At 37.7% G+C, this 72,089-nt stretch overlaps 2 non-coding genes across 2 annotated transcripts; one reads left to right on the top strand and one right to left on the bottom strand.

Annotated features, from left to right (window-relative positions):
• Positions 1 to 34,731: 34,731 nt before the first annotated feature.
• LOC128282085 (small nucleolar RNA R71) lies at positions 34,732 to 34,839 on the top strand. The gene has a single exon (XR_008272365.1). It is a non-coding gene; the product is annotated as a small nucleolar RNA R71 (small nucleolar RNA).
• Positions 34,840 to 59,335: 24,496 nt separating this feature from the next.
• On the bottom strand, positions 59,336 to 59,442 carry LOC128282519 (small nucleolar RNA R71). Its single transcript, XR_008272815.1, has one exon. It is a non-coding gene; the product is annotated as a small nucleolar RNA R71 (small nucleolar RNA).
• Positions 59,443 to 72,089: the final 12,647 nt, after the last annotated feature.

The following is a 72,089-nucleotide window of genomic DNA, read 5'->3' as shown; positions in this document are numbered from 1 at the left end:
AATTCTTTCAACTCTAGAATTCTGACCAGAAGTTTTATATCTTCGTTCTACCCATCGATGAATCACTTACACATAATCTCTTCGGTAGAAAAATATTCCCTGGCATACTTACTCAACCGTATAAATTCACTTTCATACTCGGTTACAGTCATTTGGTCTTGTATTAATTCTAGAAACTCTTTGTGCTTTTCATCAAGAAATCTTTGACAGATGTATTTCTTTTAGAATTCGGATTGAAAGAACTCCCAGGTAACCCATTCTTTCAGAACCACAGATATCAACGTGTTCCACCATTGATACTCGGTGTCTTTCAGCAAAGATACAACACATTTAATACATTCATCAAGAGTACAAAACAATTCATTGAATACTCGAATCGTATTTTTGAGCCAGAACTCAGCTCTCTCAACATCATCATTAGCAGTTGCCTGGAACTCTTCAGCCTCATATTTACGAATCTTATCTACTGGTGGCTTGCTCAACCGTATCGGATCTATAACTTGAGGAACAATAGGTATTTGTTGAGGAATAGGTGGGGGTAGAGGTTGTTGCACAGCTAGATTCGTTCAAACGAACTCCGTGAACCACTCGTTCATCATTTCGAAAAAGGCTTGTTTAGCCTCTCCCTTGTGGCTACTCATTAAAGGCCTAGAATCAGATGGTGCTGCCCCTTGAATGGGAGGGGGCACATTACTCTCTACATCATCAGCTACAACTCGTTCGGGATCGATTACTATACAAAAACACAATTGAAGTTCGTCAGGAATCATCACACTATCGCAGAGTAAATTTAAGTTGTCAGGAATCATCACACTATCGCAGAGTATATATGGCATATATGGCTAGACTCTTACACGCTCTAACCCGTATCCATCGCCGGAGTAGGGGTACAAGGTATTACCGATCAATACACATCATTTAACATACATAACTCATACATTTATGCATTCATACTCAAATACCATTTAATCACAAACAAATTGTATCTTATAAGGGCCTACAAGGCCTTAAACTTCTTTAGAAGTGATTCGGGATTAAACTGATAACATATGAAAATTTTGGAAACTTAGAAAAATTTCAACCATACAGGGATCACACGCCCGTGTGAACAGGCCGTGTGCCTCACACGACTCCAGACACGCCCGTGTCTCAGGCCGTATAGAAACAAGGCACCCATGATGACTTGTCTCATACGATCGAGGAGATGCCCATGTGCCAGACCGTGTGAAAACTAGAGGGTATACTGACTTGGCCACACGACTGACCACATGCCCGTGTGTCTAGGCCGTGTAACTCACTAACTTGATTTTTAAGCATCATCAAGGGACACATGATCGTATACCATGATAGTGTGTCACACACGGCCTATAAACAAGCCCGTGTCTCTGATTGTGTGGCCAAAAATAGGTCATTTGCAAAGCCAATTTGCCACCCCAGCTTCAATGTACCTACACAAGGAAAAATGTACATATTCCATACTCAAAGGGTAGCCAAATCAATCCCAATTCATGCACAATTCATGCTATGCAAATACAACCATTTCACTTACTCAAATTTACACCAAAACAACATGATCTTTAACCTTAATTCATTTAACCATTTTAACTTCCATAATGTCTTGGTTACAACCATGCCAAAACAAACCATCTCACAAGGCATTATAAACATCTTACAAAAGTTATTAACAACTATTTCTAATAGCCAAACATATCAATATTAACATCATTTACAAGCCAAATCTCAAGGCTATAATCACAACCAAAATACCACATCTAGCCTATACATGCCATATACCATAAATGTATAATTCAAAAGTAACAACTTAGATGTTTGATAGTGTGATGATGTTCCTGACGACCCCCGATCTGAGCTAGTCTTAATTCACTATAAAACATAGAAAAATAACACGAAGTAAGCCTCATAGCTTAGTAAGCTCATATGTGAATAACTTAATTCATCGAATAAATGCAAATCAACCAATTACACATGACAAAACCATATACACATTAACTTCAAACCTTTTTCATGTCTCAAAACATGATCAAATACAAACTCATCAAACTTTCACTATTTAATACTCGAATAGGTTCTGCACATACTGTATCGCCTTGTACTAACCTCTTTCTCAACCACATCATTCGTTTACCCATTGAACCATTCGGAATAGAAATTGGATACTCAAGAGTCTCGTACCATAAGTACCTATACCATGGCCCGTAGCCAAATCAACGTAACTTATCTGAAGAGCTATTATTATGGCCTAAAGCCAAATCATCCGATATGTATGGCCCGAAGCCAAATCCATGAAATACGCACCCGAAGGGCTAATATCATGGCCCGAAGCCAACTCAACCTATCACTTATTGACATGTCAATAGTATCCAAAACTTTTCTTAAGGTTCAACTAGGCTTTCACACTTTTCGTTTCTATCATCGAATGCATTCGTAGAGTCGTTTTCACAATTCATACATTATCCATAATCCTGTTTTAACAATTTATGCAATATTAAAGAATTTTAACTTACATTTATAATGTGATCATCACATATGAACTTAGTTTATATTCAGAATTGACAGATCGGGTCAACTACTCGATAACCTTACTTTTCCCCCGTTCTAAATCTGAATTCTTTCTTTCTTGACTTATATGAATTCAAAATTAACTTATTTATTCATCTACTGATTCAATTAATGCAAAAATACAAATTTAGGTATTTTTATATAGTAGCCCCTAAACTTTTGCATTTAATCAATTTAGTCCTTATTTCACAAATACACAAAATTCACACAATTCAACAAAACCCATGCTTGGACGAATTATATATAGATCCCTAGTAGCCCAAAACTTTCATTTATTTCACATTTCAACCACACAATTTGCACATTTCACAATTTAATCCCTATATGCATTTTCATTAAAAACCACTTAACAAAACATGTAAAACTATTATCAAGCTTTCATATTTCAACATTAAACATCAAAGAACACATAGATTCAACAATGGCAATTTTTAAAATTTTTAACAGTGTCAAAATTAAAGGTATGGGCTAGCTAGATTGAGCTTTAATGGTTACAAAAACATAGAAATCATAAAAAAATCGAGTTAAAACTGTACCTTAATCAAGCTAGGAGTGTCCCGAACCTTAGAAAGCTTCAAACCCTTTCTTTCTTTTCTATTTTTGGTTGCTAAAAAGATGAATGAAAATGAATTTTGGCTTTGTTTTATTAAATTTTAACTTAATTACTAATTTACCATAATAACCTTTTTTATAAACATATAAAAACATATAATGGATGGCCATAATTGTCCACTTGCACTAATCATGGACTAATAACATTATAAGGACCTTTAATTTATTAAATCATAGCAATTAAATACCTTTAACAAGTAGAATGTAACTCTTGTATTTTTCGCGATTTAATCCTTTCTATCAAATTAACCAACCAATTGATAAAATTAGCTCACAAACTTTTCACACATATCAAATAACATGTTGTAAATACTGAAAATAAAATTAAAATAATTTTTTACATTGGATTTGTTGTTCCAAAACCATTATTCTGATTTGCTAAAATCGGGCTGGTACAACCTATGTCTATCAAAGTAGTATATGGAGCATCAAAAATAAAGAACGTACCCGTGATTATATCAGGGGTGTCTCTGTCCTCTCAACATCGAGCAGTAGAAACTAGTACAGGCTACCTCGCCTCAATTGGATTAGCACCTCTTCCCGGTGCTCTATGTCCCCGGCCCATACCATTACCACCCATAGCCAGTTCACGGCTCCTGGGTGGCTGCTGTACTATCCTCTGAGGCTGTTGTACTGAAGCTCGCCTACAGTAGGGGGACTCTAGTGATGCCCCTAAATAGCTCAGTTCCATTAGACCGAGTTCATTCAATTACTGACCCACGGCCCCTAGATCCAAAACAGGGTCTAGCGACCCTCTCAAAAACCCTCAACATAGCTTGGGAAAATGCGCCGTCCCCACCCGATCGGCTTTGAGACCCAGTCTTAGTAGTACGTGAAATTCGTGTCTCAATTGTGTCTAAATTTGTCATACTGCCCAGAGAGGAAGTTCGAGCTCGAGCCCCCTACGGCGACCGCATCGCCCACGAATGCCACAATCGCAAGTTCCACTAGCGCTCATCGTATTTTCAGTTTTATCTACATCATAAAATTTTATGCATCAATCCTAGTGTTAATTAGCAAATATTTTATGCTAGAGTTATCATAAGTTCAGTGGTATTTCAGAGGTTTTAGTCTCAAACTAACCCAGTATAGTTTTAGAAAGTATTAACTGCAGTGTTTTCAAAATTCAGAGATACTTACAGTACTCGGTGTAGGACATACTTCCTCAAAATGATTCAAATTATTTGAAAACCAGTTCTTTTTCAAAACACAATTTTGGAACCTAAAATTCACAGCTTGAGTTTCATAACCTGACTCTGATACCACTAAATGTAACACTCTTACCCGGCCTAGACATTATGGTCGAATCTGGGTATGTTACGAAGAAGGGTTTTAAATTATATCTTTTAAGTTAAAATGTATCGTTTTATTATTTTACCAATCGGAGTCTTAATATTCGGAAAAACTTGAGTTTATAATCTTACTTGAAACTATTTTAAGTTATCAAGAATTTGCAATGGAAGTTTCAACATGTTTTATTTGAAACCAAGCTCATGTTTCCAAAAACCATTTGTTAAAACCATTTGTTTGTATAAAGTGTTTTTGTCAATGTTGCGTAAAAGAAAGAAAAATAAAATCCAAATCCAAAAGTTAAAAACCATACAATCTAGAGAGTCCCAAAAATTACAAACTCTCAAGAAAAACCATATTTTAAAAATAAAATCGATGTTACTGAATAAAAATAGTTCTCTGTATAGTGGTCACCGTTGAGCTGGCATCGCACTGACCCACCTAAGTCTATGGATTACTTGAGCAGAACAGATGAACATATGTGAGTTTTCGTAAACTCAGTGTGTAACCCAACAGAAATAGTCATGCAACATGCACATAATTTCATATGCAATCAGATACAGATTCAGATCTAAGTCCATAACAGATACAAATAACAGAATCAGATAAACATAACAGATATACAAATCCTACCCCCATCCTCTACACACTATATCTTACCATCCCATCACACTATGTGGGGTTAAAAACACCCACCCATCCCAACACACTATATACTGTCGATACAACACATAACAGAATAATATGCAGCCAAGCTGCGAGAATATAGGCAACAGGTCGCTGTACAGATCACTTCCTCCACATATGCAAGTCCCACCCCAAACATACGAATATTCCTCAGATTTATATGAAGAGAACCGAGCTATCAATCCACTATTTTATTTTTCCCCCGATCTAATTCTGAACTTTTCTTTTCATGATCTGTATGTAATCAAATTTAACTTATTTAAAATAAATTCTATTCAATTCAGTCCAAAAATTCATATTATGGAAATTTTACACTTTTGCCCCTAAGTTTTGTATTCTTTACAATTTAGTCCCTAGCTCATAAAAATGCAAATTCATGCAATTAAGTCCACACCCATGTTAGCTGAATATCACCTATACTCATAGTAGCCCATATTTTTCATTATTTCACACATTTACCACACGATTTATCACATTTCTCAATTTAATCCCTAATTGACAATTTTATCAAAAATCACTTAACAAATGTTGTTTATCTAACAACAACCATTCATTTTATATCATCAAACATCAAGATACACACATATTTATCAATGATAAAACCCTAAACCTTTAACATTTTTGTAAATTAATCCTTGGGCTAGCTAGATTAAGCTACAACGACTCCAAAAACATAAAAATCATTAAAAACGGGACAAAAACCATATCCAAATGGAAAATGAAAGCTTGGACGAATGAATAACCCTAAGATGATGATAATTTTTTTATTCCTTTTGTTTTATTTAGTTTACCTTTAATTACTAATTTACTAATATAACATTTATAATCTTCAATAATTAACAAAATACCAAGCCATTATCATCCACTAACTCATTAACGCACTAATTAAAATATAAGGACCTCCATTTTAAAGTTTTATAGCTATTAGACACCTTTAGCTAATAGAACTCAAGTTTTACATGTTAGGCGATTTAGTCCTTTTTATCAAATTGAGCATTCAAACGATAAAATTTCTTAACGAAATTTTCATGCAATCATACTATCATGTTTTAGACCCCAAAATAATAATAAAATAAATATTTCAATATAAAATTTATGGTCCCAAAACCACTGCTCTGATTTGACTAAAAATGGGCTATTACAACTCTCCCCTTTAGGAATTTTCGTCCTTGAAAATCTTACCAGAAAATAGGTTAGGGTACTATTTTCTCATATCTTCCTCGGGTTCCCACGTAGCCTCTTCAACACTATGACGTTGCCATAAAATCTTCACCAAAGCTATGCTTATATTTCTTAATTCTTTAATCTCTCGGGCCAAAATTCTGATTAGTTCTTCATTATATGGCAGGTCAGGCTGAATTTCAACTTCTGTTGGAGAAATTACGTGTGACGGATCTAATCTATATCTGCGTAACATCGACACATGAAACACATCATGGATCTTTTCTAGTTCTGACTGTAAACCTAGCCGATAAGCTACTAGCCCTATTCTCAAGATAATTTCATATGGTTCGATAAATCACGGACTCAATTTTCCTTTGTGACCAAATCGAAGAATCTTCCTCCACGGCGATACTTTCAAAAATACTCTGTCGTTGATTTCAAATTCAATGTCTTTACATTTCAAATCCGCATAAAATTTCTGTCGGTCTAAACTGCTTTCAAACTATCGCGAATTGCTTTCACTTTTTCTTCGGTCATTCTAATCAAATCAACCCTGTGAATATTTTTCTCGCTAAGCTCGGTCCAATACAATGGAGTTTGGCATTTATGACCATACAGTGCTTCATACAGTTCCATCTTTATGATTGATTGAAAACTATTATTATACGCTAATTCAATCAATGATAAATATTTTTTCCAATTACCTTCAAACTTTAAAACACAGCAATGAAGCATATCTTTGAGAATCTGAATAACTATCTCGGACCGACCATCTGCTTGAGGATGAAATGCAGTACTAAAGTACAACCGACGTAAACCTTGGATCTGTATCCAAAATAATAGAAACTGGCACTCCATGTAATCTAACAATCCTAGAGACGTACAATTCAGCTAATTTATCAAGTGAAAAATCTGTACGTATCGGAAATAAATGTGTAGATTTCATCAACCGATCAACAGCAACCCAAATACCATCTTTCTTTTTCAGATATAAGGATAACCCCGATACGACATCCATTGTAACTCTATCCCATTTACACTCTGGTATCATCACTGGTCGTAACAATCCCAAAGGTACTTGATGTTCGACTTTAACTTGTTGACAAACAAGCATCTCGACACAAATTTTGAAATGTCTCGTTTCATGCTCGATCACCAATACAACTATTTCAAATCATTGTCCATTTTGGTACTCCTCGAATGAACAGATAAACAACCACTGTGTGCTACGTGTAGAATTTTCTGAATAAACTCGGCATTCTTCAGGTACATAAATTCTACCTCGAAATAGTAAACAATCATTGGATCCGATCTAATATTCTGAATTAGTAATCGACTCGCACTGTACACTTTTAGCTTGCAATTCCTTTTCACATTTCTGAGCTTCACAGATTTACTGAAGAAATAACAATTTAGCTTTTAACTCAGCTGAAATCCAACCATCATGTAACACCCCAAACCCGGCCTAGACGTTATGGCCGAGTCAGGCGATGTCACATAGGAGTGATTTTTGCAAAGTTTGATATTGAAAGAAAACCCTTTCTCCATATTTACCTTTGCTACGTATTCTTGACGATGTTTTTAAAACATGTCGTTCATAAAATGTTATTCATGTTAAAACGTCTTTAATTTTTTTAAAACACTGTCTCTTGCAGAAGCTCTTAAACAATTATGTATTCTTGGTGTTTTTGAAAAACATCAGTCTTTTGAAAAAACGCATCTTATCCTACTGCTAACAGTTACGAATAAAAATAATTAAAAGCCCAAATTAAAGATTAAAAATTTATAGAGGCCTTATTACATAAAAAGATACCTAATTTAAAATACTATAATTTAAAATTTAATAAGGAAGTCTATGCGGTTGTGTGGCCACCTTTGAGTCCCTCGCAGCACCGACAGGCCTAAGACTAGGGATTACCTGTGCATATAAACAGAAGGGTGAGTTTACGAAAACTCAGTGTGTAATCCCTTAAAACATACAGTCAATCATGCAGTAGGCAAATACAGTCTGGGCCTAAGCCCATATCAGTAATAGTTCAGTTTTCGTTAGGGACTTAGCCCATTACAGTATCAATATTAGTGTCAGTGTGGGCCTTAGCCCATTTTAGTAACAGTAAAAGTACAGATATGCAATCAGAAATCCTACCAAACCAGCCTCTACACTCTACTCTGTCCAGCCTTACAGTCCATGTGGGGATAAAATCAACCCACCCATCCCTACGCTCCAAAATAGCACTGGTTGTGGCACTAAACAATATTTGTAGCAGAGCTTCCAGTACAGTACACTTCCTGCAATCCTAATAAACCCATCCCCATGCAACATATCATAATATCATACATGTATGCAATATATAAAAAATGTCATGCTCAATCCGTCATACATCATATAAGGGCATAATAGTCATTTTACCTCATAGAGGTATAATAGTCATTAATCAATTTGGGGTCTAGGTATGCTTATCAACCCCATAGTAGGTCCACAGTCGTCTCGGACAACCCGTGTAACCTTAACAGCCAAACCGTGAAAATGGGCCCAAGGCCCATAATGCAGGCCTATGTGGGCCCACCTAACCCAGAAATGGCCTTGGTCGTGTGGATTACATAGCCTGGCTCAAAGTTCACCATACGTCAGTGTGGTTTACCTCTGTGGTGCCTACGTGCCCGTAGGGCCCACATGGCCCATTTCGGCCCACCATGCTCCAATTTGATCTCAGGCCATGAGATCACTCATGGCCGGCCTTAAAGATCTTACACCCACGCTTAGGCGTTCGGATTACCACACGAGCGAGCGTACGCTCATGTAGGTCAATAGTCACTTATTTCAGCTTTTGTCGATTTAAGATTATGGTAGGGTTGTTACACACCTGATTGCAATAGTGCACAACTGGCCAACGGGAACTCCAACCTATCACAAACAGATGTTTCAGTTAATTTCCTAACAATCGAGTTGCAGTGAACCCTTACCAAAACACCTATTCAAATGATTACCTAACCCTCGCCTTGATCAATCGATTGAGGCTTGCACAAGAGATTGGTTGCAACCCCTAAAAATTACCTGTATTCCAATAGAGACTTGTTATCGATTACCATATCGCGAATAGTTGAACCAAGTGTAAAACAACATACCGAAAGCAAAGAAATAAGAATGAGAGATAGAAGTATTCAGCTAACACCCAAAAGCACACCCTTAAATCGAGGTACAAGATGAAACAATCACACCCCTAACTGTAATCAGCAGAGAAAAGAAGTTGTTATATGAAGGATAATTATAACAGAGAGAGGGAGAAAAAGAAAAAGAACCATGCAGAATGACCAAAGAACACTTGCCTAATCGAAACAACAATAGAGAGACATGAAGAATTTAGCCAAAGTAACCAGATGAGAAGAGGGAAAATCTGTTAGCACAAAAGAATTGCAAGAGGGGAGAAGATTTACTTGGTCAAAAGGAAATAAATTGAGGAAGAAAGAAGGAAGAAAGAGTCGACCAAAACCCAAGGCTAAAAATCGAAAGAGTTTGAGAAAGAGAAAAGAATAGGTATTCGGCCAAAAAGAGAATTGATTGAGAGAGAAGAGAGGAGAAAAGGAAAAGATGACAGTTAAGGGACCTGAAGAAGAGTGAAACCTCGAAATCAGCCAAACAAAAAGCACTCAAAATTTTCCTAGCACTATTTAGCCTCTAGAGAACAAAAGAAAAGCACCAAAAAGTTTACAAAACCCGAAATAGAGCACTTAAACTCACCAAAACTGAAATTCCTGAGTGCCCACTGTTCAAAATTGGCACACTACTCCCTCTTACCACACTTCCCTTGATATTCTCCTAAAATCTATCCTCAAATCCCTCCACCAATCACTCCTCCCTCAACTACTCAATTTGAATTCCCCTCAACCACCTCAGCATCTCAGTCAACCTACAACACTCCTACGGCACAACAGCAAAATAGAACGCTCTACTGCCTTAACCAAGATTCGATCCTCAGATCCCAAGGAGCACTCCACAAGCCCCTATCCCTTGGACCAGCGGGCCTTTTCTGACATGTTTTACCCACATTTATTTAAGAAGCCTACTGACTAGAGACAGGGTTTAATCAAGAAAGGAACAAAATTTTGCATAGGCCAAGGCTTGAACCCAATACTTCTCAGACACTCCTAGAACACATAACCACTGAAGCAGATACACAATTGTGTCACAACCATACAAAAATAATTATTTAAAATTTGGGGCGTTACACATTATCAGACAAGGTTAACTGTGTGTTCATCACCCGCAAAGCAAATAAATATTTTCTACTCAGAGCATCCACGACTACATTCGCTTTCCCCGGATGATAATCAATCACTAACTCATAGTCTTTCAACAACTTGAACCATCTTCGTTGTCGCAAATTCAAATATTCTGAGACATTAGGTACTTCAAGATCTTGTGATCGGTAAAAATATGGCACTTCTCACCAAATAAATGATGTCACCAAATTTCAATTCGAACATTATAGCAACCAACTCTAAATCGTGCGTCAGATAATTATGTTCATGCTGTTTTAACTGTCTAAAAGCATAAGGTATGAATTTTGCTTCTTGCATCAAAACATCCCAAACCGTTCAATGACGCATCACTGAAAATCACAAACTCTTTACCCGACTCAGGCTGAATTAAAACTGGTGCTTCAGTTAGCAGTGCTTTCAACTGTTCAAAACTTTGTTGGCATTTCTCAGACCATTCAAACTTTACATCTTTGTGTAACAATCGAGTCATTGGTGTAGCAATCATCGAGAACTCTTTTACAAAATGCTCATAGTAGCCAGCTAATCCCAGAAAACTTTTGACTTCGAACACGTTTCTTGGTGGTTTCCAGTCAACAATTGCTGAAATCTTACTCGGATCAACTCGGATGCCTTTCGATAAAATAATATGTCCCAAAAATTCAACCTCTTGAAGTCAAAACTCGCATTTACTGAATTTAGCAAATAGTTGCTTATCTCTTAATGTTTATAATTGGAACGAAAAAAAATGTGCAAGTGTACACAATCGCAACAAGTAATAAAGTGACAAGTAAATGCCAAGTTATCGTACCTACAGGGATTGTGAAAAAAATTATTTATGAGTGCAATTTAAAACACTCTGGTGACGAAAAATATTTTGATTTGAAGAGGGGATAAAAAACTAAAATTTTGACAAAGTAAATAAAATAAAATAAAGTTCCAATGCATGATTCCAAAAGATGATTTTAATCAAGATGACATAATTGTCTTAGATTAATTACATTTCTTAACTTAGAATTATTAAAATCATGTTTATGTTGTTACGAATAAATTCACGGCAACTCAGTAATTTGCTAACTTATGAACATACTTACCTACCAAAATCAATTTTTCTCTTCACTATATCTCTATGTCAATTCAACCGATTAAACGGATTTTAATAAACAAATATGTTAATGCACATACAGACTTATGAAATTAAAATAATCTCTTTTACATATCTCTATGCCAATTCAAACAATTAATGCAATCTCATAAGCACATAAAAGAATACGTGAGGTAACAATGTATTTCTTCCTTGAAACAGTTTAATCATAATAATCTTGTAAGTTATGGAAGGCATATGTATCATTAGATACCGTTGCTAATTTAACATTCAGCTACCTTAGGTGATTAAACATGCACTGATTAAGTATCGTGTCAATTAATTACAATTTCAATCCATTTAAATAATTAATTCATTAATTACCTTACAATTGTAATGCAAGAATAACTTACTCATGATTTTACTTAATCAAACATCTTACCGAGGCCTATAACAACACAAACAAAATTTTAATAAATTAAGTAGACGAAATGCAATCAACCTAACACGAATTAAATCTAAGCCATATTAATTAAATTAAACATTAAAACATCATAAATATTCATATACATGTTCATCATAACAACAACAAAATTAAAAGGATAGGGAACAAGAATCAAATCCGGTGTTTCTCCGTGGCTTGACTGGTTTGCTCCACTCTTCTTTTTCTGTTTGGTCTTGTCGAACTGAGGCTACTATGAACACTTTAATGCTACTCCAAATAGTGGATGAATGACTCTTTTTCAAGAGGTGAAATTGGCAAGAGGATAAAGAAAAATGGATGGAAAATGAAGAGAGAAAATTGAGAGAGAAGAGAAGAGGTGAGAAAGTAGAGATGTGTTTGAAGCGAGCAGCCAATGGGGGGATTTCTAGGTTGAGAAGGCTGGTAAAAATAGCCAAAATCAGCAGCCAAAGACTCCCCCCATGGCCGGCCATACATGTGGCATTTTTGAAGATTTCAAACATGCTATTTTTAGGTAGGGGCAAATCTTGAAATGCATGAATAGTTGTGGGGTTTGAATGCAAATTGAAGGAGTCTTCAAGGGTCATTTTGCAAGCCAAATAATCAGCCAAACAAGCTGATTAGGTCAGTATGCGGGACAGTTTTGGGCTGCCCAGTACCAGGTTGGATCGGTTTTCTAGGTTCAGCTCCACTGGACCCCTTTTCATAATTAATTAACAATAATTTATTTATCCCAAATTAAATTGGATTAAAATTAAAATTAATTATAATATGAATTGATACACATAATTTGGACCGTCTTAGGCTGAAAAATTAATTATCCTTGATGCTTCAAAATTGCTTCTCGATTTTACACTTCTAGCAGTGTCTGCCGAGCCATTTTTCGCCCTTTGTGCGAATCTGTAAAAAATGATCAAAATTAATCACAATTTATTATAAAATTAAGTAAAATTCAACCTGTTAATAATTTAATTACAATTTAATTATTTTATAATAATTATGTATTTTTTGACAAGAATTTTACCGAAATTGCATGAATTTGAGTTAAAAAGGGCATAAAAAAGTGTGTATATTTTTGTGTTTCCACACCCCCAAACTTAATTCATTGCTCGTCCCGAGTAATGCTCAAATTGAAAAGAATTCTTTTGAAAACACCTTGAAAATTTCCTTCAAAACGACGTTCTTCATAAAATTATGAATTTGCTATACTTATGCTCAAGAGCAAGAATTTTGATATTTATGCTACTTAAGTATACAAATCATTCAAATTAATCTCAATTATTCTTATGATAGAAAAAATAGACTAAATGTTTCCTAATAAAGACATGTTAAATCCCTACAAATATGATTTTATTCCCTTATTCAAGATTAAGCTCCAATCATTAAGTTTAACTTATGCCTTCATATGTTGAACATAGCAATTTCTCTCCACTAATGTAGGTAGCATAGAAACTTGAAATAGGTCTTTAAAAAGGTTGTAACGTAGCTAGGCTAAGGGTAGGTAAAACATAGATAAATTTAGGTTAAAAACCCTATACTCAACTTCAATTGAACCTTCAAAATAATTACTTTCAATACACCAACTTAGTTTGTTTTCACATGCTCTTTAGTACATCTATTTTCTTTCAAGTACATATGCTGTAACACCCCTCACTCGTATTCAATGCCGGAATAGGGTTATGGAGCATTACCAGACTTATAGCCCAGAAAATCATACATTTCACATACATTTCTCAAATTCAGTAAATCATCATTCAAAATCTGTAACACCCCAAACCCGGCCCAGACGTTATGGCCGAATCTGACGTGCCACATTGGAGTTGAAAACCCACGTTCCGTTTTAGTGTTTTAAAACCATATATTTTGTTGATTTAACAAAGTGTATAGAAGCTGGGCACCAGGTAGGTATCCGAGACAGAGGAGGTGAGCCATAAGGCTGCTTAAGTACCAAGCTCTTTGATCGGATCCAATCCTAGGCATGCCCACAACCATAGCCACACTTTGTTATATCGAGTTTAAATTTGTTTAAGTGGACGTCTTTGGAAAAAATCGATTAATCGTGGTGTTGAGATATTTTGAAAACAAATATCGCTTTGAAAACACGTCCTAAGTCTAGCCCATTTGAACAATTATCAACCAGTTTTGAAGTTATTAAAAATAAAATAATCCCGAGAAGAAATAAAAGAAAAGTTAAAAATGGCCTTATTACAACCCAAAATAAATAATAATTAAAGAGAATTAAATGAAAACCAACGCTTATTTAAAGGTCCAAAGCGATCACCGTGGCCACACTCAATCCCTCCGCCCAAGTCCCCACATCAAGGCTCACCGCAAGGTTAAGGAAAGGGGTGAGTTTGGAAACTCAGTGTGCAACAAGCCCCTTCGAGCCCAAAACAATAGCGACTGTTGGGTCTAAGCCCAAACCCAATCTCAAAGTATGTACTGGGCCATAGCCCTTTTTCATATTTCATATTTCATAACACTGGGCCGAAGCCTTTTCATATTTCATATTACTGGGCTGAAGCCTTTATCAGAAACAGTATGGCCCATAGGCCCATTTCAATATCACATATAATGTCAATGAAAGAATGCAAGCCCATTTCAATATCACATGAAATACCAATGAATGTATGCAAACCTATTTGGGGAGGCTACTCAACCCACCATCCGCTACTCTCCACCGTACCAACCAGCACACCATGTGGGATTAACTCGACCCACCCGCCATAACTCTCCTTTGGCAAGATATTGCTTTATCATATAACTTGGAGGCCTTGCCTCTTTTAATAACTAGGGCAAAAACCCTTTAATAACTGGGGCGTATGCCCTTTTGATCACTAGGGCATAAGCCCTTTAATAACTGGGGCATAAGCCCTTTTGATAACTGGGGCATAAGCCCTTTAATAACTGGGGCATAAGCCCTTTTGCACTTCCTCCATCCATATAAAAACCCAACCCAATGCATTTATGAACATCTCATGTGCATATCATACATATCATGTGCATATCATACATGTCATGTACATATCATACATATCATGTTTATCAAAATCCCATGCATTAAGTTCATATATAAACCCTAGGGGTATAATGGTCATTTTACCTAGGGGCAAAATGGTCATTTTCATATTATAAGGGTAATATCGTAATTTTACCAAAAATTAGGGATTTTCCATGTTCATCATCGATTACTAACTATTCATTTGTGTAATCCGCGTTTCTAGCCCACTTTTAACTAAACCGAGTTATTGGGCCTAAAACCCTAATGGGCCCTACTTAGCCGATTTTGTCATCTAGGCCCATTTAGCCTATATCCATATGATGATAACAGTTTTAACATGCAATTTAACAGATTTCGTTTTCTACCAATTTTTCCCAAATGGGCGAAAGCCTATTGGCCCTATGACCCTCGAGGCCCAACTTCATCGTGAATGCCAAAAACACGCCGTTACCGTTTCCATTATTCCCAATCATCATCTCATCGATTCTAACTAACTAGTGAGCATTCGCTTGCTCACAAGTCCTCGAAATGCCAGAATTTCGGCATTTCGGCTTTTCGGCATTTATCGCTTCAAGCTATGAAAAGGGTTCGTTACACACCTGATTTGCGATATTCCTTGACGAGATCTCCTATGCGATTTCTCCTATAATCAACCACTTATAGATTAGACCATGTTAATATTAAACCAAATTGAAAACTACCTATTATCATCACTTACACATTCGGCCACCATCCACAATGGCCCTTGGGTTCATACCTTTGCCGAAGTTGATGACTAGATTTAGTCACTCCAATGATCCAAGCTTTTCACACACTCCTCGATCGGTAGCCTTTAATCCTCACTAGCACCAACAAACCAAATAACACCAAAAACCCTTTTAGCCTTAGTCGACGAGAGGGTTTTCACTTTTCTTAAACCACAAGATACAAATGGAAAGAAGGTTCGAATACTTACCAAGAGATCTACTCGTTGAAGACGTTCCAAATACCTTCCTACCCCATATCCGTTGTGAATCCAACTTAAACGTGCGTAGAAAATAGATCTAAATATTAATTCCCGAATCACTAAAATATGGATGTTTCAGATTTTAGTATAATGAAAAAGAGAAAATAGAAAAATAGAAAAGAGGAGATGACAGTACAGATTCGGCTTTGAAGGAAATTAAAGAAGGAAGAGATGAGATAAAAGAAAAGAAAGAAAAGAAGAGTAAAAGAAGATAGGTTCGGTTATTATCAATGAAGGAAAGATGAACAAAAATGGAATAATTCATAAAAGCCAAAATTAAAAGAATAAAATACGGTACTTAATGCTTAATAAAAATTCCTTCTAATTTCAAATTCCTTGCTTTGCTCCATGAATTAGGCATTTGAAATTTATCCAACCTCCTAGACCTTATCCACCGTTTGACCGCTTCACTTCTTTGCTGGGAAGAGTTTCGGTCAAACTCGACTCTCCTCCACGTGAGCAGCAAAATTCAAGCCTTCCATGCGCGAGGTGAGGCTCGAACCCCAGACCTTCGTCGCCCTTGTGCCTTCGCCGTCTTTGCTGGCCTTTGCACCATGCTTCTCTCTTTACTTATATACGGTCACAATTAATTATAAACCTTACTGCTGAAGCTCCGATTACTTGCGAAACAAAAGGAAATTTTTGCTGCTGTATATCTCGAACTGCGACCTCTTAAACACACACATACATTGCTTGCCCTCTGCGCCACAGGCTCTCCTTGTGTCAAACTTCATTCGCAACTTCCTTTAAGGCCTATTCCAACCGCAACTTTGCATACTAAAAAAAAACCCAATTTATGCGCGTGCCTTGAACCGAGCACTTCCCACGGCCTCCTAGCGTGCTTAGCCACTAGGCCGATGCTTACCGACATGAATTACCCGAGCAGTTAATAAGGCCTACAGTGAGCAGCCTTGGTCTTTCTAAAATAAAACTCACATTTGCGCGCGAAGAATCGAACCCTGCTCACTTCCTCTTTGCTTAACACGCCTAACCACTAGGCGATTCCTCCTTATATCCAGTTTTAGCCCAACTTATTAATAAACCTTAATTCCCAGATCCCTAAAGGAGCAAAAATAATAATTTTGCTAAAGTCTTCAGTCCAAATTTTTCCCACACTTTAAATACATTGTAATTTATTTAAAACTAAAACAATAATAATAACCATAATAATGAAAATTTCAAATACGATAATATATATATATTTTCCTAATAATAATTATAATTTCCATAAATCAATAAAAATAGATACAGATAAAATTTTCTAATAATATGTTAATTTAAACACTAAATTAACAACAATAATTTTATAAATATATTTGTATCTAATAATTATAATGATAATAATTTTCATAAAAATTAAAATATTAGTAATAACATAAATATTTTATCAATATATATATTTTTAAACACTAGTAATATTTAAAACTTCTCAATATTCAGGTTTTCTTCTATCCGAATCCCAGACTCAAAGCCCAACTCTTCTAGGCCCAATTTTTGGGGCGTTACAAAATCATTCATATCGTCCCTAGTATGAGCCTACGAGGCCCAAAACATGTATTCGGGGTGGTTTGGGACTAAATCGAGAACTTAGGAAACTTTTGGAACACTTACAAATTTTTTTACAAAATACTGGGGATACACGCCTGTGTGGCCCGATCGTGCGTCTCACACAACTGAAGACACGCCCGTGTCACAGTCTGTACAGACATTCAAAATGGAAGCACATGGTCATGTCTGAGCCCATGCTCGACCCCATGTAACTCTCTGAATTGGGTCACACGGCCAACACACACACCAGTGTGGCTGGCCCGTATGCCTTAAAAATGGCCACACATGCCCGTCTGCCAAGCTATGTCAAACCTATAAGGTTTACTAACTTATGCCACACGGCCAAGACACACACCCGTGTGCTGGGCCGTGTAGACCATACTGACTTGATTTCAATTTCAACACCAGAGGATACAAGGCTGTGTAATTTGACTGTGTGTCAAACACGGCCGAGACACACGCCTGTGTCTCTGCCCGTATGGACAAAAATAGGCTATTTACCAAGCCATTTTGCTGCCCAATTTGCATATACCTGCATTAAACCAATGGCACAATTCATGGCATAAAAATAGGCATTCTATTAAGCTCATTCAAGCATATTTCATACCATTTCAACACCAACCATTTCAAAACGTATCAATACCACAATATGCTATTCCAATTTATATCAATTTTCACTATCTCAAATCATTAACATGGTCATTTTCCAAACATACATTTTTTACCTAACTTCACCAACATACCAAACTTAAAATTATACCATTTGATATTCACTATGCTATTTCTCAACAATCACCACAAAGTCATCCTCAAACACACATCATAAACGATATGCACAAATATATACATACACAATTAAACCAACCAAATTATGCCAACTCTCATGGCTATATACAAAACCAATCTTTAGACATTTATAAGCCAACTTAAATGGCTAAATTCACTATCAACACATATACTAAAATGACCATAATCTTATACATGCCATACACCTAAAATATTTAAGTTCAAAAGTACCAAAGTGATAGTTGGATAGTGTGATGAAGTCTTCGATGATTCTCGAATCTGAGCTAGCTTTGTTCTCACTATAAAACACGGGAAATAAACACAATAAGCTATAAAGCTTAGTAAGTTTGTATAGCATAAAAATCAATTTACCATATATGCACAACTTAAGCAAATAATGCATAGCATAACATAGTTCACATTTAATCATCAACTTACCATAGATTCATTCACAAAATATATAACATTCATAATTTCCTCATTTCAACACTTGAAAGGTTCATGTACATACCTGAACCACTTCGTATCAACTAATACTTATTCACATCTTTGACATACCTATTGAACCATTTGGAATACTATCGGATACTCGGGAATCTCACACCCTAAGTGCCACATACATAGTCGAAGCTATCTCAATCTCATATCACATATAATGCTCACACTAAAGCTATCAACGGGTCTGTTCACACAAGCTAGCGGTCATGACGAAGCTACACAGTACTAGTCACACAAGCTGATGAGAATCTACAACACATGCCGGATAACTTAGCCACCGGTAGGACGTACAAACCAACACCCAAATCACATAACCCCTAATGACATGTCATTTGTATCCTAATCTATTCATAAGGTTCAACCAAGATTTTCCCACTTGTCGAATCATCGTTGAACATATCTGCAGTGTCGTATACATAATTTATGTAATATCAAAATATTAAGACACAATTATAATAATGTTTAACACATACAAACTTATCTCAAATGCAAAAATGGCGAAATGAGTTGATTAATCCAAAACCTTGTTCTTTCCCCAATCTAAGCCCGTATTTCACTTTTCTTGATCTATATAATATCAAATTTAGCTTATTAATAATCTTTCCATTCAATTTAGCCCAAAATACACTTTAAAGCCACTTTACACTTTTACCCCTAATATTCCATATTTTTACAATTTAGTCCTTATTTCATCAAATCACAAATTCATGCAATTCAACCACAACCCATGCTAGCAAAATTTCAATTAGGTCCCTAGCAGTCCATATTTTTCATTTATTTCACAATTCAACCCCAACAATTACACATTTCACAATTAAATCCCTAATTGGACATTTTACCAAAAATCACTTAACAAATGTTGTTTATCTAACAACAAGCATGCATTTTCTATCATTAGACATTAAAACAAAAAAAAAGAAAAAATCATTTTGGTTATGTCTTTCGAAGAAGATGAACACAAAATACATATTTTGTTTTATTTAATTTACATTTTAATTACCAATTACCAAATTAACCTTAATAATAAACCATTAAAACTACATAATGCATGCCCATAAATGTCCACTCATATTAACAATAGTATATTTACCACATAAGGACATCCACTATTTAATTTCAGAGTCATTTAATATCTTTAGCTATTAGAACACAAGTTTGACACTTTATGCGATTTAGCCCTTTTTATCAAATTAAACACTCAAACGATAAAATTTCTTAAAGAATTTTTCACACAATCATTCTTTCATACTGTAAACATTAAAATAATAATAAAGTAATTATTTTGACTCTGGATTTGTGATCCCGAAACCACTGTTCTGATTTGACTAAAAACGAGATGTTACAACTCTCCCCCTTAGGGATTTTCGTCCCCGAAAATCTTACCAGAAAAGAGGTTAGGGTACTGTTTTCTCATAGCTTCCTCAGGTTCCTATGTGGTTTCTTCAACCCTATGACGTTGCCATAAAACTTTCACCAAATCTATGGGTTTATTTCTCAATTCTTTAACCTCTCGAGCTAAAATTATGATCGATTCTTCGTTATACATCATATTGGCTGAATTTCTATCCCAGACGGAGAAATGATATGCGACGGATTTGATCGATACCTTCATAACATTGATATATGAAACATGTTGTGAATCTTTTCTAATTCTGACAGTAATGCTAGCTGATATGTCGCTGGTCCTATTCTTTCGATAATCTCATACGACCTGATGAATTGCGGACTTAGTTTGCCTTTACGACCAAAACGAATGATTTTCTTCCATAGAGATAGTTTCAAAAATACTTTGTCACTAATCTAAAATTCAATGTCTTTACATTTCAAATCCGCATACAATTTTTGTATATTTGAAGCTGCTTTTAGACTATCGCGAATTACTTTCACTTTCTCTTTAGTCTCTCTCATCAAATCAACCTCTGAATCTTTTTCTCACTAAGCTTAGTCCAGTACGATGGAGTTCGACATTTACAACCATACAGAGCTTCATATAGTGCCATCTTTATACTCGATTGAAAATTGTTGTTATACGTAAATTCAACCAACGGCAAATATTCCTCCCAATTGCCTTCAAATTCTAAAACATAACAACGGAGCATATCTTCAAGAATCTGAATTACTCTTTCAAACTGACCATCGGTTTGCGGATAAAATGTGGTGCTAAAATTCAACAGCAGACCCAAAGGTTTTTGCAATTTCCTCCAAAATTGCAATGTAAACCTTGGATCTCTATCCGAATTAATAGAAACTGGTACCCCGTGCAAGCTAACGATCTCAAAAATATACAATTCAGCCAATTTATCAAGCGAATAGTCTACACATACCAGAATAAAATGTGCAAAATTTATTAGTCGATCAACGACAACCCAAATAGCATCTTTCTTTTTCAGATACAGGGGTAATCCCGATACGAAATCCATCGTAACTCTATCCCATTTCCACTCTGGTATCATGACAGGCTGCAGTAATCCCGAAGGCACTTGATCTTTAGCTTTAAATTGAAGACAAATCAAGCATCTCGATAGAAACTCTGAAATGTCTTGTTTTTTTCCCGACCACCAATAAATCGTTTCAAGTCATTGTATATTTTTTTACTCCCCGGATGAATGGATAAAGAACCACTATGTGATCCACGTAGAATTTTCTGAATAAGCTCAGAATTCTTTAGTACACAAATTCTACCTTAGAACATTAAGCAATCATCGAATCCGATCTGAAAGTCTGAATCACTAGTTGACTCACATTTGTACTCTTTTTGGCTTGCAATTCATTGTCACACTTTTGAGCTTCACAAATCTACTGAAGAAATACCGGTCTAACTTTTAATTCTGCTAGAATCAAACCATCATCAGACAAAGTTAACTGTGTACTCATCACTCGCAAGGTACATAATGATTTTCTACTCAAAACATCCGCGACTATATTTGCTTTCCCCGAGTGATAATCGATCACTAACTCATAGTCTTTCAAAAGCTCGAGCCATCCCCGTTATCGCAAGTTCAAATCTTTCTGAGTCATAATGTACTGCAATCTCTTGTGATTAGTAAAGATATGGCACTGTTCACAGTACAAATGATGTCACCAAGTTTTCAATGCGAAACAATAGTGGCCAATTCTAAATCATGTGTCGATAAATCTTTTTATGCGGTTTCAACTGTCTGGAGGGATAAGCTATCACTTTTCCCTTTTGCATCAAAACACAACCTAAACTGTTCAATCCTGCGTTGCTGAAAATCTCAAATTCTTTGCCCGACTTAGGTTGAACCAAAATTAGTGCCTCAATTAACAATGTTTCATTTGTTCAAAACTCTGCTAACATTTTTCAGACCACTCAAAACTCTGTTCAAAACTCTATTGAAACAGTTGCTTATCTTTCAAGGTTTGTAGCACAATCCTCAAATGCTCAGCATGCTCAGACTCATCTCGTGAATAGATCAGAATGTCATCGATAAGCACAATAACAAATCTTTCTTAATACGATCTAAAAATTCGATTCATCAAATCCATAACAACTATAGGAGAATTAGTCAATTCGAAAGGCATAACAAGAAATTCATAATGCCCGTACCTTGTTTTGGAAATAGCCTTCGGCACATCCGAATCTTTTACTTGCAACTGATAATAACCAGACTGCAGATCAATCTTTGAAAACACTATTGCTCCTTTCAATTGATTGAACAAATCATCAATTCACAGAAAAGGATACTTGTTCTTTATTGTAACTTTGTTGAGCTGACGATAATCAATACAAAGTCTCATTGATCCGTCTTTCTTCTTTACGAACAACACTGATGCACCCTATGGCGAAAAACTAAGTTGTGCAAAACCTCTATCTGTTAACTCTTGCAACTGAGCTTTCAACTCTTTCAATTCTATCAGAGCCATTTTGTACGGAGATATAGATATCGATAATGTTCCCGATATTAATTCAATAGCAAACTCGACCTCTCTGATCGGTGGTAACCTCGGTAATTCTTCTGGAAACACATCCAGATTTTCATAGACTATTGGTATAGATTCAAATTTTGATTTAGACACTTTTGCATCTAAAATATAAGCAAGATAAGCTTCACAACATTTTCTCACACATCTCTGAGCTGACATAGATTAAATCATTACAGGCAATTCACTGAACTTATCTGATTCAATTCGAATGATTTCACTGTTCTGGCATTTCAATTCAATATCCTTTCATCTACAATTCACAACAGCATCATGCAACGTCAACCAATCCATATCCAGAATTACATCAAACTCATCAAACGGTAAAAGCATCAGATTTTCTGGAAAACAGTAACCCCGGATCATCAAAGGATAGTTCTTGCAAACATTATCAACTAAAACATATTTGCCTAAGGGGTTCGATACTTTAACCACAAACTCGGTAGAATCAACAAGTAAACCCTTACTAGACACCAAATTCATACAAATATATGAATGAGTCGGTCCAGGATCAATCAATACAATTACATTAGTGTCATAGAGAGAACTATACTGGTAATAACAATAGGTGATGATGCATATTCGCGAGCGCGAATAGCGTAAGCTCTAGCAAGTTCTCTGGCCTTGGATCTCATAGCGGAGTCCTCTGTCATTCCTCTACTACTAGTCACATTCCTCGCATTTCTCGGTGGCCTCCCTCTAGTGGCAGGATTACTCGGTCTCGCAATCTGGAACTTATTTTTCTCAGCTAACTTAAGGCAACCTCTAATGAAATGATCTTGCGAGCCACATTTAAAATAGACATCGTTATTCATCCAGTACTCACCAAAATGTCGTCAACCACACTATTGACATTCAGGCTTATTGTTTCTCACGTTGCTAAACTCGATACAGATGTAGCTTGAGTTTTAGGACTTGAGTATTGCTTCCCACGATCTCTGTTTGGATACCCGATTGAAGCATTCAAACGAGTATACAAATCTTTTGATTTCTTTGACGAAGACTAATACAGTTTATTCATCGATCTTTTTCTCGAATCTCTAGCCTTGAAATCTGCCTTTCTCTTTTCTTTGCCAAGTTCTTTAGATTTATAGGCTCTGTCAACTAGTACCATGAATTCTTTCAATTCTAGAATCCCGACTAGAAATCTAATATCCTCGTTCAACCCATCCTTGAACCTTTTACACATAATGGCCTTAGTTGAAACACATTCCTGAGCATACTTACTGAGTCTAACAAACTCTCACTCGTATTCGGTCACAGGCATACGGCCCAGTTTCAGTTCAAGAAACTCTTTGCCCTTCTGATCAATAAACTGTTGACTGATGTATTTTTTCTTGAATTCAGCTTGAAATAATTCTCATGTAACCTTTTCTCTCGGTACCACAGACACCAAACTATTCCACTATTGATACGTAGTGTCCCTCAGAAGTGATACGACACATTTTAAACACTCTGCCATTGTGCAAGAAAGTTCATCAAATACTCTGATAGTGTTTTCAAGTCAAAACTTGGATCTCTTGGGATCATGGTCAACATTAGCTGTAAACTCTTCAACTCCGTGTTTTCGAATCTTATCAACTGGCAGCTTATTCAATCGTAAACACCTTACACCTTGGGGGGCTACAGAAAGCGGTTGGGGATTAGGTAGGTGTGGAGGTTGTTGAGTAGCCGGATTTGTTCGAACAAACTCTGTAAACCACTCATTAGTCAATTAGAAGAAGGCTTCTTTAGCCTCTCCTCCCTGGCTACCCAATAAGGGTCTCGACTCTGATTACAATAATCTGTGAATAGAGGTAGGCGTATTACTTTCAACATCATCAACTACACCTCGATTGAGATCCATTTACTATACGAAAACACGATTCAAACTGTCAAGAGATATCACACTATCACAGGTTATATATGGCATGTATAGCTAGACTCTCACACACACTATGTTAGTCCAAGAATCGACTAAACCATAGCTCTGATACCAATAAATATAACACCCCTCACCCGTATTCAACGCCGAAATAGGGTTATGGAGCATTACCAAACTTATAGCACAGAAAATCATACATTTCACATACATTTCTCAAATTCAATAAATCATCATTCAAAATCATTCCCACGTCCCTAACACGAGAATACAAGTCCCAAAACATATATTTGGGGTGGTTTGGGACTAAACTGATAACTTAGGATACTTTTGAAACACTTAGAAAATCTTTTTACAAAATACAAGGGACGCACGCCTGTATTGCCCGACTGTATGTCTCACACAGCTAAAGACACGCCTCTGTCACAGGCCCTGTGGACATTCGAAATGAAAGCACACGAAAATGTCCCAGGCCATGTCTGACCCCGTGTAAAATCTCTAACTTGGGTCACACGGCCAACACACATGCCCGTGTGCCCTAAAAATGGCCACACACGCCCGTGTGCCAAGCTGTGTCAGACCTATACGGTATACTAACTTATGCCACACGGCCAAGACACACGTCCGTATGTTGGGCAGTGTGGACCATACTGACTTGATTTCAATTTCAACATGAGGGGACACACGGCCATGCAATCTGACCGTGTGTCACACACGGCCGAGACACACGCCCGATTTTCCACCCAATTTGCATATACCTGCATTAAACCAAATGGCATAATTCATGGCATTAAAATAGGCATTCTATTAACCTCATTCAAGCATATTTCATACCATTTCAACACCAACCATTTCAAAACACATCAATACCATAATATGACATTCCAATTCATATCAATTTTCACTATCTAAAATCATCAACGTGGTCATTTTCCAAACATTCATTATTTACCTAACTTTACCAACATACCAAACTTAAAATTATATCATCTGATATTCACTATGCTATTTATCAACAATCATCACAAAGCCATCCTCAAACACACATCATAAACCATGCACATATATATACATACACAATTAAACCAACCAAATTAAACCAACCCTCATGGCTATATACAAAACCAATCTTTAGACATTTATAAGCCAACTTAAATGGTTAAATTCACTATCAACACATATACTAAAATGACCATAATCCTATACATGCCATATACCTAACATACTTAAGTTCAAAAGTACCAAAGTGATAATTGGATAGTGTGATGAAGTCTCTGACGATACCCGAATCTGAGCTAGCTTTGTTCTCACTATAAAACACGAAAAATAAACACAGTAAGCTATAAAGCTTAGTAAGTTCGTATAGCACAAAAACTAAATTACCATATATGCACAACTTAAGCAAATAATGCATAACATAACATAGTTAACATTAAATCATCAACTTACCACATTTTCTTTCACAACTTAAGCAAATAATGCATAACATAACATAGTTAACATTAAATCATCAACTTACCATATTTTCTTTCACAACTTAAGCAAATAATGCATAACATAACATAGTTAACATTAAATCATCAACTTACCACATTTTCTTTCACAAAATATATAACTTTCATAATTTCCTCATTTCAACACTTGAAAGGTTCATGTATATACATGTACTACTTCGTCTCAACTTATAATTATTCACATCTTTAACATACCCATTGAACCATTCGAAATACTATCGGATACTCAAGAATCTCATACCCTAAGTGCCACATACATAGCCAAAGCTATCTCAATCTCATATCACATATAATGCTCAAACTAGAGCTATCAACGGGTCTGCTCACACAAGCTGGTGGTCATGACAAAGCTACAGGGTAGGATGTACAGACTAGCACCCAAATCACATAACCCCTAATGACATGTCATTTGTATCCTAATCTATTCCCAAGGTTCAACCGGGACTTTCTCACTTGTTGACTCATTGTTGAACATGTTTGTAGTGTCATATATACAATTTACGCAATATCAAAACATTAAGACACAAGTATAATAATGTTTAACACATACGAATCTACCTCGAATGCAAAAACAAAGAAACAAGTCGATTAATCCAAAACCTTGTTCTTTCCCCGATCTAAGCCTGTATTTTGCTTTTCTTGATCTATATAATATCAAATTTAGCTAATTTAATAATATATCCATTCAATTTAGTCCAAAATACACTTTAAAGCCACTTTACACTTTTACCCCTAATATTTCACATTTTTACAATTTAGTCCTTATTTCATAAAATCACAAATTCATGGAATTCAACCACAACCTATGCTAGCTTAATTTTAATTAGGTCCCTAGCAATCTATATTTTTCATTTATTTCACAATTTAACCCCAAAAATTACTCATTTCATAGTTAAATCCCTAATTGGACATTTTACCCAAAATAACTTAACAAATGTTGTTTATCTAACAACAAGCATGCATTTTCTATCATTAGACATTAAAACACACCAAAATTTATTAATGGCAAAACCCTAAACCTTTAACAATTTTGGAAAATAGTCCCTAGGCTAGCTAGATAAATTTCAATGATCACAAAAACATAAAAATCATCAAAAACATATAAAAAAATACTTACCTAATTGATGAAGATAAGAATGTGAAACCCTAGCCCTCTTTTTTTCAAGAAAACCAGTTTGGTTAGGTATTTTGAAGAAGATGAACACAAAATACATATTTTGTTTTATTTAATTTACATTTAAATTACCAATTAGCAAATTAACCTTATTAATAAACCATTAAAACTACATAATGCATGTCAATAAATGTCCAATCATATTAATAATGGTATATTTACCACATAAGGACCTCCACTATATAATTTCATAGTCATTTAATTCCTTTAGCTATTAGAACACAAGTTTTACACTTTACGCGTTTAGTTCTTTTTATCAAATTACACACTCAAACGAAAAATTTTATGAACAAAATTTTCACACAATCATTATTTCATGCTGTAAACATTTAAATAATAATAAAATAATTATTTTGACTTCAAATTTCTGGTCCCGAAACCACTGTTCTGGTTTGAATAAAAACGGGCTATTACATATACTCTTTTTTTGTTCTTTTTCTTTTTTTTTTCACGAGCATTTTACTATATGTACTACAATTGTTTTTGAGCATTTGATACTTCTTTTCAACTCGCCCAAAATTATTTTTAAAGAAGTTCTGAATAGTACTGAGTCTAGTGTTTAGGACAATTTCAAGATAATTAAGAGAAAAGTGATGGCTAAATGTTGCAAGGGTTCAAAAAAAATTAGGCTATATTTTCTCAAAGTTGGGTTTCAAGGGATAATTTTTTTCAAGGTTAGCTTGAAAGGATCAAACGGTCCAAACAAAAGTTTCCTAAATCATTTTCAACATTCCATGCTTCTTAGGATTTCGCCCCAAGAAACTACTAAGTCAATTCTAGAGACTTAAACTTTCATGCATGCCTAACTTTCTAAAGGAACCAAAAATTTTATGGTATGATTTGCATGCTTTATTTGTACCACCCCAAACCCGGCCAAAACGTTATGGCAGAATCTAGCGATGTCACATAAAAGTGCTTTCGAACATTAAGTCGTTGTTAGGACATTTTTGTCATCTTATATTATCTCTAAATCAAGTATTTGTTTTCAAAACATTACCCATTTATTTACAAGTCGTTATAATTTACGGAAGCTTTTAAAAAGGATTTGCCTAGTGGTGAGTGTTTTGAAAAAAACATTTGTAACTTTTGAAAACCGATGTTTCCCTACCACTAGCGATTACAAATTTTAAGCAACGATAAACAAATATCAAATTAAAGTACAAATCCATAAAAGCCTTATTACAATAAAAATACCCCAAATAATAATAGTACTTATAATCAAAATCAAATATAAAAATATATGCGATTGAGTGGCCACCTTTGAGTCCCTTGCTGCTCCGATCCACCTATGTCTGAGGATTACCTGCACAGTGAAACAAAATGGGTGAGTTTACGAAAACTCAGTGTGTAGTCCCCATGCACAAAAACAGATAGCATACAGATAATCACAGTCTAGCATAAGCCCTTTTTCAGTAGCAGTGTCAGTCCAGTTTGGGTCACATATATGCAATCACAAGATTCCTACCCAACTAGCCTTACACACGATCTCCGTCCAACCCGACACTTTATTTGGGGGATATAATCAACCCACCCAACCCTACACTCCAAGTAATGTCGAATGCGACACTATATAGTAATATGCAATTGAGCTCCATTAGATCAGGCTCGAGGCCTGTTAGTGCACTTCCTCTGCATAATATAACCCCTAACCCAATGCAATGCAATATACAACATGTCATGCCAAATCATAGTATTATACATCCATTCAGTACAATTTTAGCAATATGCCTCATATACAGCCATACAGATGTTTATATCAAACAAGGGTATAACAGTCATTTCAATTAATCAGGGGTTTAAATACACTTACTGACCCAACAGTAGGTTCACAGTCATCTCGGGCGACCCGTGCAACCTTAGTAGTTTAACATGAAAATGGGCCCATAAGCCCATGTCATTTGCCTATGTGGGCCCACACGCCCGTGTGACCCACAAGGCCAAAAAATGGCCTTAGCCATGTGGATCACACAGCCTGGCACAATAATCCCACACGCTAGTGTGGTTTACCCGTGTGGGGCCCACACGCCTGTGGGGCCCACTTGGTCGAATTCGGCATGGCTCATGAATCACACATGGCCTGTTTCATCGATCGCCGCCGTGTTGAACACGGCCTACCACCTGAGCGATGCATGCGCTCGTGTGGCGTCGACGATTCACATTTTCGGCTTTTTGCCGATTTCAGTTTGAGAGGTTGTGTTTACACACACCTGAGTACGAAAAGCGCACACACCGTTCTTGAGCACTCAAAACCTATATTCAATCATAACACACAATTAATCATATAACAACTAGATTAAAATGACACCTCAACAAAATACTTGTCCAAAGATCGATTGTCACTTGCCTTGATTGAATGACTGAGGCTTTGCATACTTAAGCCGTTGTACAAGACTGATCATTAGCTCCTTGGTGATTACCTACATTCCAACCGAATCCTATTAACCATTACTCACACAAACAGTTTGAACCAAACAAATATCCAACTTACCAAAAGTGTATAACCGTGCAAAGAATATGGGTCAATTGAAGACCAAAACTAAAAAGGAACAAGACCAAGGTAACCCCAATCCGACAGAGAGCAAAACTTAAAGATCAGTAGCAGCAAAGAAAGAAAGAGATGCACAATAAGGGAAGCAGAAGAAGAAAAAGAATCGGTAAAAGAGGGGGAAAGAACGACTGTCGTGGGAACTGACAAGGTCGAATAGAACAAAAGATATAGCAACCACACAACTAGCAATATTTGACAGAGGGTTTCGGGATGAACAAAATACAACCGAAACACTAGTGGTGGAAAGCAGAAAGTCAGCAGAAAAGGGAAGTATTTGGGAAAGCAAATGGCAGCCAAGGAAGGAAGTTTCGAGAAACAAACCAATTTCGGTAGAGAGAACTAGAAGGGTGAAAATTGGCAGGAAAGCAATCAAGATGAAAAGCAATACAATGACCAAAACCGAAAGAATTTAGAGAGGGAGAGGAAGAGTGTTCGGCCAAAAAAAATAAGAAAGGGATGTTTGCTAGAGGAGTAAAAGAAAACGACGTCAGAATAGAAGAAAAAGAAAGACATTCGTATGCACCCTCAACATTAATCGCCTCCAAGAAGTGAAAACAATCGACAGAAACAGTAATGGGGAGAAAGTACCATCCAAAATTGAAAACTTGAGAAACAATAGTTCAAGTTCGACACCAACTCTCCCACTATCTTCAAACTCCCATATTTTCCTCCTCAAATCCCTCAAAACCGTCCGCTCCTCTCTCAACCACCTAATTCCAATTCCACCACAACTCTTCAGTAGTTTGGTTTGACTAAAACACCCACATGGCACTAGCAGCAAAATAAAACACTCCACTGCGCATCCCAAGACTCGAACTCAAGTCCCCCAGCACTTTGCCACCCTACTTAACCACCAGACCAGCATGCCTATTCTGTCATGTTATAACCATATTTATTTATAGACCTATTGACTAGAGACAGGGGTTTATTCATTTAAAACAAAACTTTTGCACAAGCCAAGGTTTGAACCCAAGACTTCTTAGACTCTTCCCAAGACACTTAACCACTGGAGCAGACATGCAATTGTGTAACACAACGCACGAAAATAAATATCAAAGATTTTCTTGGAGTGTTACATTATTAAGAGTACATTTATGTCATAATTCAGCTAACATAGCAATTATTGAAATAATATAATTTTATTCGTACTAAAGTTTAGCATACCTAACAAAATTTCAAATTTTTGAACAAAATATACCCTAATCATAATTAAAAGAAAATTTTATTCTGAGAGGAAATAATTTCAATTTTTCGGTCCCCTCTACTTAAAATGAACAATGTCCTTATTGTTAGAAGTGAATAGATACTATACACTAGGTAGGATTCTAGAAAAGAGGAAGTGAGACAATTTGACTGCTTAAGTACCAAGCTCTCTCTAGATTCAATCCTAAACATGTATATATCTATTGTCACACTTTGTACTTCACAACTTGTTCATTTTTGTTTATGATTTCCACCTCTTGTTTTATTATGTGAAAAATAAAAATCCTAATAAAACCTAATTCTAAAACATTAAATAACCTAGGAAAGAAAATGAAATAAATTAAAGATCCCTCCTTTTTATTTATTTGTAGATCCCTTAGAATCTAACTCATCTTTTTCCTTCCTCGACATTGGAGTCCATTGTTTGAGCATAAAGTCTAGAAATTCAGGCACAAAAATAATTGGTTATGAAATATATATTATAAATGTATATCTAATTGAGTCATCCTGTATTTTTGAGTAACTCCAGTAATCTTGTTGCTGCAACTACATGTCTTGCAGCATAGCCATTATACCAAACTATTCACTTCGTGTAATGGTGCTTGATAAAGGGACTCTCAATGTCAAATTTAGGAAATCTGTTAAGGGTGGTTTCAGTTTTGGGCAAGTGGGTAAGTAGTTGAGGGTAAGGTTTAGAGTTGAAGAGGGTGGCAATTTTAAGGATACTTTAGGTGCGGTAGTTGGTAACTTCGAATGAAGGTGTTTGGGGTGGTGATTCAGGGAGTTAAAGGCTGCAACATTAAAGGGTTAAGTGACATGCACTTTTGGGCTACTTGGGAGTGGTGGTGGAGCAAGGTAAGAGCTATAGGTTTGTGCGAAAAAGGGTTGAATATTTCCCTTCTTAGTAGTGTCTTAAGCCCAATGGCAGCTCTTTTTTGGATCCTAAGCTCTTGTACTGAAAATAAACTAAAAAAAAACTCAAAGAAATTAGTGCTTGGGTTAAAATTTGACCCTTTATTTAACAAAACAAATACTTAAATTCTTTGGGCTACTTAGAAAAATATTTTTTTGAAAAATTACATTAAATTAAACTCTTAGGAAAGACTGGAGGGGTCACAGATGGTCCCGCTTAAGTCTCAATCTCCTAGATAGAGTTTTAATTAATGTAATGAACCAAACAAATTTTATCTAAGTCTACCATTCTATTCAAATGAAAAAAAATATAAATATAAAATAACGACAGAGAAAGTGAAGAGAACTCCCTCCATTTTATTCATGATCATCATTGACCATGGTGGTGTCAAATACCATTTGTTTTACCAACCATAACCATCTAGGAAGAAATCATATTTTTTCCCATCACATCTACCTAACATCTTATTAAGGAAAGAAAACTTGGAATGATCTTTCCTGGTAGCCTTGTTTAAGTGTTCCTATAATTCCTACAAATCATTCAATCCGTGACTCGAATATCTGCAATAATCCATCCGACACCCTTCTTGTTCTTTTCTAAAACAACAAATGACTCTTGTTCTTTATTCTTGGTGAACTCAACTGAAATCATGATAGGTAAAAACAGAGATAAACCTAAATAATCATATTTCAAATGAAGAGGCAAAGTTTTCAATTCCAATTCGACTGGCTCTTCAATGAACAGTTTTGGTTATGTGTACTCCCGAGATAATAAATCTAATGATTCCAGTGGAACTTCCTGATTGAATCCCCTCGTTTTAGCTCCTAACAAAGCCAAACATTCCTCGTCTTCATCATCACTTGGCAAATCCACTAGCAGAATACATTCTAGCAAATCATCTACAGAATTGAGCTCCTACTCTATAGGAGCCAGCGATTCCATATTGGAAATAGCAGAACAGTCTTCAACTATATCTGGGGATTTAGCAGTACCGAAGTCATTAAAAGTCACCTTGTCATCAAAAATTTCTTTAAACTGAGTATCTCGTTGCTGCTTCTGGAATTGTTGAGTATATGGCAATGGTGGAATCTTAACTTTAACTGGACAACTCCTCTGTGGATATTTTTCTTCATTTGACAAGGTTGTTAGATAATCAGAACTAACTGGTTTAGAGTTTACCTCATCAAGGATAACTGAACCTAAATTCTATGATATGAATTTCAACACTTAGTTGAACGTCCTCTTTGTCTTGAGCTACAACAGGCTCATCTTGAACCTCAACCACCTTGGGCTCTAATGTGTTTCCACTTGGCAAAGAGACTGCTTTGCAATGTTCTTTGCCCAATTTTTTTTGATTTTCTGTGTCGCTTGGCCAAATACCTTGGGGTTTATTTCGAAGTTCATTGGTTAGCTGACCCATTTAATTTTCCAGATTTCTTAAAGTGGTATCATTCTTCGATATGTATGCCTTCAGCAAATTCTCAAGATCACTTAAAGATTCAATTGGTGGGGGTTATTGCACTTGTTGAGAATATTCTGACGGATATTTTGGTTGAAATGGCATAACAGAGTCGCAATGATCCACCCATTGATTACTCCATGCAGAAATTGGATGATTCTGCCATGAAGAGTTGTAAAAATTTTATTGAGGACGATTCCAATTTTGATTTCCCATGTAACAATTTGACTCTTGATTCGATAGGCAATTTTCAAAGAAATGGCCATCTCCATAGTATTAGCAAGAAATATTCTTGAACTGGTTCAGCTATTGACATGACAGATTACCATTGAACCATTAACAATTATGTTCTTAAGCATAGAAGACATAGAGGATACATGGGCTTAGAGGTGATCATGGTAGGGCGGCTAGGGTTTGGGTAGGCCCAAATAAAATTTTAGGCTGTATACTAGGCAGGGCTGACTTCCTACCAAATATGGGCCTAAAATTTTTCCCAAGCCCGACCGAAATAAAATTACTAAGTTTGAGCCCGGCCAAACCCATATTAATTTTTTTCTTATTTCATTAAATAAAAAATTTAAAAATATAATAAATCAAATATATTTAAAACATAAAATAAATATTAAAACAAATAAAAATAATACTAAAACAATTTTTAAAACAATACACAAATTAACAATATAATAAAAATAGTTATATTAAAAATTTAAAATAATTAAAAATAAAATAAAATATATATTAATATATAATTGGTAGGGTAAAACATTAAAAACTCTTACGAGGCAGGCTGCTTTTTTAAGCAGGCCTCGTTTTTTGCCCAAGCCCATTTTTGGGCCTATATTTTACCCAAACCCTCCCATTTTTAGGCGGGCCTTGGTAGGGCAGGCCGCCAAACCATGATCAGCTCTACATGGGCTGCCAAAGAAGCAAGTGTGTCCGTTTCATGTACTCTTGCTGCTTGTCTTTTTGAGGCTGCTCAGTTTGTTGGCCACTAATTGTTATTGCTGGCAATTCTTTCAATAATCTCGTAAGCATCATTATAAGACTTAGAAAGAAGGGTTCCATTTTTCGAAACATCCACCATCATTCTAGTATTGATCTTAAGACCAATACAGAAAGTCTCTATTTGAACGCAACAAAGAATGTTGCGATAAGATCACTTTCATAATAACTCCTTGAACCACTCCCATGCCTCATATAAAGATTCTTCATCAAGTTGCTGAAATGAAGTGATTTCATTTCAGATATTGGTGATTACAGATGGAGGGAAATATATCATTAAGAAACATTCAACCAACTCTTTCCATGTAGTTATGGAACTAGATGGAAGGGAGTTCAACTACGCTCGTGCTCTATCTTGTAAGGAGTATGAAAATATTCTCAGTCTCAAGGCGTCCTCAGTCACCCCGACTAGTTTAAATGAGTCACTCACTTCCATGAATAGACGAAGATGAAGATGTGGATCTTCAGTAGGAATCCCACTAAATTGACCCATATTTTACAACATTTGGAACATGATTGGCTTCAACTCGAATTGTTGTGCCTCGATTTCGAGTCTTCTAATACTTGAATTGAGCTCAATGAATAGAGGAATGGCATAATGTTGAATGGCACAGTTTTTAAGATTGGCAACAATGATTGGATTGGGAGTATTATAAGCGAATGTTCCTCCTGGATTTTGGTTTGGATTTCCGAAATTCATATCTTCGGTCCTTCTTTGGTTCGCTTGTCTTCTCCTTTGTCAAAAAGTCCTTACAATTTCAAGGTTTACAGGAAGTAAGTCAGTAATTTGATCAATACTCATATACACCTAAAACAAACAAAAAAAATGGAATTAAAATTTAACAGAAAAAAAAAACCAAAATGCAAAATTAACAATTTCACAAATAATGTATTTTAAAACAGTCCCCGAGAACGGCGCCAAAAATTTGAAACGACGAAAATGTGCAAGTGTACAAAATTGCAACAAGTAATAAAGTGGCAAGTAAATGTCAAGTTATCGTACCCACAGGGACTGTGAAAAGAATTATTTATGAGTGCAATTTAAAACACTTTGGTGAAGAAAAATATTTTGATTTGAAGAGGTGATAAAAAACTAAAATTTTAACAAAGTAAATAAAATAAAATAAAGTTCCAATGCACGATTTCAAATGATGATTTTAATCAAGATGTCATAATTGTGTTAGATTAATTACATTTCTTAACTTAGAATTATTAAACTCATGTTTATGTTTTTACGAATAAATTCACGATAACTCGGTAATTTGCTAACTTATGAATATACTTACTTACCAAAATCCGTTTATCTCTTGACTATATCTATATGTCAACTAAACTGATTAAAAAGATTTTAATAAACAAATGTGTTAATGCACATACATACTTATGAAATTAAAATAATCTCTTGTACATATCTCTATGCCAATTCAAACAATTAATTCAATCTCATAAGCACATAAAAGATTACGTGAGGTAACAATATATAACTACCTTGAAACAATCTAATCACAATAATCTTGCAAGTTATGCGAGGAAAATGTATCGTTAGATACCGTTGCTAATTTAACCCTCTACTACCTTAGATGATTAAACATGCACTGATTAAGTATCGTGTCAATTAATTACAATTTCAATCCGTTTAAAAAATTAATTCATTAGTTACCTTACAATTGTAAGGCAAGAATAACTTAGTCATGATTTTACTTAATCAAACATCTTACAGAGGCCTATAACAACACAAACACAATTTTTGTAACACCCGCTTACCCGTACTCGAGACCGGGACCTGGTACAAGGCGTTACCAGACGTGTACTTGGACATTTTCAAAAAATACGGGTTAGAAAATTTCATTCCAATATAAAACCAATCGATGACATCTTAATGTACCTATTATGGGCCTACGAGGCCCTGAACATACTTTGAGTACGGTCCGAGACTAAACCAAGGACCTAAGAAAGTTCTTGAAAATTTTTCTAAGTTAAGCCTCACACGTCTGTGTGGAGGCAATGCACAAGCCCGTGAGCTTTGGGACATGCCCGTGTCCCCTACCTGTGTGGAATTAATTGATTTTATTTTCTATTTTGAAAGTATAGGGGTTTTCACACGGCCAAGCCCATGCCAGTGTCCCTGACCCGTGTCCTTCATACTGCCTAAACACGCCCGTGTGGTCACTCGTGTCCAAAAACTCAAGCATTTTGTTTCTGATGTCAGTAAGGGCACACGACCAAGACACACACCCGTATGCTAGGCCGTGCCCTGCACACGGTTGAGACACACTGCTGTGTCTCTGTCCATGTGTTTACTACCACGCATTTTGACTTAAAAATTTTAGGAGCAAGGGACACACGGATTACCACACGCTCATGGGGCAATCCGTGTGTCACACACGGCCTAGACACAAGCCCGTGTGTCTACCCGTGTGGACCTTGTTAGCCTATTTTCCAAGCCTTTGGTCACCCTCTAACATTCACTCTCACTTATAGACTCCAATGGTATTTAACATGGCCTAATTATACTCTTAAATGACCTTAATAAACCTCATTGTATGTAAACCTCATCTCATCGGTTTTACACATGCTAGGTTATTCCTTTTGTACTAAGGATTTCTATGCCTTATAACACTTTTAAGGTTGCCTCATTATTATAACTCATTGCCAGTTATGGTCTAGACATCCCATGTGATTTTGTCACATTACATGTGTAGAAATGTGATATATCATATTTCATCCTCACTAGCACAATTGAACACAAGCATGCATAAAATTTGTAGGTAATAACCTACATCAATATGAGCCAATTCCATGGCCACATACAAGTGAATATGTATACTTTTACTAGCCTTCGTATTGGATAATCAAATGATACATATAACAAAATGACAAAAGCCCCATACATGCCATTGAACAAAATAAGTGTATCTATATACCAAAGCTAGACAAGATGATAGTGTGTTGATTCTCCAACCGTCTCCCAATCTTCGCAAGTCCATGAGCTCTGTAAGACAGGGAAAAGAGAGGGTAAGCATTTATATGCTTAGTAAGCCCGAACAACTGCAAAGTAAACTTACCGATTAATTAGCATAGAACAATATTAGGCAATAAAACCAACAAGCATGGAATGGTTTCCCTATCATATACACTTAGTCAACAAGTTAGTCTCATAACAATGCACCATGTAAATTGTCTTAGATGAGCTCATCATCCAACAATTCCATTTTTACATCTCATGTTAATCCCGTTGAGTTTCTCAGAAATCTCGATGGATTTTCCATTTACTGTCAAGTCAGAAGAGCGATCGTCTCAAGTACGGACTCCCGCAAACCTCACATCTTATGGCGTGATTACCAGTCCAGGCTAAATCTCCCGCAATGTAAACTCATAGGGTGATATCGAGATTACCAGTCCAGGCTAAATCCCTTATAGCGACTAACACCCTTAATGAGCTCATATCTGAATTACCAGTCCAGGCTAAATTCAAACCCTAATCGGATTACCCGTCTGGGCTAAATCCACAGTGCACACATATTCTTCGGGAGGCTCGATCACTCAAGGAACAACCGTCTGGGCTAGATCCTTACTATATTTGAGATCAATAGATTACCGTCTGGGCTAAATCCTTTTCTGCAACACATGCAGGATCTCAAGTCATGTAAGCCATGGTTTATCCAATGAATCTCCCTTTTTGACCTCAACTGGGACATTTATTTTCATGTCATTATTATTAACACATTTCATGGATTTTCATGCCATCATTATAATCAGTTATCATGCATTCATAACACATGCAATTAAGCATAAGAGTTTACTTTAAGTTCTTCGAACTTACCTGGTACTCGTTTCAGTTTCTTGTTTCATTTACTCTGAAACCTTTCATTTTCCTCAATCGACCTATGAAATTTGTTCCTCGGGGTCTACAACAATCAAAATGAATCATTAATACCTCACATTCTTCTTTTCGAGTCTAAATTTTACCCTCAGACAAAATTGACCATTTTTCCCCTATCTTATGCATGAATTCTCTACATTATCCAAGCCTAGCCGAATGTTTTTCCCTCTTATGGCAACCCACATTTTCCATTATTTCACATTTCTACCACATATTTTACACCTTTTGCAAAAAGGTCCTTTTAGGGGTTTTTCATGAAAATCACCTAGAAAAATATGTTTAACACACATCCAACTTTCATATTCCTCTATAAAACATCAAAGCATAAACATGTCACACATGGTTCACTTTGCAAACGTGAACCCTAACTCAAAATATGGGTAGAAATGGATAGAGTAAGCTATTAGGATTTTAAAAATACGAATAATATTAAAAACGAGGCTTGAGAGCACTTACTATTAAGCTTGAAAATGTTGAAAACCCTAGCTATAGAGGGCTTGAGAAATTCAGCTAGATGAGGGAGAAGAATGGCTGAATTTTTCCTTCATTATCCCATTTTATTTCATTAATTAGCCAAATGACCAAAATGCCCTTGAGCCATTTCTTTCTAATTTTATCCATACATGTCCATTTTTGTCCAAAAACTTAGAAATTCAAAAAATTGCTCTTTAAAACCTTCTAATTAATAATCTAAATCAATTTTATACAAATTTCTTCTAGAGTCCAAGTTTTACAATTTATTCAATTTGGTCCTTAATTTCCAATTGGACACCTTACTCAGAGAATTTCTTCCTGAAACTTTAACACATGTACATTCTCATATTCTAGACCTTATAATAATCATAAATAAAACATTTCAAAGTCAGATTTGTGGTCCCAAAACCACTATTCCGACTAGGCCCTATTTTAGGATGTTACATTTCTCCCCCCTTAGGGACTTTTATCCTCGAAAGTCTTACCAGTAAACAGGTTTGGATATTGGCTCCTCATGGTTTCTTCAGGCTCCCATGTAGCCTCTTCCACACCATGTCGATGCCATAAAACTTTTACCAAGGCTATATTCTTATTCCTTAATTGTTTGACTTCTCGAGCAAAAATTTTGACCAGCTTTTCACCATAGGTCATGTCCAACCTAATTTCAATCTCCGTCGGTGAAATCACGTAAGAGGGGTCAGATCGATAATCACCTTAACATAGATACGTGGAACACATCATGAATCTTTTCCAGTTCTGGCGGCAATGTCAAACGATAGGCTAATGGTCTAACTCTTTTGGTGATCTTATATGGTCTGATGAATCGCGGACTCAGTTTGCCTTTCCGGCCAAATCTCAATATCTTTTTCCATGGAGATAATTTCAAGAATACTCTATCTCCAACTTGAAATTCAATCTCTTTTCTTTTCAGAACAGCATATGACTTTTGCCTATCCGATGCCACTTTTAAACAATCACGTATCACTTTAACCTTTCCTTCAGTTTCACTGATTAGATCAACTCTGTGAATCTGACCCTCCTTGAGTTCTATCCAATACAACAGGGTTTTTCACTTTCTGCAATACAAGGCTTCTTAAGGAGCCATCTTCAAACTTGTTTGAAAATTGTTGTTGTAAGCGAACTCTACCAATGGCAGGTATTTTTCCCAACTGCCCTGAAATTCAAGGATGCAACATCGCAACATATCCTTAAGGATCTGAACCATGCACTCAGACTGACCATCAGTCTGTGGATGAAAAGTTGTAGTAAAGCTCAACCTAATACCCAAATCTTCTTGTAACTTCTTCCAGAATCTCAAAGTGAATCTCAGGTCTCTGTATGAAATAATGGTTAGCGGTACCCCGTGTAATCTTACGATCTCAGATATATACAAGTCGGCCAACTTGTCAAGTGAATAATCTGTCCTTACCGAAATAAAATGAGTCGACTTTGTCAACCTATCGACCACAACCCATATAGCATCTTTCTTTTTTAGGGTCAATGGTAATCCTGTCACGAAGTCCATAGTGATTCTATCCCACTTCCATTCGGAAACAATCATAGGCTGTAGTAAACCTGAAGGTACTTGATGTTCAACTTTGACTTGTTAACATATCAAGCATTTCGATACAAATTTAGAGATGTCTCTCTTTATGCCTTTCCACCAGTACATTTTCTTCAAATCATTATACATTTTGGTACTTCTCGGATGAATAGACAAGTCGCTATCATGTGCCTCTTGCAAGATTTTTCAAATAATTTCATCGCTCCTTGGTACACAAAATCTGTCTCTGAACATCAAACATCCATCAGAACCGATCTAAAAACCTGATTCAATGCCCGACTCACATTGAGCTCTTTTATCTTGCAAGACACTATCATTAGTCTGAGCATCATAGATTTCTTGGAGAAATGTCAGCCTAGCCTTTAGCTCTGTCAAAATCGAACCATCATCAAACAACACCAATCGAGCGTTCATGGCCCTCAATGCAAACAAATATTTCTGCTTAACACATCGGCAACCACATTATCCTTTCCTGGGTAATAATCGATGATCAGCTCGTAATCTTTAATCAACTCTAACCATCTCCACTATCTCATATTTCATTCTTTTTGAGTCATCAAATACTTCAAAATTTTGTGGTCTGTGAATATACGACAAGTCTCACCATATAAGTAATGCCTCCATATTTTTAAGGCAAAAACAATGGTGGCAAGCTCTAAGTCGTGCATCGGATAATTCTTCTCGTGTGGCTTCAACTGCCGTGATGCATTGGCTATCACCTTGCCATCTTGCATAAGTACACAACCCAACCCATTTAAGGACGCATCGCTATAAACCACAAACTCTTTTCCCGACTCGGGCAATACTAGAACAGGAGCTTTAATCAGTAATGTTTTCAACTTCTTGAAACTCTGCTGACACTTTTTTGTCCATTCAAACTTAACGTCTTTCTGTAGCAACCTCATCATTTGAGTTGCTATTATGAAAAATCATTTCACAAATCTCCGGTAGTAACTGGCTAAGCCCAAAAAGCTTTTAACCTCGGTTACATTTTTAGATGGTTTCCATTCGACAATAGCAGAGATCTTACTTGGATCAACTCGAATACCATTCCCGAAACAATGTGACCCCAAAAACCCTACTTCTTGGAGCCAAAATTCACTATTGTTAAACTTAGCATACAATTGTTTTTCCTGTAAGGTCTACAATACAGTCCTCAAATCCTTCGCATGTTCTGTCTCATCCTTGGAATAGATCAAAATGTCATCAATGAACACAACGACGAACTTGTCCAAGTATGGCCGAAATATCCTATTCATTAGGTCCATAAATATGGCAGGTGCATTTGTTAACCCAAATGGCATGAAAAGGAATTCATAGTGATCATACCTCATTCTGAAAGTTGTCTTAGGCACATCCGATTCCTTAACTCGTAACTGATAGTAGCCGGATCTCAGGTCTATATTAGAAAATAAGTGGCTCCCCTCAACTGGTCGAACAAATCGTAGATCCTTGGCAAAGGATACTTATTCTTGATAGTTACCTTATTCAGTTACCGATAATCTATACATAACCTCATTGAACCATCTTTCTTCTTTACAAATAATATGGGAGCACCCCAAGGCCAAAAGTCTGACCTTGCAAAACCTTTATCCGTTAGTTCTTGCAACTGTGCTTTTACCTCTTTCAACTCCGTTGGTGCCATCCTGTACGAAGCAATAGAAATAGGAGCTATCCCTGGCACCAATTCAATACCAAACTCTATCTCTCTATCGGGAGTTAACCCAGGTAGTTCCTCCAGAAGCACGTCTTGATATTCACACACTATTGGTACGGACACAATCTTTAACTCCGTTTTCCTTAGTGTTTAGTACAAAAGTAAGGTAGGCTTCATATCCTTTTCTCATATATCTTTAAGCAATCATTGCTGTGATTACAACCAGCGGTGTATCCAATTCTCTTGAAACAACTCGTAGAGTTTCACCATCTAGGCACTTCAGTTCAATATACTTGCTACCACAGTTTAAAATTAAATCAGGCAGGGCTAACCAATCCACGCCAAGTATTACATCAAACTCATCAAATGGCAATAACATAAGGTTAGCCGAAAAACAATGACCCTAAATCGTCAAAGGACAATTCTTACAGACTTTATCAACCAGAACTGACTTGCCTAATGGGTTTGACACTCTGATTATAAATTTCATAGGTTCAATGGATATATTCATACTAGACACTAATCTCATGCAAATGTATGAAAGCGTCGATCTTGGATCAATTAAGGCAACAACACAAGTATTAAAAAAAGAAAAGGTACCCGTGATGACGTCAGGAGTAGAGACTTCCTCTTGAGCACGTATTGCATACGTTCTTACCGGGGCTCGAGCCTCTAATTTCGTAGTGTCTTTGGCCATAACTCGACTGCCACTAGCACTTCAAGGATATCTCAGAGGTCTACCTCGTGAAATAGGAGCACTCGACTTCGGGGCTACTTCCACCTCTTTATCGATTCGCTCTGGGCAGTCTTTGAGGAAGTGGTCAAGAGAACCACATGTATAACACGCACTACTCTTCATTTAGCACTTTCTGAAGTGAAATTTATTGCAGCTTTTACACTTCGGCTTTTGGTCATCAACATTTCCCATATTAGTCACCATCAGGGAAGAAGACTTCTAATTACATTGTTTGGAGCCTCTTGCTCTAGCTAAATATCCTACCGATGTACTGGAACGTTCATATTGGCTTCTTGATTTCTTTGTGAAAAATGAGAGCGCCCTACCACTGGATCTCTTGCTCGAAACTCGAGCTTTTCTCTTAGCTTGCTTCCTTTTATTATTGAGCTCTTCGGCCTACTTGGCCTGATAAGCTAATGCAGCAAACTCTCGTATCTCCAGGATTCCAATTAACAACTTGATTTCCTTGTTCATACCTTTCTAGAAGCATTTGCACATTTCTGACTCTATTTGAACCCATTCAGTCGCACACTGACTTAGTCTTACAAACTCCCTTTCATATTCTGATACAGTCGTATTTCCTTATTTGAGTTCCAGGAACTCCTTTTGCTTTGAGTTTAGGAACCTCTGACTGATCTATTATTTCTTAAACTCCGCTTGGAAAAATTCCCAAGTGATGTTTTCCTTAAGTACCACTGAAGATACGGTCTTCCACTAGTGGTATGCAGTATCCTTCAGAAGAGATACAGCATACTTTAAACACTCCTCAGGTGTGCACAATATTTCATCCAACACTCGTATAGTGTTCTTGAGCTAGAACTCGACTCGTTCAGTATCATCATCAACCTTAGCTCTAAATTCCTCAGCTCTGTACTTTTTAAGCTTGACTACAAAGGTTTTACCAATTCTCATAGGTGCCATACCTCGTGGCACTTCCTCAACATGTTGGGGCAATTTCTCAAATAATCCCCAAACCACTCATCCATCATGTCAAAGAATGTGGCCCTGGCCTCTTCCCGGCCTTCAGATATAGGCCTTTTACTACTACTAGAAACAACTCGTTGTACGGAAGCTGGAGTATGGCTCTTGGCTCCCCCGGACTCATCTTGTGCATGACTGGAAGACATTTACTATATTTAAAGACAATTAAGCAGTTAGGAGATGTCACACTACTAACGTTCGTATAATGGCATGTATAGCGAAACTCAATTCTCTTCTACGGTAGTCCTAGAACTGACTAAATCGTAGCTCTGATACCACTAAATGTAACACCCCCTTACCCATACCCGAGAGTAGGACTCGGTAAGAGGCGTTACCAGACGTGTACTCAGACATTTTGAGAAAATACAGATTATAAAATTTCATTCCAATATAAAACCAATCAACGACATCTTAATGTACCTATTATAGGTGTACAAGGCCCTGAACATACTATGAGTACGGTCTGGGACTAAACCGAGGACCCGAGAAAGTTCCTGAAAAATTTTCTTAGTCAAGCCTCACACGCCCGTGTGGAGGCAATGCACACGACCATGTGCTTTAGGACACACCCGTGTCCCCTACCCGTATTGAATTAATTGAATTTATTTTCTATTTCGTACCTATAGGGGTTTTCACATGGCCAAGCACACGCCCGTGTCCCTGACCCATGTCTTTCACACGGCCTAAACATACCAGTGTGGTCGCCCGTGTCCAAAAATTTGAGCATTCTGTTTATGGCGTCAGCACGCATTTAAGGGCACATGGCCAAGACACATGCCCGTGTGCTAGGTCGTGCCCTCCACACGGTTGAGACACACGGCCGTGTCTCTACCCATGTGTTTACTACCATGCATTCTAACTTAAAATTTTTAGGTGTAGAGGACACACGACCATACCACACGCCCATGGAACGATTCGTGTGTAGCACACGGCCTAGACATACGCCCGTGTGTCTACCAGTATGGACTTTGTTAGGCTATTTTCTAAGCCTTTGGTCACCTTCTAACATTCACTCTCACTTATAGACTCCAATGATATTTAACATGGCCTAATTATACTCTTAAATGACCTTAATAAACCTCATTGTATGTAAACCTCATCTCATCGGTTTTACACATGCTAGGTTATTCCTTTCGTACTAAGGCTTTCTATGCTTTATAACACTTTTAAGGTTGGCTCATTATTATAACTCATTGCCAGTTATGGTCTAGCCATCCCATGTGATTTGGTTACATTACATGTGTTTAAATGTGATATACCATATTTCATCCTCACTAGCACAACTGAACACAATCATGCATAAAATTTGTAGGTCATAACCTACATCAATATGAGCCAATTCCATGGCCACATACAAGTGAATATGTATACCTTTACAAGGCTTTGTATTGGCTAATCAAAAAACACATACAACAAAATGACAAAATCCCTATACATGCCATTGAACAAAATAAGAGTATCTATATACCAAAGCTAGACAATATGTGATAAATCGTAATTTATACATATTTTTATCCCATGCTTAGCACATTTTTGGAAGAATTATCCTTAGATATGGTGAATTCAATGCTCCTAATCCTTTAATTTCATGTTTTATACTTAGGTGAGCATAAGAGAGTAAAAAGAGCAAGAAACGGGCCAAAAAAGAAGAAAATGGTTCAACGTAGGAAATCAACACGGCCTAGACTTCCTCACACAGGTAGTTCACATGCCCGTGTCTATTTAACAGATTGCAACACGGCCTAAGCCTCTGATCGTGTGATTTGTAACAAGTAATAAATATTTATAATGAAGATTAAACGTAGACTAACTATTATCACGACGAAAAGGCAAGCACACCTATCGAACAATAGTATAGTAATGGCAAGACCGGGATATCGTACCCAAGGGAACCAAAAATACTAGTAATAACTATCTTTTTATTATTTAACCTAGAAATAAGGAGGGGTTGTTTATTAACTAATTAACTAACTAAACTAAAGCAGAGATCAATATTTGAAAAAGACTTGGAGAAAAGTAATTGATAAAGACGACACCCAAGGAGGAATGCACCTAGATTTCTCTGGTTATCTGACTCTGAACCAGACGATTTATTCACTTGACTTGATCCGTGAGACTCCCTAACCTATATTATTATCTCTTTCGAGACTAATAACACCTAACCCTCAGTTGAATTAATCAAAATGTCTTTCTTAATTAAAACCCCTAGGGAAGCAGTAAATCAATCTATGGACTCCTATATTAGGTTTCACCCTAATCCAGCAAAATCTCGTAACCCTATTTCTAGGCGTTCGATCAACTCTGCTTAATTACGCTAAATCTGCTCTTAGACAGGGACTTTTTCTCCTCCGTATAAGCACATCAAATCATGAATTAATACCCAGAATATTAACTCAAGCATTAAGACACATAATTAAGAACAAATCAAGTATTTATCATACAGTTCAGATAATAAAAACAAGATCCATCATAGGTTTCAAACCCCTTAGGTATCTAAGAGATTTAGTTCATAATAAAATAAGAGTACATCTCAAAATCATGAAAATAAGAAAACATAAAGAAAACTCTAAAACCCCTGAAGGAATTCTGAGAGAGATCTTTAGTCTTGGAGTAGCCCCGGCTTTTAGGATGGATCGTCTGGCTTTCTTCAAGTAATTCTCGACATGTGGTTTTGTTCCCCAGAAAAGTTCTAGAGGGGAGCCGCCTTCTCTAAGTCATACTTAGGGTGTTTATATAGGCTTTGGATTGGCTTTCTTCCTCACTAAGTATCCTTTTCCATCTAAAATACAACTCTTTGAAAAAGGGGCACGCCCATGTGCCGCGGCCGTGTGACGTGATTGCTAGGTCGTGTTCGATCCGTTAAATTGCACACAGTCGTGTGGGTCAATGGTCAGGCCGTGTGAATCGTGAAAGCCTTGGTCGACACCCTCGAAAGACACGGGCATGTAAACAACCCGTATGGCAAGGCTTAGGCCGTGTCATCTTCTCGATTTGGTTTGTTTTGTCACTTTTTAGCTCGTTTTTGGCTCCTTTTGACTCTTGGTGCTCTCCTGGGTACAAAACATGAAATAACCAGATTAAGAGCACCAAAATCCACAAATCTAGTGATAAACATCCATAAATATGCTAAGTATTTGGGGTAAAAATATGTATAATTTGGCGTTTATCAGCCACCTCACATCGGCGTGTCACACGGGCGTGTCCCTATCGAGCCCAAGTTTAGCTCTATTCGGAAAGGGCCTCTCTTGAGGGTTTTAAAGAATACTAAAGCCTATATAAACGCCCTAGGAGGTACTTAGAAGGGACACATATGGAGTAAGAGGCAAGGGATTACTCGAAGAAAGCTAATTGATCCATCTCAGAAGCCGGATCCCCCTTCAAGACTAAAGATCTCCCTTCAATTTCCTTCGGGATTTTTGGGTTTCTTTATGTTTTGTTATCATTACTCTTCTGAGATGCTTTCTTTTACACTTATGAACTAAATCTTCAAAATACTTAAGGGAATGAAACCTAAGATGGATCTTGTTATTATTTTCTGAATTATATGATAAATATTTGACTTGTTCTCAATTATGAGTTCTTAATTCTTACTTTAATATTCCAGGATATTGATTCAAGTACTGAAGTGCTTATTCAGAAGAGCAAAAGTCCCTATGTAACACCCCTAACTCGTGACCGACGCCGGTGTCGGACACGAGGGGTTAACGGCCAAACCCTCTCAAGATACCAACCAATTTGACGTTACCAGTCAGGCTGGAAAACTGCGTCACCGTCGCCTTAAAAATCATATCTCGAGTTTCAAAACTCGGAAACTGGTTTCGTAAATTTTCCTGAATTTAGACTCATATACCCATCCATGGATTTATTTTTAGAATTTTGGTTGGGCCAATTGGTACAGTTTATTAGTTAAAGTCACCCATGTTACAGGGACCGACTGCTCTGACCTTCGCGCGTTACAACTTGAATATCTCCTGTACAGGGCTTTAATACTGGTGCCGTTTGTTTCTAATGAAACTAGACTCAAAATGGAATCTTTACATATAAGGCATGACTCCTAATTCTTTCTGGATAATTTATGGTAAATTTTCAAAGTCGTGACAGGGGACCCGAAACCGTTCTGGCCTGTCTCACGAGAACCTTAATATTTCTCGATATTCGCTTCGTTTCGTCCATATAAAAATAGATTCATCAAGGTTCAGTTCCATAATTTACTCACTATTTAATTCTACTTCTACTATTTTTAGTGATTTTTCAATCTCATCTCACTTCTTTCTGTCATAGCGATTCTTCGCGATGAACTATGCCAATTTCATGAATTTTCCTTGGCCTTAATCATCCATCATACATGACACAAATTATGGCCACCTTATCAAAATTTGAGTTTCTAAGACTCGTGGCTATAGGTTCTAGCATCCCACTCGACGACCACATAGGCCATTTTCACATGGCTTAAAGTTTACAACCCACAATTCGACAAAATATAATAGCCTATACATGCCAAAGGTTCTTCAACAACAAAAACAATACCACAAGATTTCAGCGGTGTGATGACTTCAACGACGGTCCCGATCACGCAAACAATACGAGTCCGAGAGACCTAAAATGGGTGACAAGAAAAACACCGAGTGAGTTTACAACTCAAGAAGTCATAAGCATTCATCAATCCATCGATAAAGTTACTACAACATGAAACAATAAGCGAGGCTAGGTACTCATCCATATCGAATCTATACCATAATTCCTCGGACCTTTCGGTCCAATCTCATACCAAGTCATACATCCACATTTCATATTCTACACAACAAGATATTTGAGGCATTTTCACACACTAACTCATTTCCACCACAATCATACAATTTCAATCATCACATAGATTTAAGGCTTACCAAATTCAACCCCGAGCATGAACATATTTTCTATTCGTCATGAGCTCGAGGTACTTACCCGATCCATTGTCGGGATTAGCTCGATGATGTCGCACACTCAATTGCCAATTGTAATGCAAGAGCATATAGTGAATCCGCACACTTAGTGCTATATGTATTCAACTCGCACACTTAGTGCTATATAATCAAACTCGCACACTTAGTGCTGTACAATTTAAACCCGCACACTTAGTGCCAATCTTGTCACCGTGTCCATTTATACCCGCACACTTAGTGCCGAGACCAATACCTTATGTATTTTGCTGCCTTTATACATTCAACAATGGCATCATTCCATACACATACATTTCCAATTACACACCAACTCATTTAAACACATTTGCATATATATATTGATCATTTAAATCAACACCAAATATACGCTTAATGACTTACCTTGTGTTGGGTAAAAGCAGTCCAAGTCGGCTACTCGATGACCTTCGTCTTTCCCTTGCTTGATTCTCCTTCTTTAACTCCTTGAGCTTAATCAATAAATCAACTAGTTTAACCCTCTTGCTAAACATTCATAATTCAATTACACATGCATATGTATGTTTGTATATTCGCAACCATCCTCACTTATTACCCATTTGGTCAACAATCTAAGCCAAGATAAGGCTTCAATATGGTTGCCTCTAACCGAATACATGCACACCAATCTACTTCCTTTGGCGAATATGCATGTCTATGTGGAGGCCAATTTACACATAATACTACACAAAAAAACAGCATACATTTTCCTAATTAACGCATTACATATTGTAGTTCTATACACATCTCTCATTTATTTCATAACCGAAACAACATCACAAGCAAATAGACACCTTAAAATAGCATACATGTCATACCAATTCATCATGTGCAAACATATATTCATGTAGGTGCAATGGCCGAATTCTCAAGTGGCTTATATCCAAATATACACACATATCCAAAGCTTAAATCTTACTTACCATGCAACATGCATGAATCATACTTATGGATATAACATGGCCGAATACCACAACACCATACCGTTTCAATTTGGTCATGGTTAAACAAAGAACTTAGTATCTCATTCAAAAATGCTAAAAGAAAATCTAAGAATCCTCAATCCACCATCACATGAATCATTATCAAGCTTGATATTTAGCATGCAATGGCATTAACACCATATTCACTTTGGCCGAATTTCATTCCCATGACATAACAAAGATTTGAACCATGGGCTAACAAGAACATCAAGCTAGCAACTAAAATTTACATGAATCTCATGGCAAAACATCAAACTTACCTTAATCTAGGTACAAGTATGGCCAAACCTCCTCCTAAACCTCTTCCAAACCAACATGAAACAAGAATTCCTTCCTTTTTCCTTAGAATTTTCAGCCCAAAGGAAATGAAAATGATGAACAAAATTCTTCTTTCCTTCTCCACACTCACGGCAATGGGCATGCATGAGACCATTTTTTTCTTTTTTTTTTTTGTTCCTTTCATTATTAAATTCCCATGCTCACTATTTTATTTTTTCTTACATACACCATTGTCCCAACATGTTTTATGACATGTTTTACCCATAATCTCTTGTCATGGCGGCCACTAACTATTAGGGGAATTTGACATGCAAGTCCTCCCTTGACTACATGCACTATTAGGTCCTTATAGATTAGCCTATCACTTTTCAAAAGTGTCACACAAGTCCTACTAATCGAATTCACATGCTATCGGCTAAATCGAAGCTTGAAATTTTTACATATTCATAATTACATATTCTAGACAATAAATATTACGTTCAAACATTTGGTGACTCGGTTTAGCGGTCCCAAACCACTTCCGACTAGGGTCAATTTTGGCTGTCACAACTCTCCCCACTTAAGAAATTTTCGTCCCGAAAATCTTACCGAGTAAATAGGTTTGGGTAACGCTCTTTCATAGAGTTCTCGGGTTCCCAAGTAGCTTCTTCCATCCCGTGTTTGAGCCATAACACTTTTACTAATGGAACTCTTTTGTTTCGCAACTCCTTCACTTCACGAGCTAGGATCTGAATCGGTTCTTCTTCATAACTCATATCGGCTTGAATTTCAACCTCGATGGACTAATTACGTGTGACGGGTTAGATCTATAACGTCAAGCATCGAAACATGGAAGACGTTGTGAATCCTTTCAAGTTCAGGGGCAAAATCAAGCGATACGCGATCGACCGACTCGTTTAGATATTTCATATGGCCCGATGAACCTCGGGCTCAATTTTCCTTACGGCCAAATCTAAGCACCTTCTTCCAAGGTGAAACTTTGAGAAAGACCTTGTCTCCAACACGATATTCAATATCTTTTCTTTTCAAATCCGCATACGACTTTTGGCGATCCGAAGCAGCTTTCAAACTTTCACGAATTACTCGAACTCTTTGCTCGGCATCCTTAACCAAATCAACCCCGAAGAATTTACCTTCACTAAGTTCAGTCCAAAATAATGGGGTGCGGCATTTACGATCGTATAAAGCCTCGTAAGGCGCCATCTTAATACTTGATTGAAAGCTATTGTTGTAAGCGAATTCAATCAAAGGCAGATACCGTTCCCATGAACCACTAAACTCAAGGATACAACATCTCAACATATCCTCGAGTATTTGAATTATCCGTTCGGATTGACCATCGGTTTGGGGGTGAAAGGCGGTGCTGAAATGCAACTTGGTACCCAAAGCTTCTTGAAATTTCTTCCAAAATCGCGAGGTAAATCTCGGATCTCTATCCGACACAATAGAAATTGGTACCCCGTGTAATCTCACAATCTGAGAAACGTACAATTCGGCTAGTTTATCCAATGAAAAATCCGTACGCACGGGGATAAAGAGAGCCGACTTAGATAGTCTATCAACAACAACCCAAATTGCATCCTTCTTACTAGCTGACAATGGCAGTCCGGACACAAAGTCCATTGTGACTCGATCCCATTTCCACTCGGGTATCGTGATCGGCTGAAGCAATCCTGAAGGCACTTGATGTTCCGCTTTCACTTGTTGACATATTAAACATCTCGAAACAAAGTCGGAGATGTCCCGTTTCATACCATGCCACCAAAATCGACGTTTCAAATCGTTGTACATCTTCGTACTCCCCGGGTGGATTGCCATTCGGCTACAATGGGCTTCGTTCAAAATTATTGGAATAAGTTCGAATTCTTTGGGACACACGACGACTTCAACCTCAAACAATCGTCATCATCGATTTGAAATTCGAGTCCTTGTTCGAACACACTCATCCCGTTTTGCAACCAACTCATCGTCGATTTTACGAGCTTCACGAATTTGACGTATCAATAATGGTTTGGCTTTCAATTCAGCTACTAACACATTGTCGGGTAGGATAGACAAGTGTACATTCATCGCTTCATAAAGCAAATAGTGATTTCGCTTAAGGCATCCGCAACCACATTAGCCCTTCCGGGTGATAATCAATGACGAGCTCATAATCTTTTAACAACTCGAGCCATCGCCTTTGTCGCAGATTTAAGTCTCTTTGGGTCATCAAATATTTGAGACTTTTGTGATCCGAATACACATGGCACTTCTCACCAAATAAGTAATGTCGCCATATCTTTAAGGCGAATACGATGGCAACCAATTCGAGATCATGGGTCGGATAATTTTTCTCATGTGGCTTTAATTGCCTCGACGACAGGCCACAACTCGCCCTTCTTGCATCAATACGCAACCCAACCCAAGTAGGGATGCGTCACTATAAATGACAAACTCTTTGCCCGATTCGGGTTGCACTAGAATTGGGGCTTCATCAAATAGGCTTTCAGTTGATCGAAACTTTTTCGACATTTCTCCGTCCATTCGAACTTAACATCCTTTTGGAGTAACCGTCATTGGCGTGGCTATCGTCGAGAAACCTTTTACAAATCGTCGGTAATAACCGCAAGCCCCAAAAAGCTCCTAACCCGGTAACATTCCTTGGTGGTTTCCAATCGACTATGGCGAATTTTGTTCGGGTCCACCCGACACCGATGCGGACACCACGTGCCCCAAAAAGCTAACCTCTTTCAACCAAAATTCACATTTCTTGAACTTTATGATAATCGCTTATCTCGTAAGATTTGCAACACTAGCCTCGGTGTTCAAGATGCTCGATTTCATCTCTCGAATAGACCAAAATGTCATCGATAAATACAACTACGAACCGATCCAAGTATGGCTGAAAATTCTATTCATTAAATCCATAAACACCGAGGGCATTAGTGAGCCCAAACGGCATCACCAAGAATTCAGTAGTGACCGTACCTCGTTCTAAAAGCGGTTTTGGGTATGTCCGATTCTCGGACCCTCAACCGATAGTACCCGACCTCAAATCTATCTTTGAAAACACCGAGGCTCCCTTTAATTGATCAAACAAATCGTCAATTCGTGGCAATGGATATTTATTCTTTATCGTCACTTTATTGAGTTGACGATAGTCGATGCACAACCTCATGGTTCCGTCCTTCTTCTTCACAAACAATACAGTCGCCCCATGGAGAAAAAACTCGGTCAAGCGAAACCTCTATCCGTCAATTCTTGCAATTGAACCTTCAATTCCTTTAATTCCGTTAATGCCATACGATACGGGCTATTGAAATCGGCGTAGTACCGGTACAACCGATGTCAATTCCACTTCTCGAACCGGTGGCAATCCGGTAACTCCTCGGGAAAAACATCGAATACTCACAAACCACGGTACCGATTCGAGTTTCCTTTCCGTCTCTTTACGTCCAAACACATACGCAAGGTATGTTTCACACCCTTTTTCACATACCTCCGAGCGGTCATAGAAGATATTATCATTGGCGCTCCTTTTAAATCATGAGACTCGACTCGGACTACCTCATTATTTGCACTCCTCAAATCAATGGTTTTCCTTTTGCGATCCACCAACGCATCATGTACGATCACCAATCCATACCAAGAATAACATCGAATTCATTAAATGGTAGAAGCATCGATCGGTAGGAAAGCAGATTCTCGAATTATTAGGGGCATCTCTTGCACACTTTATCAACGAGCACGATTGACCCAAAGGGTTTTACACTGAATTACGAACTCGAGACTCAACGGTGAGAGTCTTCTTGGATGCTAAGGTTTCACATACATATGAGTGAGTAGAGTGGGGTCAATCAATGCAATCACAATAGTATCAAAGAGAGTAAAAGTACCCGGTGATAACGTCGGGGAGGATGCCTCCTCTCGTATGCGGATGGCATATGCTCTAGCAGAGTACGGGTCTCGGATCGGACAGCCAGATTAGAGGCTCCTCTCGATTACCACCCCTACCTCCAGAGATTCTCGGGGCCTACCTCCACCGTCGTTCCACTAGGTCTTGCACCTTGCGTCTTATTCCTCTCATCTAGCTCCGTGCAATCTCTAATGAAGTGGTCCTTGAACCGCATCCATAATGAGCCCTATTAATGACTTACCCCAACATTCACCTAGGTGTCGTCTTCCACATTGGGGGCATTCAGGTCTCTCTTGACGATTATTGCCCACACTAGCTATCAAGTAGCTCGAGTCCGTCAATGGTCGGGCTCTAATGGAAATTCCCATGATCGTCCTCGACTTCTTGGTGTCCTCCCTGAACCTCTTTACAGCCGAGAACGGAGCTTTACTCGTCGATCTTTTACGGTAATCTCTTGCTTCAAATTCAGCCTTCTTCTTCTCCTTCCCAAGTTCTTCCGCCTTGCAGGCTCGTTCGACTAGTGTCACGAACTCCTTTATCTCCAAAATTCCCACTAGTAACTTTAACTCTTCATTCAATCCTTCTTCAAATCTTTTGCACATCGCAACCTCATCACCACACACTCCAGAGCATACCGACTAAGTCTTACGAACTCATGTTCGTATTCAGATCTGATCATCCGGCCTTGCTTGAGTTCCAAGAATTCCTTACGCTTCGATCGATGAACTGTTGACTAATGTATTTCTTTGAAATTGGATTGGAAGAAATCCCAAGTAACTCGTTCATTTGGGACTATGGAAATTAAAGTCCTCCACCAATAGTAAGTGAGTCTCATAACAAGGATATAGCACACTTAAGACATTCATCCGGTGTGCATGACAGTTCATCTAACACTCTAATGGTGTTATCGAGCGAACTTCGGCTTTTTCGGCATCATCAAGAACTATGGCCTTGAACTCCTCGCCCCACGCTTCCTAATCAAGTCCACGGTGGTTTACTCAAACCTCACGGGATCGAGAATCGGAGGCATTGCGGGCTCTTGGGGTGGAGTATTTAAATTCGGAATGGTTGGACAGCCGGGTTGGTTCGGGCATATTACGCGACCCACTCATTCATCATGGTGAAGAAGGCTTGTTTCGCCCTTCATTTTGATTATTCGCGGATGATCGAGGCTCAACAGGCGGTGTCCCTTGCGCAGAGCAGCCGCTACACTTTCAACATCATCCGCCAAGGGTCTCTACCCCGGGTTCCATTGCTAATCAAAACAAAAATTCCAACCGTCGAAGTCATCACATTATTAAGCGCTAACAATTTGGCATGTATAGCTAGACTCACACGCGCTATGGTAGTCCTAGAACCGACTAAACCATAGCTCGATACCAATAAAATTGTAACACCCCTAACTCGTGACCGACGCCGATTGTCGGACACGAGGGGTTAACGCCAAACCTCTCAAGATACCAACCAATTTGACGTTACGGTCGGTGGAAAAACTGCATCACCGTCGCCTTAAAAATCATATCTTGAGTTTCAAAACTGGAAACTAGTTTCATAAATTTTCCTGAATTTAGACTCATATACCCATCCATGGATTTATTTTAGAATTTTGGTTGGGCCAATTGGTACAGTTTATTAGTTAAAGTCACCCATGTTACAGGGACCGACTGCTCGACCTTCGCGTTACAACTTGAATATCTCCCCGTACAGGGCTTTAATACTGGTTCCGTTTGTTTCTAATGAAACTACACTCAAAATGGAATCTTTACATATAAGGCATGACTCCTAATTCTTTCTGGATAATTTATGGTAATTTTCAAAGTCATGACGGGGACCCGAAACCGTTTCGCCCTGTCTCACGAGAACCTTAATATTTCTCAAGATTCGCTTCGTTTCGTCCATATAAAATAGATTCATCAAGGTTCAGTTCCATAATTTACTCACTATTTAATTCTACTTCTACTATTTTTAGTGATTTTTCAATCTCATCTCCTTCTTTGTCTGTCATAGCGATTCGCAGAGACTATGCCAATTTCATGAATTTTTCCTTGGCCTTAATCATCCATCATACATGACACAAATTATGGCCACCTTATCAAAATTAAAGTTTCTAAGACTCGTGGCTATAGGTTCTAGCATCCCACTCGACGACCACATAGGCCATTTTCACATGGCTTAAAGTTTACAACCCACAATTCGACAAAATATAATAGCCTATACATGCCAAAGGTTCTTCAACAACAAAAACAATACCACAAGATTTCAGCCGGTGTGATGATTTCAACGACGGTCCCGATCACGCAAACAATACGAGTCCGAGAGACCTAAAATGGGTGACAAGAAAAAACACCGAGTGAGTTTACAACTCAAGAAGTCATAAGCATTCATCAATCCACCGATAAAGTTACTACAACATGAAACAATAAACGAGGCTAGGTACTCATCCATATCGAATCTATACCATAATTCCTCGGACCTTTCGGTCCAATCTCATACCAAGTCATACATCCACATTTCATATTCTACACAACAAGATATTTGAGGCATTTTCACACACTAACTCATTTCCACCACAATCATACAATTTCAATCATCACATAGATTTAAGGCTTACCAAATTCAACCCCGAGCATGAACATATTTTCTATTCGTCATGAGCTCGAGGTACTTACCCGATCCATTGTCAGGGATTAGCTCGATGATGTCGCACACTCGGTGCCAATTGTAATGCAAGAGCATATAGTGAATCCGCACACTTAGTGCTATATGTATTCAACTCGCACACTTAGTGCTATATAATCAAACTCGCACACTTAGTGCTGTACAATTTTAAACCCGCACACTTAGTGCCAATCTTGTCACCGTGTCCATTTATACCCGCACACTTAGTGCCGAGACCAATACCTTATGTATTTTGCTGCCTTTATACATTCAACAATGGCATCATTCCATACACATACATTTCCAATTACACACCAACTCATTTAAACACATTTGCATATATATATTGATCATTTAAATCAACACCAAATATATGCTTAATGACTTACCTTGTGTTGGGTAAAAGCAGTCCAAGTCGGCTACTCGATGACCTTCGTCTTTCCCTTGCTTGATTCTCCTTCTTTAACTCCTTGAGCTTAATCAATAAATCAACTAGTTTAACCCTCTTGCTAAACATTCATAATTCAATTACACATGCATATGTATGTTTGTATATTCGCAACCATCCTCACTTATTACCCATTTGGTCAACAATCTAAGCCAAGATAAGGCTTCAATATGGTTGCCTCTAACCGAATACATGCACACCAATCTACTTCCTTTGGCCGAATATGCATGTCTATGTGGAGGCCAATTTTACACTTAATACTACACAAAAAAAACAGCATACATTTTCCTAATTAACGCATTACATATTGTAGTTCTATACACATCTCTCATTTATTTCATAACCAAACAACATCACAAGCAAATAGACACCTTAAAATAGCATACATGTCATACCAATTCATCATGTGCAAACATATATTCATGTAGGTGCAATGGCGAATTCTCAAGTGGCTTATATCCAAATATACACACATATCCAAAGCTTAAATCTTACTTACCATGCAACATGCATGAATCATACTTATGGATATAACATGGCCGAATACCACAACACCATACCGTTTCAATTTGGTCATGGTTAAACAAAGAACTTAGTATCTCATTCAAAAATGCTAAAAGAAAATCTAAGAATCCTCAATCCACCATCACATGAATCATTATCAAGCTTGATATTTAGCATGCAATGGCATTAACACCATATTCACTTTGGCCGAATTTCATTCCCATGACATAACAAAGATTTGAACCATGGGCTAACAAGAACATCAAGCTAGCAACTAAAATATACATGAATCTCATGGCAAAACATCAAACTTACCTTAATCTAGGTACAAGTATGGCCAAACCTCCTCCTAAACCTCTTCCAAACCAACATGAAACAAGAATTCCTTCCTTTTTCCTTAGAATTTTCAGCCCAAAGGAAATGAAAAATGATGAACAAAAATTCTTCTTTCCTTCTCCACACTCACGGCAATGGGCATGCATGAGACCATTTTTTTCTCTTTTTTTTTTGTTCCCTTTCATTATTAAATTCCCATGCTCACTATTTTATTTTTTTCTTACATACACCATTGTCCCAACATGTTTTATGACATGTTTTTACCCATAATCTCTTGTCATGGCCGGCCACTAACTATTAGGGGGGGGAATTTGACATGCAAGTCCTCCCCTTTGACTACATGCACTATTAGGTCCTTATAGATTAGCCTATCACTTTTCAAAAGTGTCACACAAGTCCTACTAACTGAATTCACATGCTATCGGCTAAATCGAAGCTTGAAATTTTTACACATTCATAATTACATATTCTAGACAATAAATATTACGTTCAAACATTTCGGTGACTCGGTTTAGCGGTCCCGAAACCACTTCCCGACTAGGGTCAATTTTGGGCTGTCACACCCTATCTAAGAGTAGATCTAGAATAATTAAGCGGAGTTGATTACACCCCTAGACATAGGGCAGCATAATTTTGCCGGATTAGGGTGAAACCTAATAAGGGAATCCATAGATCGAGTTAATGCAACACTAGGGGTTTTAATTAGAAAGAGATTTCAATTAATCAACCTAGGGTTAGACGTTGTTAGTCTCGAAAGAGATAATAATATAACTTAGGGATTTCTACGGATCAAGTCAAGTGAATAAATAATCGATTGAGTCAAATAACAAGTGAAGTTTAGGTGGATTTGTCCTTGGGTATTATCCAAATCAATTAGTTTTTCTCCCAAAATATTTCCCCAATTTTCTTTCTCATGCATTCTTAGTTTAGTTAATTAATTTAGATAAAAAAAACCCTTTATTTTTAGGCTAGATAATAAAATGATAGTTAATACTAGTACTTTTAGTTCTTGTGGGTTCGACATTGTGTCTTGCTATAAACTATACTCTTTGTTCGATAGGTGCGCTTGCCTTCATCGTGATAATGCTTAGTTTTCAAATACGATCAATCATAAATTTAAAACTTATCGTGATTTACATCAATCAAGTTTTTGGAGCTATTGCCGTGGAACTAAGATATTAGGAACACTTAATTTTTATTACTTTAGACATTTATTTTATTGCAATTTAAATTTTATTTTGATTTTTGTTACTAAATTTTCTTTTTCCTTCTGGCAGGTTTTTATAGTTTATGACTAGAAGAAACCCATCGGGACCATTACTTTTTGATAGTAAGATAGAACACATAGCTCGTAGAAATCGAAGAGAAATTAGGCGAAGCCTCCATGACATAGAGGAAGGATATCTCTTCTTTTGTGCAGATGGATCTAGAAACACTCTATGATACATGGGAGAGATACAAGGATCTATTGAGAAGGCGCCCTCACCATGGGTTACCACTCTGGCTACAAGTTCAAACTTTTCACAATGGCCTGAATCCTTCGACTAGACAGATGATTGACGCAGCTGCTGGTGGGACTATCAATAATAAAACACCTGAAGAGGCTTATGAATTTATTGAAGAGATGTCACTGAATAACTATCAGTGGCAAGTCATGAGAACAAAGCCGACAAAAGTAGCTGATGTTTTCAACCTCGATGCAGTTACTATGTTATCTAACCAGGTAGAACTTTTAAATAAAAAGATTGGCGGTTTATATAGTTCTACTCAGGTACATCTAGTTATGAGGTGTGATTCACATGTAGGAGGAGCGTACACAGAATATCAATCCTTCAACCTTAGCACCGAGGAGGAACAAGTTCAATATATGAGTAATAATAATTCTAAACCTCAAAATAACCCATATAGTAACACTTATAATACAGGTTGGAGGAACCATCCCAATTTCTCATGGGGTGGTCAAAGAAATCAAAGGCCACAACATCCCCCAAGTTTTCAACAACCACCTTACCAGCAGGAAAAGAAGCCAAACCTTGAGGAGATGTTAACGAAATTTATCTCAGTGTCAGAGACTTGTTTCTAGAATACCGAAACAGCACTTAAGAATCAACAAGCGTCGATCCAAGGGCTCGAAACTCAAATAGGCCAGCTTGCCAAACTAATTTCTGAACGACCACAAGGTAGCCTACCAAGTAACACTGAGTTTAACCTAAGGGAGCAGCTTAATGCGATTACCGCTCAAGATGAAGAAAGCTTAGTCGAACCTGAACCAGAACCAAGGCAAGGAATTGTGGCGAGTAAAGGTAAAGGTGAGGTGGACCACAATAAACAAAAACCGGTAAGTAGAGAGTACAAACCTCGTGTGCCATACCCCAGTGCAACAAGAAAAGACCACACGGATGAACAATTTGTTAAATTCCTTAAACTATTAAAGAAATTACACATCAACTTACCATTTATTGAAGCTCTTTCACAGTTGCCAAATGCAGTTAAATTTTTAAAGGAGCTTTTAGCAAATAAACAGAAGTTGGATGAGTCGTCGCATGTAGAGTTGAATGCAGTTTGCTTAGTCGTTCTACAGAATAAGCTACCCAACAAGTTGAAAGATCCAGGGAGTTTTACAATTCCTTGTTTGATTGGTAGTTTGAACGTGAATAATGCATTGGCTGATTTAGGGGCAAGCATTAATGTTATGCCTTATAAAATGTTTAAACAACTAGGTCTTGGGAAACCCAAACAAACTAGGATGAGCACTCAATTGGCTGATAAAACCATTCGATTTCCTAAGGGTATCATTGAAGATGTTCTTGTTAAAATCGATAAATTTATATACCTAGTAGACTTTTTTGTTTTAGATATGGAAGAGGATAGTAACATACCTTTGATTTTAGGATGACTCTTTTTAGCAACTGCTAGAACCATTATTGAAGTTGGTACAGGTGAACTCACACTTCGTGTGGGTGTTGAAACAATCACTCTTCAAGCTTGTAATTCGAGTAACAAATCAAATATTGAGGGTGGTTGTATAAATCGTGTTACTAATACTGATCATGTGGTGCAACCTTCTTTGTAAGAAACACTTTAACGAGCATAAATGAGCCTTGTTCAAGTAACAAAAAAGGACCCATCTATGAAGAACAAAGGCTATAGATAGAAGAACTAGATGAATGGCGAACACTTGTCAAGGAAAAGCCAAAAGCACACGAAAAATTGAAGCGACACCACAATGAACATAGGGATGAAACGAAGAAAATTAAAGTTGGGGACAAAGTATTGTTAGATGAAAATGAACCCCAAATTGATACTCTAGAGCACAATACAAATAGAGCAACTCTCTTCACGATAATGAACATCTTCCCATATGGTACAGTCGAGGTAACACATACTGTATTTGGGACTTTTAAGGTAAATAATACTCGACTCAAACCTTATTTTGATAAAATTGATAGCAGAGGTGAGGAGTTTCAACTCCTTAATCCACCGTAATCACACGAAATTGATGTAAGTCAAGCTTAGACTATAAGTAAGCGCTTCTAGGGAGGCAACTTGAGCACTAACAGTGCTGATTTCTTTAAGTTTTAGTTTTTAACATCTAAATCACTAACTGAGTCCTTAAACACAGGTTTTCTACATTCACACTACCAGTGTAACACCCCGAACCCGTGACCGTCGCCGGTGTCGGACACGAGGGGTTAATGGGTCAAATCTTCTCAAGGTACCAACCAATTTGGCATTTCCAGACAGGCTGGAAAACTGCGTCACTGTCGCCATAAAAATCATATCTCGAGTTTCAAAACTCAGAAACTGATTCCGTAAATTTTCCCTTAATTTAGACTCATATATCTATCCATGAATTTATTTCTAGAATTTTTGGTTGGGCCAATTGGTACAGTTTATTAGTTAAATTCACCAATGTTACAGGAGTCGTCTACACTGACCTTCACACGTTAAAACTTGAATATCTCTCTGTACAGGGCTTTAATACTGGTACCGTTTGTTTCTAATGAAACAAGACTCAAAATGGAATCTGAACATATAAGGCATGACTTCTAATTCTTTCTGGATAATTTATAGTAAATTTTCAAAGTCACGACAGGGGACCCAGAAACCGTTCTGGCCCTGTCTCACGAGAACTTTAATATCTCTCAATATACTGCTCATATGGTCGTTTCGTTCCATCCATATTAAACTAGATTCATCAAGGTTCAATTGCATAATTTATTCACTATTTAATTCTACTTCTACTATTTTTAGTGATTTTCAATCTCACCTCACTGCTGCTGTCCGCAACAGTTACTGCAGTGAGACTATGCCAATTTCATGAATCTTTCCTTGGCCTTAATCATCCATCAAACATGACACAAATTATGGCCACCTTATCAAAATTAAAGTTTCTAAGACTCGTGGCTATAGGTTCTAGCATCCCACTCGGCGACCACATAGGCCATTTTCACATGGGTTAAAGTTTACAACCCACAGTTCAACAAAATATAATAGCCTATACATGCCAAATGTTCTTCAACAACGAAGACAATACCAAAATATTTCAGCGGTGTGATGACTTCAACGACGGTTCGAAGCACGCAACAATACAAGTCCAAGAGACCTAAAATGGGTGACAAGAAAACACCGAGTGAGTTTATAACTCAAGAAGTCATAAGCACTTTACAATTATCCATTAGCTAAATTCATCACAAAGTGAAACAATGAAACAAGGCTAGGTACTTCATCCATATCGAACTATACCATAATTCCTCGGACCTTTCGGTTCAATCTCATACCAAGCCATACATCCACATTTCATATTTATACGATAAGATATTTGAGGCATTTTCACACACTAACTCATTTTCACCACAATCACACAATTGCAATCATCACATAGATTTAAAGCTTACCAAGCTCAACCCCGAGCATGAACATATTGCCTATTCGTCATGAGCTCAAGGTACTTACCCGATTCGCTGTCCGGGATTAACTCGATAATGTCGCACACTCGGTGCCAATTGTAATACAAGAGCATATAGGAATCCGCACACTTAGTGCTATATATTTTCAGCTCGCACACTTAGTGCTATAGAATCAAACTCGCACACTTAGTGCTGTACAATTTTAAACCCGCACACTTAGTGCCAATCTTGTCACCGTGTCCATTTATACCCGCACACTTAGTGCCGTGACCAATACCTTATGCATTTTGCTGCCTTTATACATTCAACAATGGCATCATTCCATACACATACATTTTCATTTACACATCAATTCATTAAACACAATTGCATATATATTATGATCATTTAAATCAATACCAAATATATGCTTAATGACTTACCTCGAATGTTGTCGCACGTTTTCAATGGCTATTCAATTACTTTGTCTTTCCCCTTGTCCAACTTTGATCCTTTGAGTTCTTGAGCTAGTTCACAAAAATTTAACTTATTAAAACCTCATTATGCTAGCTTATGGCCGAATATGACAAGGAGTTTAAATGGTCATATGGCCACCCTTTTGCTTGGATACACATTGGTCATGCACATTTTATATTACATCAAGCAATTCAATACAATTCATTCAAGCATCAAGGAAAAGCTAAGGCCCTCAATAGGCTACCTAAGGCCGAATATACACATTAACATATGTATTCGTTCATGTGGCCGAACATACACATTCATGTTAAGGCCGATTTCCACACTTGATACATTCAACAAGTAAGGTCGCTTGTATCGACTTAACACCAATTTGATTCAAGTTCACAACTAGGCTAGTATGCATATATACACTAGTAAATCAAACACTAACATTTGTACTTCACCTTACTAGCACTTCTCATTCAAATGACATGAACAACGAACATAGTTTCCTTTTATTTCCTACCATGGCCAAATGCCATACAACACCATACCATGCATCATTACAAGCTTTACCTTTAGCATGCAAATAACATCCACAAATCCACCTTAGTTGAACCTTAACTCATCTTCATGCCTCACCACCACAACATCAAACATCAAACATCAATGATACCAAGAAGACAACACCCATGGCGAATATCATCCCCATTTCGTGGTAAAGGTTTAGACCATGGGTTAGGTGGAACTCAAACTATCAACTAAAACATGCATAAATCTCATGGATAACATCAACATACCCTAGTCTAGCAAACTCCCATGGCTGATTTTCTCAAGCTTCCTCCTTTCTTCTTAGTACATTCGGCCAAGCAAGGAGAAAATGAGAGAATGAACACTTTTTTTCTTTCTTTCTTTGTTTTTGTTTCTCTCATGTATGCAAGGGGGGAAAGCATCCACACTCTTTTTTTTTTTTTGTTATCATCATTTTCTTTTTCCATTTCTTTAATGCTAACTTTCTTAATTTATTGTTTCCTACATGCATCACTAGTCTAACATGTTGGAGACATGTTTCCACCATAGTATGGCCGGCCATCATGCTTCATTTTGGCTAATTTGACATGCAAGGACAACACTTTCCCACATGTATTAATAGGCCACCTTACATTTGCCTAGCACATTTCTAAATTTTCTCACATAAGTCCTATTTGATAAAAATTCACTTACAATTAACAAAATCCAAACATGAAATTTTCACACATGCATATATACATATAATGAGCATCAATTATGATGGTTAATTATTATAATGACTTGGTTAAGTGGTCCCGAAACCACTTTCCGACTAGGGTCAATTTAGGGATGTCACAACTCTCCCCCACTTAAGAAATTTTCGTCCCCGAAAATCTTACCGGTAAATAGGCTCGGGTATCGCTCTTTCATAGAGTCCTCAAGTTCCCAAGTGGCTTCTTCCATTCCGTGTTTATGCCACAACACCTTCACTAACGGGATTTTCCTATTGTGCAACTCTTTTACTTCACGCCTCATAATGCGAACCGGTTCCTCTTCATAGCTCAAATTAGGCTGAATCTCAATCTCAGATGGAGCAATTACGTGCGATGGATCAGACCTATATCGTCGAAGCATCGAGACATGAAAACGTTGTGAATCCTTTCGAGCTCGGGGGCAAAATTAATCGATATCGATCGCCCAACTCGTTCGGATACTTCATATGGCCCGATGAACCTCGGACTCAATTTGCCCTTACGACCAAATCTAAGCACCTTCTTCCAAGGTGAAACTTTGAGAAAGACCTTGTCTCCAACACGATATTCAATATCTTTTCTTTTCAAATCCGCATACGACTTTTGGCGATCCAAGCGACTTTCAAACTTTCACGAATTACTCGAACTTTTGCTCGGCATCCTTAACCAAATCAACGCCGAAGAATTTACCTTCACTAAGTTCAGTCCGAATAATGGGGTGCGGAATTTACGACCGTATAAAGCCTAGTAAGGCGCCATCTTAATACTTGATTGAAAGCTATTGTTGTGCGAATTCAATCAAAGGCGATACTGTTCCATGAACCACTAAACTCAAGGATACAACATCTCAACATATCCTCGAGTATTTGAATTATCCGTTCGGATTGACCATCGGTTTGGGGGTGAAAGGCGGTCTGAAATGCAACTTGGTACCCAAAGCTTCTTGCAACTTCTTCCAAAATGCGAGGTAAATCTCGGATCTCTATCCGACACGATGGAAATAGGCACCCGTGTAATCTCAACCGAAAGCGTACAATTCGGCTAGTTTGTCCATTGAAAAATCCATACGACGGGGATAAAGTGAGCCAACTTAGTCGGTCTATCGACAACGACCCAAATCGCATCCTTCTTACTCGCGACAATGGCGGTCCGGATACAAAGTCCATTGTGACTCGATCCCATTTCCACTCGGGTATCGTGATCGGTGAAGTAATCTCAAGGCGGTTGATGTTCCGCTTTCACTTGTTGACATATTAAACATCTGAAACAAAATCGAGATGTCTCGTTTCATACCATGCCACCAAAACCGACGTTTCAAATCGTTGTACATCTTCGTACTCCCGGGTGGATTGCCATTCGGCTACAATGGGCTTCGTTCAAAATTATTGGAATAAGTTCAATTCTTTGGAACACACAGACGACTTCGAACCTCAAACAATCGTCATCATCGATTTGAAATTCCAAGTCCTTGTTCGGAACACACTCATCCCGTTTTGCAACCAACTCATCGTCGACTTTACGAGCTTCACGAATTTGACGTATCAATAATGGTTTGGCTTTCAATTCAGCTACTAACACATTGTCGGGTAGGATAGACAAGTGTACATTCATCGCTTCATAAAGCAAGCAGTGATTTCGCTTAAGGCATCCGCAACCACATTAGCCCTTCGGGTGATAATCAATGACGAGCTCATAATCTTTTAACAACTCGAGCCATCGCCTTTGTCGCAGATTTAAGTCTCTTTGGGTCATCAAATATTTGAGACTTTTGTGATCCGAATACACATGGCACTTCTCACCAAATAAGTAATGTCGCCATATCTTTAAAGCGAATCGATGGCGACCAATTCAAGATCATGGGTCGGATAATTTTTCTCATGTGGCTTTAATTGTCTCGACGATAGGCCACAACTCGCCCTTCTTGCATCAATACGCAACCCAACCCAAGTAGGGATGCGTCACTATAAATGACAAACTCTTTGCCCGATTCGGGTTGCACTAGAATTGGGGCTTCATCAAATAAGCTTTCAGTTGATCGAAACTTTTCGACATTTCTCCGTCCATTCGAACTTAACATCCTTTTGGAGTAGCCGTCATTGGCGTGGCTATCGTCGAGAAACCTTTACAAATCGTCGGTAATAACCAAGCAAGCCCCAAAAGCTCCTAACCCGGTAACATTCCTTGGTGGTTTCCAATCGACTATGGCCAGAATTTTGTTCGGGTCCACCCTGACACCCGATGCGGACACCACGTGCCCCAAAAAGCTAACCTCTTTCAACCAAAATTCACATTTACTGAACTTTGCGTATAACTACTTATCTCGTAAGATTTGCAACACTAGCCTCAAGTGTTCAGCATGTTCAGTTTCATCTCTCGAATAAACCAAAATGTCATCGATAAATACAACTATGAACCGATCCAAGTATGGCCTGAAAATTCTATTCATTAAATCCATAAACACCGCAGGGGCATTAGTGAGCCCAAACGGCATCACCAAGAATTCGTAGTGACCGTACCTCGTTCTAAAAGCGGTTTTGGGTATGTCCGATTCTCGGACCCTCAACTGATAGTACCCCGACCTCAAATCTATCTTTGAAAACACCGAGGCTCCCTTTAATTGATCAAACAAATCGTCAATTCGTGGCAATGGATATTTATTCTTTATCGTCACTTTATTGAGTTGGCGATAGTCGATGCACAACCTCATGGTTCCGTCCTTCTTCTTCACAAACAATACAAAAGTCGCCCCATGGAGAAAAACTCGGTCGGCGAAACCTCTATCCGTCAATTCTTGCAATTGAACCTTCAATTCCTTTAATTCCGTTAATGCCATACGATACGGGGCTATTGAAATCGGCGTAGTACCGGTACAACCGATGCGAATTCCACTTCTCGAACCGGTGGCAATCCGGTAACTCCTCGGAAAAACATCGAATACTCACAAACCACTGGTACCGATTCGAGTTTCCTTTTCGTCTCTTTACTTCCAAACACATACACAAGGTATGTTTCACACCCTTTTCACATACCTCCGAGCGGTCATAGAAGATATTATCATTTGGCGCTCCTTTTAAATCGAGACTCGACTCGGACTACCTCATTATTTGCACTCCTCAAATCAATGGTTTTCCTTTGCGATCCACCTTTGCATCATGTACGATCATCAATCCATACCAAGAATAACATCAATTCATGAAATGGTAGAAGCATCGGATCGGTAGGAAAGCAGATTCTCGAATTATTAGGGGCATCTCTTGCACACTTTATCAACGAAAGCACGTATTGACCCAAAGGGTTTGACACTGAATTACGAACTCGAGAGACTCAACGGTAGAGTCTTCTTGGATGCTAAGGTTTCACATACATATGAGTGAGTAGAGTGGGGTCAATCAATGCAATCACAATAGTATCAAAGAGAGTAAAAGTACCGGTGATAACGTCGGGGAGGATGCCTCCTCTCGCTGTGGATGGCATATGCTCTAGCAGAGCACGGGTCTCGGATCGGACAGCCAGTATTAGAGGCTCCTCTCGATTACCACCCCTACCTCCAGAGATTCTCGGGGCCTACCTCCACCGTCGTTCCACTAGGTCTTGCACCTTGCGTCTTATTCTTCTCATCTAGCTCGTGCAATCTCTAATGAAGTGGTCCTTGAACGCATCCATAACAGGCCCTATTAACAGACTTACCCCAACATTCACCTAGGTGTCGTCTTCCACATTGGGGGCATTCAGGTCTCTCTTGACGATTATTGCCCACACTAGCTACTGAAGTAGCTCGGGAGTCCGTCAATGGTCGGGCTCTAATGGAAATTCCCGATCGTCCTCAACTTCTGGTGTCCTCCACGAACCTCTTTGATCGAGAAGCGGAGCTTTACTCGTCGATCTTTTACGGTAATCTCTTGCTTCAAATTCAGCCTTCTTCTTCTCCTTCCCAAGTTCTTCCGCCTTGCAGGCTCGTTCGACTAGTGTCACGAACTCCTTTATCTCCAAAATTCCCACTAGTAACTTTAACTCTTCATTCAATCCTTCTTCAAATCTTTTGCACATCGCAACCTCATCAGCCACACACTCCCGAGCATACCGACTAAGTCTTACGAACTCATGTTCAGTATTCAGATCTGATCATCCGGCCTTGCTTGAGTTCCAAGAATTCCTTACGCTTCGATCGATGAACTGTTGACTAATGTATTTCTTTGAAATTGGATTGAAAGAAATCCCAAGTAACTCGTTTATTTGGGACTATGGAAATTAAAGTCCTCCACCAATAGTAAGTCGAGTCTCATAACAAGGATATAGCACACTTAAGACATTCATCGGTGTGCATGACAGTTCATCTAACACTCTAATGGTGTTATCGAGCGAACTCGGCCTTTTCCGCATCATCAGTAACTATGGCCTTGAACTCCTCGCCCCACGCTTCCTAATCAAGTCCACGGTGGTTTACTCAGCCTCACGGGATCGAGAATCGGAGGCATTGCGGGCTCTTGGGGTGGAGTATTTAAATTCGGAATGGTTGGACAGCGGGTTGGTTCGGGCATATTGCGCGACCCACTCATTCATCATGGTGAAGAAGGCTTGTTTCGCCCCTTCATTTTGATTATTCGCGGATGACTGAGGCTCAAGCGGCGGTGTCCCTTGCGCAGAGCAGCCGCTACACTTTCAACGTCATCCGCCAAGGGTCTCTCTACCCGGGTTCCATTGCTAATCAAAACAAAAATTTCAACCGTCGAAGTCATCACATTATTAAGCACTAACAATTTGGCATGTATAGCTAGACTCACACGCGCTATGGTAGTCCTAGAACCGACTAAACCATAGCTCGATACCAATAAAATGTAACACCCGAACCGTGACCGTCCGCGATTGTCGGACACGAGGGTTAATGGGCCAAATCTTCTCAAGGTACCAACCAATTTGGCATTTCAGACAGGCTGGAAAACTGCGTCACTGTCCCCATAAAAATCATATCTCGAGTTTCAAAACTCGGAAACTGATTCCGTAAATTTTCCCTGAATTTAGACTCATATATATATCCATGGATTTATTTCTAGAATTTTTGGTTGGGCCAATTGGTACAGTTTATTAGTTAAATTCACCAATGTTACAGGAGTCGTCTACACTGACCTTCGCGCGTTAAAACTTGAATATCTCTCTGTACAGGGATTTAATACTGGTTCCGTTTGTTTCTAATGAAACTAGACTCAAAATGGAATCTGCATATATAAGGCATGACTTCTAATTCTTTCTGGATAATTTATAGTAAATTTTCAAATTCACGACAGGGGACCCAGAAACCGTTCTATCCCTGTCTCACGAGAACTTTAATATCTCTCAATATACTGCTCATATGGTCGTTTCGTTCCATCCATATTAAACTAGATTCATCAAGGTTCAATTGCATAATTTATTCACTATTTAATTCTACTTCTACTATTTTTAGTGATTTTCAATCTCACCTCACTGCTGCTGTCCGCAACAGTTACTGCAGAGACTATGCCAATTTCATGAATCTTTCCTTGGCCTTAATCATCCATCAAACATGACACAAATTATGGCCACCTTATCAAAATTAAAGTTTCTAAGACTCGTGGCTATAGGTTCTAGCATCCCACTCGGCGACCACATAGGCCATTTTCACATGGCTTAAAGTTTACAACCCACAGTTCAACAAAATATAATAGCCTATACATGCCAAATGTTCTTCAACAACGAAGACAATACCAAAATATTTCAGCGGTGTGATGACTTCAACGACGGTTCCGAGCACGCAACAATACGAGTCCAAGAGACCTAAAATGGGTGACAAGAAAACACCGAGTGAGTTTATAACTCAGTAAGTCATAAGCACTTTACAATTATCCATTAGCTAAATTCATCACAAAGTGAAACAATGAAACAAGGCTAGGTGCTTCATCCATATCGAACTATACCATAATTCCTCGGACCTTTCGGTTCAATCTCATACCAAGCCATACATCCACATTTCATATTTATACGATAAGATATTTGAGGCATTTTCACACACTAACTCATTTTCACCACAATCACACAATTGCAATCATCACATAGATTTAAAGCTTACCAAGCTCAACCCCGAGCATGAACATATTGCCTATTCGTCATGAGCTCAAGGTACTTACCCGATTCGCTGTCCGGGATTAACTCGATAATGTCGCACACTCAGTGCCAATTGTAATACAAGAGCATATAGGGAATCCGCACACTTAGTGCTATATATTTTCAGCTCGCACACTTAGTGCTATAGAATCAAACTCGCACACTTAGTGCTGTACAATTTTAAACCCGCACACTTTGTGCCAATCTTGTCACCATGTCCATTTATACCCGCACACTTAGTGCCGTGACCAATACCTTATGCATTTTGCTGCCTTTATACATTCAACAATGGCATCATTCCATACACATACATTTTCATTTACACATCAATTCATTAAACACAATTGCATATATATTATGATCATTTAAATCAATACCAAATATATGCTTAATGACTTACCTCGGATGTTGTCGCACGTTTTCAATGGCTATTCAATTACTTTGTCTTTCCCCTTGTCCAACTTTGATCCTTTGAGTTCTTGAGCTAGTTCACACAAATTTAACTTATTAAAACCTCATTATGCTAGCTTATGGCCGAATATGACAAGGAGTTTAAATGGTCATATGGCCACCCTTTTGCTTGGATACACATTGGTCATGCACATTTTATATTACATCAAGCAATTCAATACAATTCATTCAAGCATCAAGGAAAAGCTAAGGCCCTCAATAGGCTACCTAAGGCCGAATATACACATCAACATATGTATTCGTTCATGTGGCCGAACATACACATTCATGTTAAGGCCGATTTCCACACTTGATACATTCAACAAGTAAGGTCGCTTGTATCGACTTAACACCAATTTGATTCAAGTTCACAACTAGGCTAGTATGCATATATACACTAGTAAATCAAACACTAACATTTGTACTTCACCTTACTAGCACTTCTCATTCAAATGACATGAACAACGAACATAGTTTCCTTTTATTTCCTACCATGGCCAAATGCCATACAACACCATACCATGCATCATTACAAGCTTTACCTTTAGCATGCAAATAACATCCACAAATCCACCTTAGTTGAACCTTAACTCATCTTCATGCCTCACCACCACAACATCAAACATCAAACATCAATGATACCAAGAAGACAACACCCATGGCGAATATCATCCCCATTTCATGGTAAAGGTTTAGACCATGGGTTAGGTGGAACTCAAACTATCAACTAAAACATGCATAAATCTCATGGATAACATCAACATACCTTAGTCTAGCAAACTCCCATGGCTGATTTTCTCAAGCTTCCCCCTTTCTTCTTAGTACATTCGGCCAAGCAAGGAGAAAATGAGAGAATGAACACTTTTTTTTTCTTTCTTTCTTTGTTTTGTTTCTCTCATGTACGGCAAGGGGGGAAAGCATCCACACTCTTTTTTTTTTGTTATCATCATTTTCTTTTTCCATT

The sequence above is a fragment of the Gossypium arboreum genome, chromosome 1 (genome assembly GCF_025698485.1).
Source record: "Gossypium arboreum isolate Shixiya-1 chromosome 1, ASM2569848v2, whole genome shotgun sequence".
NCBI lineage: Eukaryota > Viridiplantae > Streptophyta > Magnoliopsida > Malvales > Malvaceae > Gossypium > Gossypium arboreum.
The sequence above is the reverse complement of the archived record's forward strand: the minus strand, read 5'-3'. Positions and strand labels throughout refer to the sequence as shown.